Source organism: Danio rerio, chromosome 8 (assembly GCF_049306965.1).
Source record: "Danio rerio strain Tuebingen ecotype United States chromosome 8, GRCz12tu, whole genome shotgun sequence".
Taxonomy (NCBI): Eukaryota; Metazoa; Chordata; class Actinopteri; order Cypriniformes; family Danionidae; genus Danio; species Danio rerio.
This window is the reverse complement of record NC_133183.1, coordinates 25,082,998-25,155,086: the sequence shown is the minus strand read 5'-3', so window position 1 is coordinate 25,155,086 and position 72,089 is coordinate 25,082,998. Positions and strand designations below refer to the sequence as shown.

The 72,089-nt window shown below is 35.9% G+C and overlaps 4 protein-coding genes and 1 long non-coding RNA gene across 15 annotated transcripts in view; 2 read left to right on the top strand and 3 right to left on the bottom strand.

Annotated features, from left to right (window-relative positions):
- The window catches only part of LOC137496344 (uncharacterized), a 4,613-nt gene extending 3,556 nt beyond the window's left edge, over positions 1-1,057 (bottom strand). For both annotated transcript variants that reach the window (XR_012384309.1, XR_011016588.2), the window contains exon 1: positions 992-1,057. This is a non-coding gene — a long non-coding RNA (uncharacterized lncRNA). The remainder of the gene's footprint in view (positions 1-991) is intronic.
- The window catches only part of nol4la (nucleolar protein 4-like a), an 87,589-nt gene extending 76,504 nt beyond the window's left edge, over positions 1-11,085 (top strand). For all 3 annotated transcript variants that reach the window (XM_073910355.1, XM_068223143.2, XM_001922510.9), the window contains 6 exons: positions 1,023-1,321; positions 1,591-1,776; positions 3,519-3,707; positions 5,295-5,414; positions 5,501-5,690; positions 8,008-11,085. In XM_073910355.1, coding sequence (XP_073766456.1) covers positions 1,023-1,321; positions 1,591-1,776; positions 3,519-3,707; positions 5,295-5,414; positions 5,501-5,690; positions 8,008-8,228 — 1,205 coding nt within the window. In that variant the 3' untranslated portion in view covers positions 8,229-11,085. The remainder of the gene's footprint in view (positions 1-1,022; positions 1,322-1,590; positions 1,777-3,518; positions 3,708-5,294; positions 5,415-5,500; positions 5,691-8,007) is intronic.
- Positions 11,086-21,938: 10,853 nt separating this feature from the next.
- Positions 21,939-35,246, top strand: ptk6a (PTK6 protein tyrosine kinase 6a). The gene is made up of 8 exons (XM_677686.10): positions 21,939-22,316; positions 24,410-24,531; positions 24,799-24,971; positions 29,150-29,315; positions 29,664-29,822; positions 32,497-32,678; positions 33,949-34,102; positions 34,290-35,246. Exons 1-8 carry the CDS (start codon positions 21,952-21,954, stop codon positions 34,499-34,501), a joined length of 1,533 nt encoding a protein of 510 aa, XP_682778.7. The 5' UTR covers positions 21,939-21,951; the 3' UTR covers positions 34,502-35,246.
- A 10,835-nt stretch (positions 35,247-46,081) lies between these two features.
- ppdpfa (pancreatic progenitor cell differentiation and proliferation factor a) lies at positions 46,082-48,788 on the bottom strand. Its single transcript, NM_200079.1, is given in 5 exon segments — positions 46,082-46,522; positions 46,611-46,707; positions 46,813-46,890; positions 47,217-47,323; positions 48,649-48,788. Coding segments are annotated over 4 exon segments (354 nt in total). The 5' UTR covers positions 47,272-47,323; positions 48,649-48,788; the 3' UTR covers positions 46,082-46,398.
- A 1,794-nt stretch (positions 48,789-50,582) lies between these two features.
- Positions 50,583-68,002, bottom strand: tpd52l2a (tpd52 like 2a). Of its 8 annotated transcripts, XM_005167010.6 has the most exons (10): positions 67,815-67,975; positions 66,825-66,919; positions 65,452-65,600; positions 64,377-64,436; positions 62,332-62,379; positions 59,457-59,558; positions 55,830-55,853; positions 55,280-55,324; positions 51,941-51,989; positions 50,596-51,816 (listed from the first exon to the last, which is right to left on the bottom strand). In XM_005167010.6, exons 1-10 carry the CDS (start codon positions 67,831-67,833, stop codon positions 51,748-51,750), a joined length of 660 nt encoding a protein of 219 aa, XP_005167067.1. In that variant the 5' UTR covers positions 67,834-67,975; the 3' UTR covers positions 50,596-51,747. The 8 variants fall into 8 exon arrangements, with proteins under 8 accessions (NP_001315470.1, NP_001315471.1, NP_001315472.1 ...); NM_001328541.1 differs by lacking the exon at positions 64,377-64,436 and having other exon boundaries at positions 50,583-51,816; positions 67,815-68,002; XM_009303929.5 differs by lacking the exon at positions 55,280-55,324.
- Between the last annotated feature and the right edge of the window lie 4,087 nt (positions 68,003-72,089).

Here is a 72,089-nt window from a genome sequence, read left to right as displayed (position 1 = left end):
ATAATCTTCTATGTTAAGCTGACTTGACACAATCTACATTGTAAAAGCTCTATAGAAATAAAGATAAATTGAATTGAATTATATTGTTTTCTGTAAAGCTGCTTCTGGCCATGACATGCCCACACTAAATGGTTAAAACACATGTGTTTAAGGGTATTATTTGCAGAATCCTTCATTTACTCTTTTAGGTAGGGCAAGATCTCTCGTTATTAAGTATCATATTTAGAGGGGAAAATGTGGTAAATGAATTATAATGCTTGAAGCATTAGAATCAGTACTTGTTACCGGCTGATCACCTTGACAAAGAATCAGTTCTTGCGACAGTCAGCAAAAATTCTGATCGAAACATCCCTAGTTTTAACACCTGCATGTAAATACACTGTTGACCATCTCTTACACCTAAACCCATTTTTAAACCCATCCATACTGTTCCCTGTCCATAACCTTACCAGTATTCCACCTCAAAGGGTGCCAGTAGTGCTCTGCAATACATTAGAAACACATAAAGCACATCCTATTTAGTTTTTGATACATTTACATAATAGTTAAGGCCACCTAAAACAAAGTGGGAATCATTTTTTTTAACGTAAACTTGTGAAAATACTTGCTGAATGACATCTGGTCACCTCACCGTGTTTTTTTGTTTGTTTGCTAGAAATATTCTCTGGAAGCATTTTGTTTTTCCGTTCCTTTCTCTAAATGAGGGGACAAGAATGTGTTTTGTTTCTTGTTCATCTTTTGCCCCTTCCCCCTCTGATATCTCCCTTTTCCCGAATACTTCCTCCCGTTCACTTAGAAACCCCACACCCATCCCATTCTCCTCATCCCAGCTGTCTCCCTCTTCACCTCGCCTCCTTCCATTGGTTCTGACAGTTGACCCCAATGTTGTTCTCCTGTTCACACGCACAAACACCTTCCCACAACACACTCTCCTTCCCCCTTTAGACACACTCAAACATCCACACGTGCAACTTTATGAACACAGTCAAACCTTTCCTTGTGTCTCTCCCTCTCTCTCTCAGATGATTCCTCTTCGGAGAATGGCAGCACTGCGAATGGTCTGCCTGCGTTGACTCCGCCTGGTGGTGCTGCCATGGCGACCGGAGGAGTTCCTGCATCGGAGGGGGTGGTCCCTTACGGAGAGGTGAACGGTAATGGTGCAGCAGCGCCGCTGGACTTCAGCACTTCATCCTCTTCTTCCTCACAGGAGGGACAGCAGCCCGTCAACCTGAGCGACAGACTGTTGCCCGGCGTGACGCTCGGATCCTACGCATCTGACCCGAGCCGAAAATTCCCAGTCAAAACCGAGTATGGAAACAAGGTATGAGATTATGAACATGTTAATATGTCAACTAATAATTGAAGAGCTCAGATGCAAAGGCCTCTAAGTGCCTTCTGAAACATTCTGGCTATGGCTGCTCTGGTTATTATATTCAGTTTTTTCACTTTAAAGGCTATGAAAAAACCTTTTACATCGCCATAAAAATGTAACAACTTAAACTAAATACGGCACTTTTGCATCTGAACACTTAACTCCTTTTGCATGGCATCAGATTTGGTTTTGCCTAACATGCCGCATGTGTTCTCCAGTCCCCCCAGTACAGCTCAGGAAGCTATGACTCTGTGAAGACGGAACTGAGCACGTGCGGGGAGGACATGACCCCGGGTCGCTCTCAGGTTATAGATGACGATGACGACGATCACGATGACCACGACGACAGCGACAAGATAAATGATGCCGAGGGTCTGGACCCTGAACGACTTAAAGCTTTTAACGTGAGACTGACTTCCATTTTATATGGCTTGCATTAGATTTGATATTTTATATAACCCTTTTCTGGCTGTTAAAAAACTTGTAGCCTACACTGCTTATCTTTGGAGGCACCATATTTGAGTGTTTTTAAACATCTGTTTAATCCTGGAACGATAAAAGTTTTAGAATGATACCTAATTGCCATTTTAGTGGTGCTTCTGAGCCCCCTTGCAGTGCAGATTTGGTTTTGGAAAATTTTAATGTTGGTATTGGATACTATTTAATTTAAATTGGGAGAATTTTACAATGCAAAGTTGACAAAGAGGCACTTCTAAAATGGCGTTTAGGTGTCTTTACACAGACTGTTTAATGCTCAAATTTCTTCATCTGGAATTGAATTAGAAAAGCCGGGAGTTCATTCTGAACAATGGATAGGAGCTTTTTCTTCTTATAATCCCTGGCTGTGGAATAACGTTTTGATTAATACGCAACTAAAAGCAATTCCTTCTTTGACTAATTTTAAGCATTTATTGCAGTGTCAATTGAATGAGCCATGTTGGTGTTTTAATTAAGCTTGATATGTGATCCCACTGTTTTAGATATATCATTTTTGTTTTACGTTTTGTTTGTCATATTTTTCTAAAATTTGGCTATATGTAAACGGGTTTCTGTACGGTCATCTTAGCCCTGGAGGAAAAGATTTCTGTTCTTCTTAATGGAACGGTCCTTGAAAGACATAAGCATAAATAAATACAAATTTGGGATTAATGCATATATAGTTGAAGTCAGAATTATTAGCCCCCCTGAATTATTAGCCACCATTTATTTTTTCACCAATTTATGTTTAACAGTGAGCAGATTTTTTTCAACACATTTCTAAACATAATATTTTGAATAACTCATTTCTAATAACTGATATGTTTTATGTTTGCCATGATGACAGTAAATAATATTTGACTAGATATGTTTGAAGACACTTCTACACAGCTTAAAGTGACATTTAAAAGCTTAACTAGGTTAATTAGGTTAACTAGGCAGGATAGGTTAATGAGGCAAGTTATTGTTTAACGATGGTTTGTTCTGTAGACTAATGAAAAAATATAGCTGTTTTTTAATAAAATAAAAACAAATAGCACTTTCTCCAGAAGAAAAAATATTATCAGACATACTGTGAAAATTTCCTTGCTCTGTTAAACATCATTTGGGAAATACATATATAAAAAATAAATAAATTCAAAGGGGGACTAATAATTCTGACTTCAGTGCAGGAATAATTTATTCTGGCTTTGCATTTTTTACATTGAATTTTAGGGAGACTTGACTAATCTATGAAGACACCTTTAAAGTATTTACATTACTTACTCAAAGTTAAATCTGAATATTAATATTTCATATATAATATAATCATTATATAAAGAAATAACAATGAATATGATAAAGTTATATATACAACTGTGGAGTTTATGCTGACTGAGTGCTACTGTTACTAAAGCAAAAGATGACATTAATTTTTCAATTTCTATGTCTCAAATTTTTCTCTCAAGCCATCATGCTGGTAATAAGAGGAAAAACTGTGAATATAAACAGAAGTATTTCAATGGCCTTTTGAACCTGAATTATTATTTTGCTCTAAATGCTAAACCAGATGTTATTTTTGCAGCTACATTCCTCCCTCTATTCAAGTTTCCATCTTGTTTCCAATTTATTTCCTTTTTCCGAGTAGTTTGTGCGTTAGTCAGCTTAAAGTGTTTCTTTATTTTTTCAGATGTTTGTGCGGTTGTTTGTGGATGAGAACTTGGACCGGATGGTTCCAATTTCAAAGCAGCCTAAAGAGAAAATCCAGGCCATCATAGAGTCCTGCAGCCGCCAGTTCCCAGAGTTCCAAGAACGTTCTCGCAAACGTATCCGAACCTACCTCAAATCCTGTCGCCGCATGAAGAAGGGTGGCTTCGAGGTAAGGAATCGATATTTTGACAAACAAACATTACCATCTGCCAAAAATACCAATGCTGTGTGACAAAACAACACAATGTTTAGTGTAAAGTAACAGCTTGAACATGTTTGTGCTTCACACTATTCAATAGCACACTACTGGCCTCTAGTGGTTAATAGGGTTGTGTACAGTCTTTTTAAAACCCTGTTCTTTGAGTACCACTGCACAGTTCAGAAGGCCTAATGCAAGACCTGAACTGGGTGTGCCTAATGGAAGGGAGATCCAAAACGTGTAGAGCTGTCATATGAGTTCATTTAACTGGAATTAAATGCTGTCAAACTGGCATTTCTGGAAACTGCTGGTGGAGTCAAAATTGTGCCCTGTAACAGTCAAATACAATTGACATACTATCATGGGATGTCATGGAATTTGGAAAATTTGGATAAGTAAATCAAAAGCAGGGCCGTAGACTTAATCATATCACAAAAAAAATTGTAAATGTTTTTACGATTTCTGAAACTAAAATCCAAAATCTCTTCAGAACAACTTGCCAAACTCGAAGACTTAGTAGATATATATAATAAATATTATAAATATATAAATATAATAAATGAGAGTGTATGGCTGTTTCCCAGTGATGGGTTGCAGATGGAAGGGCATCCGCTGTAGAAAACATTTGCTAGATAAGTTGACGGTTCATTGCGCTGTGGCGACCCCTGATTAATAAAGGGATAAGCCGAAAAGAAAATTAATGAATTGAAGTAAAGTTCTAAAATTTTCAAGGATTAATCAAACTTATTATAATAACAATTACACAGGATTTCATAATCAAACAATTATAGAGGAATAAAACCTCAGTTGTGGCCCTAAACAACAAAACCAGTCAATGCTAACAATGCTAATATATTACAATATTTGGTTGAGATGCAACTACTTGAAGATCTGGAATCTGAGGGTTCAAAAATTTTAATATGGAGATAATGGCCTTTAAAAGTTTAGAAATAAAATTCTTAGCAATTCTGTTTTCAAATATTTATCATAGGATATGTATTTAATATTTTATGGAACATGATCTTGCTTTATATCCCGATGATTAAAAAAAAAAAAAAAAAAAAGAGTAAATAATTGGGACCAATACAATGTATTTTTGGGTATTCCAAAAATTGTTTCAGTGCAACATGGTCCAAAAAATAAATAAATGAATAAAAGGTTTAATAGATTTGCTAAACAATTTAGTGTAAAACCTAATGTAACTTATTTTTGATTAATTTAGGAAAAATACAAGAGATTTCTTTCGACCTATCAAAGACTTTAGAAATCTGATGTATATTACACTTGAGATGATCAAATGTAATTGAGCAGTTGCATCATTGATCTTTAAATATCAAGTCATGACTATCCCACGTTTCATTTGAATTTTCTTTTTAAAGATATATTTATTTAATGCTTTCAGAAAACATCAATTTCAATGCATTCATTTCCAGAGCATAGCTTAAAATTATACAATATTTATCATAACAGATTAATTAAAGGTTAAAAACTCACTAAATGACTGCATAGTCAAGAATGCATGAACTGATCTTTTCCTGCTCTCTCTGATGCTGTCAGTCGCGGCCCACACCTCCTCACCTCACCTCCGCCATGGCTGAGAACATCCTCGCAGCAGCTTGTGAGAGTGAAACGCGTAACGCTGCTAAGAGGATGCGCCTTGACATCTATCAGGCCCATGTGAGTCAATGTGTGCGCTGTTCTCTAGATCGTCAGTCGGATTAAATTCATTACAGAAAGTAACGCTTTGCCTTATTTCTGTTCAGGATGAGTCGACTACAGCAGACAAGCCGAACTCCAGAGACCCGGCTGCTCTGGCTCACTCAGGCTTTACACTGGCTGCTTCGGCCTACTCCCAGGACCAACTCTATACCAATGGTGGACTTAACTACAGTTTTCGTGGATACGGGACCCTTGGCAACAACCTCCAAAACAACGGCACATCACAAACCAATGGTGAGTGAAATGCAGAGATTGAAGTTTGTTTGTTTTTAATTCAGCATGAAATGTCATTTGAAATATTTTCTTTCCTTTTGTGATATACAGTTGAAGTCAGAATTTTTAGCCCTCCTGATTTATTAGCCCGCCTGTATATTTCTGTTTAATTAAAAGATTTTTCAACACATTTTTATAAATAATAGTTTTAATAATTAATTTCCTATAACTGATTTGTTTTCTTAGGCGATGATGATAGTACATAATATTTTACTAGCTATTTTTCAAGACACTAGTATTCAGCTTAAAGTGCAATTTAAAGGCTTAATTAGATTCATTAATTAGGGTAATTAGGCAAATCATTGTATAAAGATGATGTCTTCTAAAAATATTGCTGAAATATTGCCTAAAATATTCTAGCTGAAATAAAAAAAATTCCATTTACACTCATTCATTTTAGTTTTTAAAAAGGCGTTTAGAATGAAAAGGTGTTCCAGGTGCTTTGAGCACAGAACCCCAGGTGAGAGCTGTGCACATCGGTCGGTTCTTCAAGGGTCTACTGCTAGATCTAATCTCACTATATTTGTTAAACATGATATTTAATTCATCTTGTCTATATCTAATGACATATTCACTGACTATGGTCTTTTGAATCTACTACTTGTTCTTAGGTAACGATAAGATAATATATTAATTTATGTAATCATAATCATAAAACGGATTCTGCATATTGACTGATTGCTTGCATTTATTTTCTATGATGTATAAACTTATTGTACGTTATACTTTTATAATCGCCATTATTGATTATTGAAAAGAAAGAAGACAACTATGTTATAGGCTCCGTTTTGTTATAAATAAGCATACAGTGAAGATGATGCTCATTTAAATATGTATCCTCAGTTCATTTTATAGCCAGGGGGATGTGAATGAGGTTATAAAGTTGCCTGTTCCCTTTGAAAAATTTGTTTTCCATATCGAACCTGCGAAGTCTGAACTGACAAGGAGAGGATGCAAGACTGAACTTTGTGTAGCCTACTTAATATTGAGAAAAGGCCTCAGTCAGATACTCGAATGTCTGCAGCCACTTCTCCGTTTTCAGATTTATCTATTTTCCCCATCCACACTGACATGGAGCAGCAGTGTTTTAAAATAAAAACAGCCTCTTCAGGATTTTCTAAAAGGTCCGTTTTCAGGGCTCAAAAACTCTGGGGTAGTGTGGACGAAATGGGTAACCGTAGCAAAACGTATGCATTTTAAAACGTATTAGTGTAAACAGGGCCTAATTCCTTGCTCTGTTAAACATTATTTGGAAAATATTTTTAAAAGAAAGAAAAAACACAGGAGGGCTAATAATTCTGACTTCAACTGTATGTTTAAGTAAAAACAGTTTGTTTTAGAAGATAAAATGAAGGGCACTACTTGGTTTATATTTACTGGGAACTGATTGGATTACTATGGTTTGCTTTGCGGTGATGGCATTTGAGTGATTGTTTGTCTTGACTCTTGGGGTTATTTTATGGTGAGTTTAAATGGACATTTCACCCATACATAAATAAAGTCATCTGGTAAATTAATCACCATCAGGGCATAAAAGTCAGCTGCTATACTGAATTTTTTGGGGAAAAAAGAAAAGAAAAACAAATCTAATAGATTACCGAGGAAGAATGTAGTTGTATCTATCTCCATAAATATAAGAATGTTTACAGTAATAATATTTTCATATTTGCTTTTAATTTACTCACGCTCACTCATCAAAGATGTAGATGATTTTTCTTCAGTAGAAAAGTAAAGAAGATTTTTATCTGAAAGTGTGGTCCTTGTAAGTTATCAGGTGCTGGCAGATTGAGTTAAAATATATATATTTACAGGCAAATTGAATTGAATGCATGTGACTCCTTTGCAAAAAATGGCAGTGCTTAACATTGACATCAGTTTGACGACTTCATTATTCTTAACCAAGCCCTTCTTCCCATTAATTGCGATGAGAGATTGATCCACAAAAAGAAAGCCCCGTCCCTACTCAATATTCCGTTTCCGTTAGAAGTACATCAAAAACTGAAATAAAAGTCTCTGCAACTTCTAGCTCAGGGTAACATTATTTTTATTTATTTATTTATTTATTCATTATAATAAATTAATTAAATTAATTTAAATGTATTAATTAAAATATTGAATTATTACATTTATCAGTTATATCTCATAATAGTATTTTATCAGAATGATCAGAATCTTCATTTTTCACCCTAAAACCAGTATACAGCAGCCAGATTCTTCTCTTTTAATATAGATTTACTAGATATTAATTTAAACTAATGTCTCTTTCTTTCTCATTCAGGTCCTACTGATCTCAGTATGAAATCTTTGGCATCCAACAGCACTTCCTCCTCCAGTTCAAATAGTCATGGTCAAGGTGGAGGTGGTGGAGGAGCGTCTGCTCAGCTCAGCCCACCTGAGGTCACAGCTGTCCGGCAACTGATTGCTGGATATCGCGAGTCTGCTGCCTTCCTGCTCCGCTCCGCCGATGAGCTGGAGAACCTCATACTGCAGCAGAACTAAGCACTGCACACAGGCTGGTGCTGTCCGTCTCTCTCTCATCAACACACACACAGACGTAACGGCATACTAGGACTGGAAAGATACATGTAGCTATGTGCACTTACATAAATATACACTTAAAGCCCATAGGCAGAGTTTCAGCTCACTTGAGAAGCAAAATGGCAGACGAGGTTGTTCAGAGGTATATTTAAAGCATACTTACGGACAGCCATAATGATTTAACAATTTTATTTACTGGCCAGCAATTACTATTTTCAGCCAGACACAGAAAAAAAAACTATTTTTGGTGAAATAGTGGCTAATTCATCTGTTTTTGTGTACAAAAAAGCTCATTTACCTTAACATTACAATCATTAGTGAGAGCTGCGCATATATATATATGAATTAGGCACTAACATAAAATAGTTTCCAATTGCAAATGTGCACATTTCAATTATATACAATTGTAATTCAATTTAATTAAAATTTATTACATTTTTCACATAGAAATACTGTTAAATACACAAATTTCATTTTTTTATATGAAATACTACCTCAAAAAAATGAGTAAATAAATAAAAATAATAAGTACAATTTTGCTGGATTAATAGGCAAAATAGTTGAATAATTTTGGAGGGATATAGTTCTTTCCAAAAGTTCTGAGATCTTGCAGTCCAACTAGTTAAATAAATGTTTAAATAAAAACATAAATTGTTCTGCTATTCCAAATAACGTTACCTGCCAAAATGGACATGCATTTAAGACTTGTCAGGTACTACTTGGCAAGCTAATTTTGGGCATACATATAAATAAGAATAAATGCTCTCAAGGAAGACTGCAGTGACTTAATGTTTAACACAGCAAAAAACATTATGATAAATACAAAGATTAAGACAAAGAACAAGAACACGGGTGCACTTATTTTGACAGTATAATATATGTAATAAATGATCACTAATTTGATTTTATATATAGAGTGCTCAGCATATATAAGTACACCCTTCACAAATCTCTCTTTTAAATTATATATTTATTAGGAATCTATACAATAATATATTTGTGCATATACATTAGATTAGTCAGTTATGAAGCCAAATCTGGAGCTTATCTAACAAAACTACCTAAGATAATGGTCCAAAAGCTTGTATATAGATTATATAGAAAAATATTAAATACACATTTTAAAAAGAAGAAAAATCAAGAGAAGTAAAAAATCGAAAACATTTAGTTGAAATTTTGTAGGTTGTACATTTTTTGCTGAATTTAATTGTATTATCTTTCAATTTCTAAATATGTTTGTTGACTAAAATATTAATTTAATAAATATAACCGTTTACTAAATCTGTTTTGTTTAAATGCACCAAAATGCATTGCCGATATTCACTTAAAAATGGATAAAAATATTCATTTTTAAAATGGGGTGTACTTAATTATTCTGAGCACTGTACACACACACTCCATTCCAGCTCTGAACACTCGCTTCCCCCAGACACCCCTCAAACTCTGCCTATGCTCTTTCTTTAAAGCTACCTATCACACATTTCTCATGACAGCTTGATGTCCATGCCAGTGTCTTCATCAAATGTCCTTACCTTTGAGTCCAGCAGGGCTTAATCCCTTTTGGAGGGCTGAGATGACTTGTTAAATGTTTTATCACAAGATGATCAGAAACCACAAAATGCAAGAGGCGTCTGTACTCAACACACCATTGCAGTAGTCTTGCACAGAGCACAATCACACTCTGAGAGCGATCAGAGAGTCCAGACCTTTCGTATTCGAGACAGAAAAATGGAAACTAAGAACCCATGCCCAAAACAACTGCAAAATGATGTCGTCATCTGCCTAAAGTGCCTACACTATGGCACAGAATATTGCTATCAGATTAGATTCCTGCACATCAACAAATTTTTAAAGTTGTTTTATCACAGACCTTTCCATGCAGCAGCTTTGCTCCAGATTTAGCCATTTTAGATATAGAACAGATCCAAGAAAAAAGTGTTTCTTTTCTATCTGTTCAATGCTAATGAGGTTTGGGGAGAAGGTGCAATGTAGATGATAATCGTTATAGTGTGTCAGCGTCTGAAAATGTATCATTTTCAATCATACACATGACCAGATGTCCTTTGTACATATATACAGTATATATATATTCCTCATTCATATATAAGGATTTTTCATTCAAGCTTACACATGCACACTTACAACTCTACTGAAAGTAACCACAATTGGTGAGTGCAAAAAAAAATGCTCAAATTCTATTGGCTGGGAATGTTGGACATTATGCAAATGAAGCTGTGCTGAGTGGAACGCTTCAAACCCTTTCCTAAACGCCTTGGCAAACCTCCATCTTCAGCACATCAATGCACAGTCGGAAATGAAAACATGGGCCACATTGACCTTCCACAAAGGAGGACCATAAAGAGACATGTTAAAAAAAGAGAGAGAGAGAAAACAAAACAACGGACAAGGACTGCATTTCCCATGCTGCACTGCATTGCAAACACATTCTGTTAAGTTGCGAATGCTGCTCTTTTTTTCTAACCTCATAACTGAGACACTTTCATTTTCACGGGGACCAATCGAAACAGAGGGACTTAACATTCTATTGGCACACATACTGTATATGCATAGCGAGTTGGAGAGAAAGGACCTACTTTAAAAGGAACGATGATGACGTCATTTCCTGTCTGTCAGCTTGAGAAGCAGTGATTGGTGGACTAAAGGTAGCATCATCCACTGGAAGCGAGCGGTACGCGTGAAACATTGACGATGTTGTGCCTCCCGAACACCAGCCTCACTCTTCCTCCTGCTTGAATTTTCTCATGTTCACAAATGCCATCCATGAAAAAAAACTAGAGTAAAAAAAAAAAAAGCAAAAGACAATCCTGAACAATTGTGACTTGATCCCTCGTAAAATGGCAGACTCTCTAGCCTTTACTGGTGTGGTGACAATACAGGGCCTTCAAGTTTCAAGTCTTGTAGCCATAGCTTGAACCGTGTCCTCACTCTGCAGCATGATTATGCGGAACAGAGAATTTTTACCACAGTTTAGCTGCAAACATCCATTTTTAGTTATCTGGATGTATTTCTTTCCTGTCTTGCCATTCCATTTGTGCTTTATTTGTTGTTTTGTATTATGTATTTTGTATATTTTTATTTAATAAGTTAAAGGAAAAGTTCTCTCAGAAATTAAAATCTGCTGTTAATTTAATTCACCCTCAAGTTATTCCAAATGTACGTGACATTTTTATTCAGTTGACAATTAACATTATTTTAGCTGAAGATGTGGTCCTTGTGCTACAGCTACCAGCAGGAGCGCCGTTAGGGGGAAAGTTAGGACAATTCTTAGGGCCCATGCCGTTTTGGGGGCCCCAGAGTTATTATTAGGGGGCCCAATCAATCCCCACGCTCTTCACTTCTGTCCGCGAGTACCCTGCTCATCAAGTATGTTACCATAGAGCCCTTACCGGCCAACGGTGCCCCTGGCTACCAGGACTTTAAAGAGGAAACAAAATGTTTTTTCTTTGCACAAAAATTATTTACAGGATTATTACCTTAAATCCAAATGACAAATGATTCTGAGTGCTGTTAGATTTTGCTGTATTTGGCTTAACCGTTCTTGGGGGGCTCGCCAATGTATTAGATTACTCTAACACATAAAATAAGTAAGCTGACCAAAGTTCTTACGGAGAGAAGACTTTATTGAAGACAATGAATAGTGCAGATCCTCAGCAGTGATGTTAACCCGTCGGTCTTCAAGAACTTAACTCAAAGTACTGTCTGTGAGACAGTACTTTATATTAGCATCAAACAAACCATTCTGTTTACGAGGCTCAGCAGGACCCTCTTCAGATGTTTCAGCTGTTGTTTTGCTAATACCCATTGAGATTGTAAAAGGGTCATTTAGTTCACACCTATCAGTTTGTGGGAGTCGAGGCACAGGTCACCCCATCATATCACATCAGAGTTTAATCAATGTAAATGCAACTGAACTAAAATGCACATAATCTTTCAATCCCTCCTCTGATCATATTTGATCATAAAACAAGTTAATCATGTATACAGAAATCTGCAATACAGGCTATATAACTTAAAGTGACAGAATAAGAAGTCATGGTGAAGCTTGCATTTCCTCAAATGCCTGAGTCCATTTCTATTTAAAGTTGTGATGTTGTAGAAGTAGCAGGATGTGGTTGTGTTCTGTGGATGTTCAGGTGTGTTCATCTAGGTGTCTGGTGTTGTGTGTCTCTGGTCATCCTCTGGAACACCTGCAATCACACAAAAGGGAAAAGGGAAACGTATCTTGCCCAGAAAAAGATTTCAGAGAAATTTTCAAACTGCCTATAGAAAGTATAGAAACTGTCCCTATTTAATATTGACAGGACACTACAGTGTTTATCAGTGGTGGTTAATGTCTTCATCCTCAGGCGACAAGCTAGAGCCTAAAAACTCTAGTCCCGCCATATCTGGACTCTGAAAAACACTACTGTCATCTATCCCTCGTCTCTAGGCAAACTCACGTTGATCCATTCATCAAGTCCCTGAACATTAATTATTGAATCAGATACTAAAACTTTCTCAAGTGAGCTCTTCCACTTGGATTTTAGTGGTAGTTTCTGAGGTTGTCGTGTCTTTACCCATTTACTGGGCTCTAAACTATGGCCCCTCTTCAGAGGTGACAAAACTTGATTATTGTCCTCATGTACTGCCAGGCTGAGTCTTGCTTTGTTTTGGACAAGGCTGTCAGATGTCAGGTTTTCTGTGGACATGGGCTGGCTTGGGGGATGTTCAAAAGGGCATAGTCTGTTTCCATCCATACTGCATTGATTGCCATCACGCAGTTCTTGTGCATCGTCCATCAGCATTTCTTTTGGAGACTTTTCATTTGCAGTCTGCATTCTGTCTAAGACTAAAGATCCGTGGTCTTTCTGAAGCTGTCTTAATGCCGCTGTATGTTCACCTCTCTCCTTTACGGCTTGTTTGGCAACACCATCTACTAGGACATCAAACTTGTCTTCATCTGTTGAGACTTCTGTGTCAGCTTTTACCTTATTGTTTGCATACACATTCAGTTCATCAGCTTCTGGAAAAGACGTCACTAGCTGGTGCTGCAGAGAGAGGTTCTTCAGTTTCCCTGCGGCTGTACAGCATTTAGCAGAGTCTGTTTTTGTTGTATTGTTAGCTGCTGAAACTGCTTGAACAGGTGGTCATCATCTTGGCTTTGATGTTTTAAACTGAGCTTGCACTCACGGGCCCAGTGTCCTTCTTCATTGCAATTTCTGCATCTTCCTTTAGTTCGTAGTTTTGAGTATCCCATATACTCACGTTCTTTTTGCTCATCCTCAATTGTTCTGTTCTTGTAAAACAAACTTTTCGATTGCAAAGATCTGAGTCTGACATCTTGTGCTCTCTCCAGTTTAGCTGACCATTCAACAATCTGGATGAAAGTTGTTACAGTGCTGTCCCAGTCATCATACCTGATTTTAAGATCTTTAGAAATCTCAGGATTGAGTCCATTGACAAATGCTGTTTTCAGGGGAATTCCAGTGTCTTTGTCAAGATCTTCACTTGTATTCAGATCAGAATGTTCCGTCCATATATGTCTGAAGCGTTCTTCAAACTCTGCAACACTTTCTCCAGTTTTCTGCATGCATGAGGTAATTCTTGCCCAATTGACCTCTGCAGGTTTCAGTTCAAACAAGAAGTTTTTTATGGCTTCCCATCCATCCTCTATGTTTTCTTGTGATTCACCAATCCTTCTTTCAACACTTTCTGTGAGTCTCTTTTGGTCACTGTCTCTTAGGGTGACATTAAGAATCATCACACCATCTAGTGGATGTAAAATGTAGATTTTCTGCAGTCGTTGAAGAAACTGCCAAACCTTTCGTGGTTGTTTGTATACATCTGGCAGCTCTTTTGACCATTTGTCAACTTGCTCTGGAGTAGCTGGATGGTATGTCCTGTATGGAACATACTTCTTTACCACTTTTGTCACAGTGCGAGTTCGTCTCTCTCCACTGTCTTCATAGCCCTCCTCATTGTCAATTTCAACGTTAGTCCTTCTGTGTTTGACAATCACAGGAGCTAATCTAATCTTTGAGTTCACTGGGTCATGAACACAGGTGTTGATGGAAAGATCAGCCTCACTGTCAACAAAGCTGCTTGAAGATCTTGATTCCAGCTGTTTGGAGATCAAAGTCAATAGCTTGTTGTTTTCCTTTTCCAGTCTTTCTTTATCCTTCTTTAAGTTTTGCAATTGTTCAGCCAGTGCTCGAACTTTAGCTTTCTCCGCTTTGTTCTCACGTTCCAATCTGTCAATCTCACACTTATGCTCATGTTGAAGAATTTGCTTAACCAAAATCACAGACAATCCATCCTTCTTGGTGGTTGTGCATAAGCGCTGTGTCTTTCCATAAGCCCTTTTAATGTCCGGCAATGCCCATAATCCACTCTGTGAGTGCTTGATGCTGTACTTCTTGCATACATCATCACGACACTTCCTCAGTCCCAGCCTTTTGTCTAAATATGCATTCAAATTCTCCAACATCTGGTCAATGGTAACACATGGAGGTTCTGTTCCATGTTTTTCTGATGTTGTTCTCAGGGTAGCTCCATTAGCATAGTTCCTTGCAGACTCAGCCATGGGAAGTACAGGACAGTGCTCTCAGAGGTGTGAAACAGAACAAAAGGTGTTAGAGCTAATAAAGGTGCTTATTCAAATTTAAATTCACAGCAGTCTGTTAAACCATTTTAAATACATAGACAGATTCAACATTTTTTTTCAAAGCTAAATTAGTGGCTAATAAAGTAGCACTTCATTCTTTCAGTCCCAATTCTTTTTTGGCTACTAACAATCTTTGAACAAATGTATTAAACTATTACTTTTACAATCTCTACAATCCCAACAAAGAATGTATCAAGCTTTGCTTCTGCATTATCTTAGTGATTTGACCAGAATTATTTTTTCACAGTTTCTACAATCTTCAAAGCAAGAATCAAGTCTAAAATTGCCTAAAAGCTTCTGTCTAATAACAATTCTTTCTGAGCATTATCTTAGAAGGCTAAGTAACTTTCTTTAGAATTTGTCCCTAGTACAATGTGCTTAAATCTTACTGTATCCTTAAACCTAAGGCAAACAGCTTTCAGTTTTATGCCATCATATTTTAACACAGTTAGAATTTTCAAAATTACAATAATGGCTACTGAATTAGCCCACAGTCAAGAATTCCTAATTCTCGCAGCAATATCAGTCGCAAACTATTTATGTTTGCTTTATATGGCTCCTAACCATCTTTGGACAAAGGAGCTAAACTGTTATTTTTCAATCTCTACAATCACAGCTGAGAATGGACCAAGCTCTGCTTCTGCATAATCTTAGTGATTGGACCAGAATGATTATTTAACAGTTCATACAAACTCCAGAAAACTAACCAAACCTAAAATGTTTTTAAGATTTTTATCACAGAAGGCTGTTACTTTCAAAATTAAAATAGTGGCTACTGAATTAGCACCCAGTCAAGAATTCCTAATTCTTGCAGCCACATCAGTCCCAAACTATTTTATGGCTCCTACAGTCCCCTGGGGAAATGGACCAAATTATTTTCAACAATTCCTACAATCTCCATGAGAAAGGACCAAATTGTTTAAATAATTCCTACAAGTACCCTGAGAATGGACTAAGCCTAAAATTTCCACTGCTCTTTCAAAATCTTTTGATAAATGGACCAAATTGTTTCTTTAACAATTTCTGCAAATATCAAGAAAAAGCCTGAAATTTCAGCAATACTATCACTGTATTTAGTTTATTACTGCACTACATATACAGGTTGATCTGCTTACTTTAATGGTTACTTATAAAAGATGTTTCTTTTAAGGGTTCTTTAAGAGAGCTGATAAGTTTCACTCACCAAACTAGGATCTTTGAGATCAGATCCAGTTGATTAAAATAAAGTGTGTCCACAGATACAATATGTAGATCCAGGACTCGTCCACAAACAAAATCCGTTTATCTTCAGCTTTAACTGTAGATTCTCCAAGATTCTTCAGTTCATTTCTTGTTGCAGTTGATGAGTTTTCCTCTTTTCAGTCTCTCCTGGCTGGCTCGCCAAATTGTTAGATTTTGCTGTATTTGGCTTAACCGTTCTTGGGGGGCTCGCCAATGTATTAGATTACTCTAACACATAAAATAAGTAAGCTGACCAAAGTTCTTACGGAGAGAAGACTTTATTGAAGACAATGAATAGTGCAGATCCTCAGCAGTGATGTTAACCCGTCGGTCTTCAAGAACTTAACTCAAAGTACTGTCTGTGAGACAGTACTTTATATTAGCATCAAACAAACCATTCTGTTTACGAGGCTCAGCAGGACCCTCTTCAGATGTTTCAGCTGTTGTTTTGCTAATACCCATTGAGATTGTAAAAGGGTCATTTAGTTCACACCTATCAGTTTGTGGGAGTCGAGGCACAGGTCACCCCATCATATCACATCAGAGTTTAATCAATGTAAATGCAACTGAACTAAAATGCACATAATCTTTCAGTGCATTCACAACAGTGCCGCTGATCATTATGTTGGCTTGAGAACTGTTTTGCTACTTAAACTCCTTTTTCTGAGCCAAAAATTTACCAACTTCTTCTCTTCCTTTAATGATATGACCACCAAACTACAGCCAGACCTTTAGAGTAGTCTGACTCAAGTTGCTATATCTTTTCAGACTGATCTGGCTTTTGGTTTTCCCGAAACTGACCCAGAAACCTTGGAAAAATTCCATTGACTTAACACTGGACCAAAGTTTGATGCATAATAACTTTGAAAGAGAAATTCTTAGAATCATGTGATCTTACACAATTGAAGAGGCTGCTAAGCTGTGTATATCTAAATATTAAACTTGGGGTGTAAGTTGTATCCCTGGGGTGCAAGATTTGTACATTGACTTAACTACAATGTTGAAGAAACATCCATTTAAAACATAGGGACTTCAAATCCCATTGACATTGAACCAAACCTCCCCTTACTGGCTCTTTACCTTTTTACCCCTTACCTGGCCTCTTCACACCCACCACCCCCCACCTCCCCTCCTTACCACCCACCACCTTGTTACCTTCACCCCCCAATCAGGTCTTCACCTTAACCAGCCCCTCTACCCCTACCAACTCTTCACATTCACCACCCACTGATGCCAAGGCGCTTCCTGCCAACTGCCTTTGAGTCCCAGCACAGTCACACTGGCTTTCTCAAGTTAACTTCAAAGTTTGTCAACAAACTTTAGGTTCTAGTTTACTTCATAGACATCCGTGCATTTTCTTAAAGTCCTCATAGCTGTTCACTTGCATTTTATGCATTACCAAGTATCGCCGTTTCAGATTAAAACCTTCTTTAATGCTCTACTGAAGAACAAAAATCACGTACATCTTGAATAGCTTGAGGGTGAGTCAAATAACAGCATTTTTATTGAGTGAACAACCTCTAAACCTTTTTCATTATTTTCTTATTCAAAAAACACTGACAGTCTGAAGGAAATCAGTGTTCCGAGTCTCAACATTCCAACAGTAAAACACACATCTCAGATTGGTCTCAGAATACTAAATAAGACATCCAAATGACTTTTGAAGACAAAAAAAAAAAGAGAAAAAAACTAAGTTGTGTCCAATGGTGACAACTTAGTTTTGATACGTGGCTGACAGCCAGTTTATTACCTCACTTCACTGAAATAGATTCCTTAACTAACAGATGAAAGGATATGTGCAGGACCATTAATTAATTTATATTCAAATGTATCACTTTATAAATTATTAAATTGGTTGACATAGTAGCACTTTACAGTCCGCAAAGGGAAAAGATGTAAACACATGAGGGTCAAATGTTTATGGGACGGAGCCTTAAAACCACCCAAATGATCCTAAATTATCAAATGCAGCTGATCATTCTCAAGCCATAATGTTGTGTTTTTATTGCTCTGTATTATATTTATTTCTTTTCTTTACTCCATGCAGAAAACTTTGAGCCCAGTACTAGGCTTTACATTGAAAGAAGAAAAATGTATTACAGCTTATTCTAATTATATGGTGATGCAAGAGAACGCTGGTGTATTGAAAAGTCCAGATGTTGTACTACGCCATAGATTTTGTTTTGTTTTGTACCTTTTGTTCCTAAATATCAGATGTTTTAGGAGCTCTCTGGACATCTAAGGTTAGTGAACACAAGACACCTGGAAAGAAGGAAGGAAGAGGCAAGAAAAAAAAGCTACAACCGTTTATTTTTTTAAACCGTGCAGCTAAAATCTGCAATCAAATGTGGTAACAACCATTGCCTGTGATATATTTTAATTTTGTGGTGCTTTGTAATATTATTATGGTATTTTTTTGTGTTTTTACTCCTGTACTTAACTAGAAACTGTAGACTGAAGCTCAGTTTCTCTTTGTATACCAATGTGAAGCTTTGTATGATTTCTTTCTGGTTTTTTTGACTCAGTGAAAGTGTGTGATGTTTACATGTACAGAATTTAAGACTTTTCTTTTGTTGTTGCTTTCATTTCGGTTGTTGTTGGTTTTGTTTTGTTTGTCCTAGTAAAACCCCACTTCTAGTCCTGTCGTGACCCCACAACGTGCTTTTTACTTTAAATCGAATCTGAATGGAGGGGAACACTGAAGGACAAGCTGAACTTAAACCACAGTAAAGGCCTTTGCACGCTTTTGTGCATAAACCTGTATATTTATTTCCTCACAAACTGTTGCTTTAATCCTTTTTTTTTTAAATGAAGGACAGAATGTGAACTGTAAGTTATTATGCTTTTGTTTCTTTGATTTTTCTCGTCCAGTGCGAAGTGTCTACTGTGTAAGGGCCTTTAGACGTATGGTTGTCACTACTGATGGTAGATGTCGAGGACGCGAGAGAGGAGGGACTTATCATCAGCTCAAAAGGCACTGCTAATTTTCTTCCCCGCAAATGTGGGAGTAAAATGCCCCCTTACTGAAAATCCCTTAGTTATTTATGCTTGCTCTAAAGACAAAACTTTTGATGTCATGTCATTTTATATTGGATAGGGGCATCGTGTTTGGGATGGAGCAGATCCACCCAACTCTTAAACCAACTGACCTGCGCTCTTTGACCTCAGTCAGAAGCCTCTCAGTGAGTCGGAAAGCCATTCCCCTTACACTAGTCTTGTGTATGGGGAACACGCAAACCTCAGGAACCCTTCGGATCTGCTTTACTTTTTAAAGCAGGTCCGTACGTCTTGGCTGACGAGTCCTCCCTCTCTCCACTATCAACCCAATTATATTGGATTTGCTATGTATGTGTTTCGTTCGTTTGTTTTTTATATATTTATTGTGATTTTAAAGTGAATCCAGTACACGTGGCTGAATATTTGAATTCTTTAGAAAAGTGTTGATAAACATAAATATATATAAATATATATGTGAAGCGCCTAAAAGATGGAGAATATGGCAGGTAAAAAAAATCATTTCTGTTTGTTTAATGTAAAAAAAAAAGAAAAAAGAAAAAAAAGGAGAAAAAGCACAGGTGGGTGGTTGTCCTGCCTTTTACATATCACTTTGCAGAGAGACTCATTCTAAGACATTTTAAAGTTTTCGGTGTGATGTCATCGCTGTGGTCAGAGAAAGCACCTGCAACCTGAGTTGCTCTTTCCTCCAGAGCTGTCTGAATAAAATCTGTGAACTGAAAGCACGCTGCTGCCTGCCTTTTCTTTCATGGTCACTGTTTCCTTTTCCTACAATTGGCCTTCATGAAATACAGTGTGTTTGAAAAAGCCAGTGGCATAAAGACCAGATATTGAATTACATTTAACTTGATTTGTAATCTTTAAAAAAAAAAAAAAAACTTAATATGCCCAAACTATACCTTTTACTGTATATAATTTACAGCATTATCATCAACATAATGCATTTGAAGAGTTCAGATGCAAACACTTCTAAGTGCTGTCTGAAATTTCTAATCAAAAAATTTACTTTTTCTCAGCTTCCTTTGTGTCCAAAGGAAAAGTCCTCAGGAGCAAATAACCACACTTAAATGCCACATCCTTTTGATTTTTGAGGTCTTTACATAAAAAAAAATGTAGATCTCATCTATGGCAAGCCTTTTTGACTTGTATTCATTCTCAGGATAAGAGTTGTTGATGTCAACAAATAAACAATTAGCGTTCTTGATATTAAGAATTATATTTCAACAATATAACAATGTTAATTCTTGATGTCATCACTTGCAGTAATACAATTCCTGATATCAAAAATGCTGATTGCTGTTTTAAACATTTTAATTATTAATATCACGAATTCAAATCCCCTTAAACAATAACGAATTGCAAATATTGATATTGTTACTAGTAAGAAGGTCAGTTCCTGATATCAAGAATCTAATGTCACTATTTACAATATGTTACAAAAATCTTTCTGATAACAGCAAAAAGGAGAGTAGTTTCTGATAACTACAATTACTTATTCACAATATAAGAAATTAACGCTATTACTAGTGACTTTCACACTTTTCATATGAAAAAAATGACTATGCTTTTAAAATGTCTTGGAAAGAAAAAACAAATAAACGTATGAAGTCATCCTTGCTTCAAGAAAAAAGCCATTACTAGATGCTGGTATAAACCTAATACACCACAAATGCAAGATTTGATTGCTGTTTTGAAAAATATATTCATTATAGAGAATATTACATACAGTGTGCTCATAACCAAAAAGATACATTTGTTAACTTGTGGTTTAAATGTATTGAGTACATTACTCCCATTCATCCTATTATGCCTTTTTCCTATAGAATTGTTTCTATATATTGTTCCTAAAGATATTTATCTGTTGATATTGTCCCCCCTTTCTTTTTTTGCATATAGTTTTGATAAGGATGATGTAAAATAAGGGATATGTTGTTCTGTCGCTGTCATGATGAGATTTGTGTTTTCTCTTTGATCCCGATTGGGGAATTTACACGGGAAAGGCTGTAAAAGTGACATATGTCTACTGATGCTGTGAATTGTGTTTATCTGCAAAAAAAAACTTAAATAAAATTTAAAAATAAAAGAATATTAAACATTTTACTAGTAGCAATTAAGTTGTTGGGCAACAATATAACTTCAACTTGTAAAAAAAACAATAAAGTCAACAGTAAAATTAAAGGGCAGCCTGTGGTAACATTTAACTAATGAAAATATTGTTGATATGAGCAGTTTCATTTTTGATATCAAGAATTAAATTGTTGATATTCCTAGAAAAATTAAATAATTCATATCCTGAGAATGAATAAAAGTTAAAAAAAGAAAGGCTTGACATACGTACATCCCAAGAACTTCGAGAATCTGCTTTTTAAATTTTCGATACAAGCCCTTCGTGTTCACACATAAATAAAAATTAATCAGTTGATCATGTGACCTCTTTACGCAGTTTACAGCTCTTGGTGTGTGTGTGTGTGTGTGTGTGTGTGTGTGTGTGTGTGTGTGTGTGTGTGTGTGTGTGTGTGTGTGTGTGTGTGTGTGTGTGCGCGCGCGCGTGCGTGCGTGCGTGCGCTATACTATGTTACCAAAACAGCATTCTTGCCTACTTGTGCTTTACAGGCGCAGTCAGAAATGCACAACCTGTCTGTGCTCCACCCAGCGCTTTCTCTCTCTCTCTCTCTCTCTCTCTCTCTCTCTCTCTCTCTCTCCTTCAGAAATTTACATGTGAAGTATCATTCTTCACGACCTGCCAAACCTGCCGCCAAAGTCATAGATTCACACTCAGATGAAATGTCCCAGGAGGAGGTGTGCTGCTCGTGTCCCGGGCTGAGGGCGTTTTGTCAGGGATTGTTCACGTCGCCTGACAAGACTGAGGCTGAAAAACCAACAAACACGGCCAAACAGACGGTGAATGTCCCGAATCCATCCCGCGCCTCGGCATGTGAGCCCGGGAGTGAGCTCTACAAAGCACTGTGGTCCTACAAAGCTCGCGGGGCGGATGAGCTTTCCTTCCAGGAGGGAGAACAGTTCCGCATCTGCGAGCGCCAGGGCGAGTGGTGGACTGCGCTCAAACTGGGCAGAGATGGAGCGGTCACCGGGAGGGGCTTTGTTCCAAATCATTTCCTGGCGAGAAGACAAACGGTGAAAGAGCAACCGTGAGTACAGTTTACATCCCTGAAGTTTTTTTCTGCAACGCCTATTTGCTTTTTACTCGCACTTATGTAGTTCCAAACTTTTACTTTCCCTTTTCTGATGAACACAAAATTTATTTGATAAAGATTAGAAACCTGTGCTTACACAGTAGGACAAAAACTATGGAAGTCAATGGTTACAGGTTTTCAACATGACCAAAATAACTTCTTTTGTGTTCAACAGAAGAATGAAAATGGCAAATCTTTCAGTTTTGAGGGAATTGTCTTTTCAAGTTTCAGGGAACCGAAAAGAGATAAATGAAAATGAAAATTCATTTATTTAATTTCTTTTCAGCTTAGTTCCTTTATTAATCTGGGGTCACCACAATGGAATGAACTGCCAACTTATGAAGCATATGATTTACACAGTGGATGGCCTAGGATCCACTAGGAAACTTTCACACACACACACACACACACACACACACACACTGAAAAATTGTGCTTACCCAATTCACCTATAGCACGTCTTTGAACTTGTGGGTGAACCTGGAGCACCCGGAGGAAACCCAAGCAAACAGGGGGAGAACATGCAAACTCCAAACAGAAACACTAAATGACCCAGCCAAGGCTCAAACCAGCGACCTTCATGCTGTGAGGCAAATGTGCTACCCACTGCGCCACCATGCAGCCCTGAAAATATAAATTACCTCACCATTTCCTCTCCCTCATGAAGTTTTAAACGTTCATGAGTTTTTTTTCTAGTTTAACAAACACAAAAGAAGATATTTTGAAAAATGGTGGTTAATGATACCAGTTAATAAGAAAGCAAATCAGTGGATGCCATCAACACATTCATCTTAAAAAAAGCTTATTTCGTGTTTGACAGAAGAAGAAACACAAATATGATTTGAGTACAGGACAGTAAATGATGATACACATCAAGTTTTATGGTGAATTATGTCCTTTTAAAGGCAAACCTAAAAATGACACTTTATTCAGTTTATCCAAAAAATCACAGAACTCATAATGTGTACACATAAGAACAAACACACTGAAAAATATCTAGGGTGGTTTGTTCTGCTGCTTTCATCCAAACTAAAAGAAACAGGACTTTCTCTAGAAGATAAAACATACACTCACCAGCCACTTTATTAGGTACACCTGTTTAACTGCTTGTGTGATGCAAATTTCTAATCAGCCAATCACATGACAGCAACAACAATGCATTTAGACATGTAGACATAGTCAAGAAGTGGTCACTGCAATTCAAACCGAGCATCAGAAATGTGGCATGGTTGTTGATGCCAGATGGGTTGGTCTGTATATTTCAGAAACTACTGATCTACTGGGATTTTTACGCACAGCCATCTCCAGGGTTTACAGAGAATGGTCCAAAAAAGAGAAAATATCCAGTGAGTGGCAGTTCTGTGGACACAAATGCCTTGTTGATGCCTGAGATCAGATGAGAATGCAGAAGAGCATTTCTAAACACACAACACGTCAAACCTTGAGGCAGATGGGCTACAGCAGCAGAAGACCACACAGACTGCCGCTCCTGTCAGCTAAGAATAGGAAACTGAGGCTACAATTCGCTCAGGTACACTAAAATTGGAAAACGCTGCCTGGTCTGATCTCAATCCAATAGAGCACCTTTGGGATGTGGTGAAATGGGATATTCGGATCATGGATGTGCAGCCGACAAATCTGCAGCAACTGCGTGATGCTATCATGTCAATATGGACCGAAATCTCGGAGGAATATATCTAGTACCTTGTTGATGAAGGATTAGGGCATTTCCGAAGTCAAAATGGGGTCTAGCCCGGTTCTAGTAAGGTGTACCTAATATGTGTTTTCGTAAATACTTTTTAAAAAAGCAGTCTGGCTGTCACTTTTTAATATTACTATTTGTTTGATCGCATTCACAGCTGAATACAGGGGATTTAATGTCTCATTTTTATTCCCCTTCCCTATCTTTATTCTTCTTATAGTGCTGTAAAATGCAATGGAGTGCTTAAGTTGTGTGTTTGATGTGAATGAGTTTTGTTTAGGTGTGCACTAAAAAAATCATTCAAAAGCTGTTTGTGTGTGACCCATCTGAAACTGCTGTTTTTTAGCTGGTACTTTGGCACACTGAACCGGTTTGAGACCGAGATTTTGCTTCTGGCTCCAGAGAATGATGTTGGAGCTTTTCTGGTACGACACAGCGAAAAGGACAACATAGGTTATGTTTTATCAGGTATGTCAGAGCATTTGCTGCATATAGTGAACTTGATTTTGAACTCTTCCTGTGTTCTTCCTGTGCTTCACACGTACACAAACACGTTGTTCTAATGTCAGATTCATTTAATTGTTGTCAAACGGGTCATGTACAGATATGTTGAATGTACAAGCAGTTCTATTTGTTTTTCGCCTCCTAATTTATTTTCATGACACCACAGAATTTCAGAACGGTGTTTATTTACTGTCTGCATCCTTTCTCTTTCTCTCTGTGCCAATTTGTCAGTGTTATCGGGTGACAGAAGCAGGGAAGTGAAACATATTAAGATCCACCAGAATCAGAATGAAAGTTTTTATCTTGATAAGAGTCAAACGTTTCAAAGCCTGGAGAAACTGGTGGATTACTACTGGAAGTATTCCCTGGACGGTGACTCTTTTCTCAAACAACCCTGCAGACGGGTGAGTGATAGAAGCAAGAAAGAAAAAAGTAAAATATTAAATAATGCCAGAAATTTTACTTTCTCCATTTTATCAAGTCATTTAAAATCTGCATGTCTTTCTTTTGTATGACTCAAAAAGTGACTTATTGAATTATATACTAGCAGATTCTTTAATATATCGAAACTAAAAATGAAAACATACAGTAGCATTATAAAATGAGGTACACAAAACTTGGCACTGGAAAGTATGGACGCCTGTCACCGGCACCGCCCTTGAATAAAAATAAAATATGTAACAGCAAAGTATTTATCATCTCACAATTCTTACTATCTGTCCTCACAGTTGAGAGTTTACATCTCCCAACATTTTTCTCAGAATGTTGTGATTTAAAACTCACAATTCAAACTTTTTTTTAAGAGTATATGCGGAATTATGCGGAAGGACTTTTTATTTGTCAGTAACCTGGGTCAAGAGCTTACGGTGAACTGTGTCATTACAAAATGAACACGTTTAATGTCTGTTTTCTCAAAAAAAAACAGCAATCTCCACTGCCTGAGTGATATCCCAAATAAAGTGAGTCTCAGATTGTACAAGAAGCATATTGCAGCAGACCGCACACCAGCGGATTGGTGGGGAGGAGACCAAGCGATGAAGCAAATTACGATATGGGGATGGTTAGGAGATCATGTTGGACAGAGACCACTGGGTAAATTTGGCCAGCATGCTTTGGTTAAATCCCTAACCTTTTATAAAGGATATCCTGGGATTTTTAACGATCACATATAGTCAGGACCTTGGTTTAACGTCTCATCTGAAAGACTGTGCTCACTGAGCAGTATAGAGTCCCCATTAATATACTGGGGTGTTAGGACCCACACAGACTGCAGGTTAAGTGCCCCCTGCTGGTGTCACTTACACCAAATCCAGCAGCAACCTAGCTTTCTTATATAGTCTCTCATTCAGGTACTGACCGGGGGCAGCCCTGCTTAGCTTCAGTGGGTGACAATGTGATACTGTAGTTGCAGAGAGCTAGCTGCTGGCAGAATTCGATTTTTTTTTTTATCTTAATTCTGAAGAATGAAGTCAGAATTGAGTTTATTTCTGCCAGTTCTGATGATATGTCTTGCAATACTGTCCTAATAACTAGAAAATACATGTTTGTATTACACATTTCTGAAAAGAAAAGTAAGAATTGTGAAATATAAACTGGCAATTGCAAGAAAAAAAGTTTCAATTACGAAAAAAAATTTATTTATATTCATTTAGTGGCTGAAATAGGCATTCATAATAAAGACTTCTGAGGTCATAATTTTATTATAATAGTATTAAAATAATTGCTTGTGAGGATTGGCGACGCAGGGGCGCAGTAGGTAGTGCTGTCACTTCACAGCAAAAAGGTCGCTGGTTTAGGCCTTGGCTGGGTCAGTTGGCGTTTCTGCGTGGAGTTTGCATGTTCTCCCTTTGTTCGCGTGGGTTGTCTTCGGGGTGCTGTGGTTTCCCTCACAGTCCAAAGACATGCAGTACAGGTAAATTAGGTAAGCTAAATTGTCCGTAGTGTATGAGTGTGAATAAGTGTGTGTGGATGTTTCCCAGAGATGGTTTGAAGCTGGAACGGCATCCACTGCGTAAAAACGTGCTGGATAAGTTGGCGGTTCATACCGCTGTGGCAACCCTGAAATAAAAAAGGGACTAAGCCGAAAAGAAAATGAATTAATGAATGCTTGTGAGGATATTTGATTTATTTAATGAAAGACTTGATGTCCTTGCTATGTTCACAATAAAAACAGCTGCATTTGGTTCATAAATGTATTCCTCTTTTGATTATGACATTTTCATCTAATCAATTGAACTGCTTTACAAAACTGGTTTAAATGGTTCTTTAAAGCTGCAGTAGGTCGGCAGTTTGGCCGGCGACGTGAAGGAATTATATTTATTACTAAGCCAATCTTACATGCTATTTCAGAGCGAATATTCAGAGTAGTGGCGACGCAGTGGCACAGTGGGTAGCACGTTCGCCTCACAGCAAGAAGGTCGCTGGTTCAATCCTTGGCTCAGTTGGCTTTTTTGTGTGTAGTTTGCATGTTCTCCCTGCATTCGCGTGGGTTTCCTCCGGGTGCTCCGGTTTCCCCCACAGTCCAAAGACATGTGGTACAGGTGAATTATATGTTTCCCAGAGACTGGTTGCAGCCGGAAGGGCATCCGCTGCATAAAATCCTGCTGGATAAGTTGGAGGTTCATTCCGCTGTGGTGACCCCAGATTAATAAAGGGTCTAAGGCAACAAGAAAATGAATGAATGAATATTCAGAGTAGCATGGTAAACAGTATAGGAAGGCTGTCATTGTTCAAAAATGACCCAATGTGAATATAAAAAGCAACTTCAGCTCAATAAAGTAGATTAGGCGCTTTTTAAGCAGAATAGCGCTATTTACTGCTGTTTTTCTTTGTCAAACTAAATATAAATCTACATTATCGATGCTGTAAAAGGACCTTATGAAACTGAAAATAGTCACATCAATCTTTCACCGGGAGAATTCAATGGCTGAACAAAATGTTTGTGCATATAAGTCATTCATAACACAATCAATAAGAAAAATAATACAAAATAAAAAAGTACTACCATCATAAATACTTTTCAGGGGATACATTTGTACATCAAGTTACATTGTGTTACATTGTAGTTACCTCAGATTGAATTGGTGATAGGTTAATTAACCTCTAAATGTGCATATCTAAAAATGTAATACTTGTTCACCTCTTTAGAAATATAAAAAAGGTCCTCATTTGTTGACATGCAGTCATTTTTTCCATTACATAGACCTATTTAAGTCTCTGAATCTACTAATCCAATCTTTTGAGGACCTTCTTCCATCCAATGTACTGTTATCATTTTTTTGCAACCAGTAATAATATCCTTAGTACAAATCAAATTCTTTAATCTTAGGGCAGTCCTAAGAAATGTGGGTATGATCTCCAATTTTACAACATTTTATTTGACCCAAAGCAACAGATTGTGCTTTTACATACTGTATGTAGAAATTACAAAAGGAGTATTAAGGTATCTCATTTTTACTTTCAAATCATATTCTGTTCATAGTTGACTATTAATTCTTTTATGACATCCTTCACAACTCAATCCAGACCTCATTCTCAATTACAGGATTTAGTTTTAGTTCTTTAGCATTTTTTCTTTAACATCGTCTGTATTTTGTTCATGATTAGTTACTAATCTTTTGTATAAGTGTGGTGTATTTATAAACTAATTCCGAGAACAGCGCATGCTTATGATTGAGGCTGCATTAGCTAATACACAATTCATCAATCAGTCAATTTCTAACTCATCACAAATAACCAGAAATTCTTATCTCAGTATCTTCATTTTGAAGAATCCCCTCTTTCACCACTACTCCTCCTCCCTTTCTTGACAAGGCGACACAGCAGGCCAGTGGTTAGCAGCATTGTTTCCTCACAGCAATAATGCCACTGGTTCAAGTCTTTTTCAGGCCAGCTGACGTTTCTGTGTGGAGTTTAAATGTTTTTACATCCCAGTGCTTGCGTGGGTTTCCCCCGGGCTCCTCTGGTTTCCTCCCACAGTCCAAAGACATGCAACATAGGTAAATTAAATGAACCAAATTGGCACTATAGGCGAGTCAGCAGTATATTTCCAAAGCAATTCATAATTTGCCATTTATAAACGGGGGAGTTCTCGAGATCTACCTGGGCTCAAACACCCCTCTCACCCTTCTATCAGGAGGGAGCCACAGGCTCGAGGATCTTTTGAGCTCAGGGCTCTCTCCCGGCACAGCATGCCAAATACACTTTATTATCAATCATTAGGTAAGGGTGAACTCTTAAAATGGGTGACGTGTTTTTTATTGTGGCTGGAATGTTTTTTTTCTGCAATATTTATAAAGTATTTGTCTATTTTATTAATTTATTTTTTGGTTCTTGCATGACTTGAGCTTTTCATTTATGGTTTGTAATTTAATGTCTTGTCTGGGAAATACTCTCTTAAAGATAAAAAAAAAAGTATTTTTCATTCTAAAAAAACTTTACTAATTTGAAGAATATTTGAATAATCAAAGAAGCTTTTTTTAAAATCATTGTAAAAGCTGTTAAGGGTTCATTATTGAACCACCAATTCCCAATGAACCTTTATTTATAATATTTTTATTTTAAATTATTTTTGTGCCATCAGCCAGAACCAAAGCCAAAGGATCTTTCACACAGCACAGTAAATGACTGGGAATTACCTAAGGAAGAGTTCACACTCGAAGAGGAGCTTGGTAAAGGATTCTTTGCTGATGTTTATCGTGGAAAATGGAAAGGCATGGTCAACGTGGCCATTAAGATCCTCAAAAATGGTATGTTTGTTGCACACAATTAATAATCTTACTTCAGATCCACAAGGCACATTTCCTCATTTAGCATTTCTCTCTTTTCCAAAATGCTTCCTTTTTACCTACTTGTCTTCTGTCCTAGATAGTGTGTGAATGTGAGAAATGTTGTCTTTCTTGTTCTATGACACACGCTGCCGCTCTCACTCAACAAATAGAGACAACACTCTTGAAAAAACTCTGTTTGTGAGCCCACAAGCCAAACAAGCACCTGATGGAATGAATTCCAGAATTTGACAGACGTGATATTATAAACTATATCACTCATATACTCTTGTTCTGATGTGCCTAACAGTGTTTCTCCTTATCTTCTAGACTCTATCAACCACAGGGAGTTCATGTTGGAGACACAAATATTAAAAAAGCTCAGGCACAAACACCTCATCGCACTCTTCGCTGTCTGCACAAGCTCAAGCCCCTTCTACATCATCACTGAACTTATGGAAAAAGGCGACCTGCTCAGTTTGCTCAAAGGTAACAATCTCTTTCATTTAAATTTCAATTGTTTTGACCAGAAACATTTTAAAGAACATACCACTTTGCAATTATTCGATCTTAGTGTTCCTCATTAGGCATAAAAAAATACAAAGATGAAGTTTTCTGAATGAAAGTTCCACAATGTACACAGCTAAGATCACCTAATGTAAATACATCTTCACAGAATTAAAATTTGTGGATAACTAATATTTTTAATTAGTAGTCTTACCTTTTAATTTCAAGGTCACAAAAATCCTTCTGAGTCCAAAAACAGTAATCATAATTGTAATTATATTTCAGTCAAGAATACTGTAACTGTTAAATTTTATTAAAGGTTCAGGACACCCTGGAGAACTTTTTTCTTTCTTTTTTAACAGATTTGTGTGTGTTGAGCATCAGTTAAGACAATGTTAGCATCTGTCAGCTTTAATTGTAGGGAAAACTGGATAATTTTGAGCTTTTGTCAGCTAATTTCAGCTTCCGAGTTTAAAATGATTTTTGGGGAGGGATCAAAAGTGCAATGATGACGGGTCGGTTTCTCATTATTATTCAAAGCGGAGTTTCCTTATCCTATGAGAAGAGCCGGCTGCTTAATTATTCATGAGAGCACGACAGTACGTGCAAAGCTCAAACTGTGAGACACGGACCTACGGCACGCAGTAGCCGTTTATGAAGGCTCGTATGTGTTTGTTTCCATGATCCACGGGGTTTGTTGCATGTTTTTTCCAGAGATCCTGTCAGGGCCGATCATACAGCAAAGCTGTGTGTGATGCAAGCATTTTTGTCTGGAGAGCAGCACGAGAATTGGAGAATGGCGGATGCTGTCTTGTATCAGGAGTTCATACACATTCAGACACATCGCCGTGCTGCTGTGTTTGCCTAAATCCTCCGATTACCAGCAGGACTAATGGTTAAAATAGACAGGTCAGGAGACCTGCTGCACTGAGTCTGCATTTAGATCTATGATTCAGACCCGGGGATTGAGGGAGAAGTCCTCATTTATAGTGTTTATATGAACACGATTATCTTTATAATCATATAAATTGTGGTTGTCTGTATATAAAATTACGAATACCAATTGTAGCAGGGTATTAAATTTACTGTTTATTTCTTTGCATTTTAACTTTGTAAACTTTAAACTCATGCGTCTCCTCACGGTTTCTCATTTTGTGAGCTAACTGACATCAACAGTTGTTCGCTCCCCTTCTCCCCTGCTGGCCACGCCCACTCCTGCCCAATGCTCGCGGAGCTCAACGCCCATTAATCATGCATCTTTTGAAAAAATTCTGAAGTAGACTTAAACCGAAAGTGGGGGGTGTCATGGCCCTTTAATAAGCAATATGAATGTAAATAGGTTTGATTCTGATCATCTGTGCTACTGCTTTTGTAAAATAATTCTGTTCAAGCTTGTCCTGCAAAATACAAGAGTATATGATGCTTAAATGTGCAGCTACAAGATAAATAAAAAAGAAAACAAGATTTAGACAGGTGGTGCTGGGGTTAAATATAAATATAAATATATATATATGTGTTCGAATTATTTTTTCTAAATTGGAAGATTAATTCAAAACCTCTGTAATAAATGCAATTATTTTTGGAATTTGAGATTATATTTTATAAAAACCTAAAGGATAAATAGTCCAGATTAATATATATACACTGGGTGAAATAAGTATTGACCATGTCGCCATTTTTATCAGAAAACATATTTCTAATAGTGTTGTTGACTTGAAATTTTCCCCAGATGTTGGTAACAACTAAAGAAATCCATATGTGCAAAGAAAACAAAACTAATTAGCTATCATACTACAAATTAGGTTATGTGTAATGTGAAATGACACAGGGATAAAGTATTGAACACATGAAGAAATGGAGAAGTAGAAAGGGAGTGAAAGCCCAGACAGCAGCTGAAATCTCTCACACCTAAGCAATGCATGTGACTTCATTCATCATATGAGGCGTATTTAAGCTGACATTACCAAAAAAGCCTTTATATAAAGTAATAAATATGTTTCTGTTGTCCAGTACTTTCTTCTTGTGTCATTCCATTGTTATTACAAATAACTCATTATTCAGATTAAATTATTATTATTTTTTTAATGTTTGTATTGTTTGAGTTTTTACAAAATGATCTGCTTCAATTCCATATAAACAGCTCCTTTAGAAATGTTATTCCCAGAAATAAAGCATGGCAGGTTTAACATTAACTTCCCCTACTGTATATACTGTATATTTGCTTAGAATATTGCTTATTAACAAATGTTGAAGTAGAATTCAAAATGATAAAGCCAAACCCATCACATTTTTATTGATATATTTATATGTAAACATAATATACACAATATATAGACTTCTATTTAAACTTAATATCTAAACATGTCTGAAAAGATGGCACCTCTTTGTTTATCAGTAGTTTGTGTAACTTTCAGAAAGAATTTTTCCAACTAATGAACAATACAAATTTTTACAGCCAATCAGAATCCATTCTACTGTTAAACCAAAAAAAAAAAAAAAGTCCAGTCATTTAGGGCTGAAAATGACAAAACTTCAACATATTCTTAGAAAAGCAGGTTATCTTCTGCTGGTGTGGACACTAATATGGATATCATTACAGTTATCAAAAACTCTACCGCTGACAGTCATGGATTGCTTCATTTTTTTTTCTCCACAGGTAAGGAGGGCCAGGACCTGAATGCACAGATGCTGACAGAAATGGCATCCCAGGTAGCTGATGGGATGGCGTACCTTGAGGAGCAGAACAGCATCCACAGAGACCTGGCGGCTCGCAATGTTCTAGTGGGAGCCAACTACATCTGTAAAGTGGCTGACTTAGGTCTAGCTCGAATCGTCAAAGTGAGGATCACCTTCTAGCTAATTATTATAATTATTATTAAATGTTAGTTAATATACCTAATATTATTATATGACTATATTACATTTGATGTTTTAAAATGTTTGTTAGACAAATTTGAATAAGACAAAATGAATGTTGTTTTTCCAGTGTTGTGTCTGTAGTTAAAGGATTAGTTCACCCAAAAATGAAAGTTCTGTTATTAATTAGTCACTCTCATGTCGTCCCAAACCTTTCGTTTGTCTTCTAATTAGGATATTTTGGATGAAATTTGAGGGCTCCCTCATCCTCCATGACAGCAAAATTCCCTTCCAGAGACATTCAAAGTAACCAAAAACATGTCAAAACATTTCATGTTACATCAGTTGTTATCATGCAAAACTTCTTCTTTAAATATGACTCTGCTTATGTATGTCTTCTTTCTCACGTCAAAGTCAGGATGTGTTTACTACGGGTCAGGCAGTGTGACGTATTGACATTAGAGCCTGAATTGCAAAATGCAAGTGCCATATTACCTATGGTAAATGCACTGTGATCTAATGTGAATGTTGGGGGTTTTGGTGCACAAAACCGTTCTTGGCGCTTCATATGAGTACTGTTCAACTACATCAAGTCACATGGATTGTTTTGACAATTTTCTTGGTTTCTTGTTCAAGACTTGATGTCTATGGGGGATGAGAGAGCTTATAGATTTAATCTAAAATATCCTAATTTCAAGAGTTCACTTAGATACTTAGATACTGTTTGACAACTTGTTAGCAAGTTAGCAGGTTTGACATGCTGTCCCGGGAGAGAACCCTGAGCTCGGAGATAGTTGAGCCCAGGGCTCCAGCCAGGTCCATAAAGCATGTGAGGGGAGTACGAGGTCAGGTGTTCTCGAGAGCTCCTCTCGGCAAAAGAGGAAAGGAGGAGAAGGGGTGGATGGGGGGTTTCTTCGGAAAACAAAGATAAGGGAGTAGTTCTTAGTTACGTTATTTATAGTGAGTTTGGATCGATCCGATTGGCTAGCTAATGAGTGTAGATGAGTGGCCAGCTGCAGTCAATCATATCACCTGCTCCTCTCGAAATTAGTTTGTGAAACTTCATTTTTTTTTCAAAGATCAATGAAGGTCTCGGGAGATTGGAAGGACATGAAAGTGAGACAATAACATCATTTAAATGATTTTGACTCTTTAATTTGGCTAGACAACTAAAGTCAAATTTTCTTTAAAGTATTTTTTCTCAGTTCCTTACTCTAGCAAAGTTTCACACTTCAAATGATTTGTTTTCAAGGAGTCAGTTTACTCTTCAGAAGATGCACAAATACCGTATAAGTGGTCTGCTCCTGAAGCCATCAGCCATGGAAGGTTCTCCAACAAATCTGACGTCTGGTCATTCGGAGTCCTGCTATATGAAATGTTCACCTATGGTGGAGTCCCATATCCAGGTTTGCACACTTGAAAATTGAATAAATCAGATAAACTAATAGATAAAACAAAACTATCAACAAAATTGCCATGTTTCACCAGATCTGCACTCTTTATTTGAAATATGGTTGTGTAGAAGTGCTCCTCTTGTTCAGGCATATCTGAATGGGGTTAGGAGACATCTTTTCTCCCTCTATATTTTTGCAGCCTTCTCAAATATCGAGGTGTACAACATGATCACGTCGGGGTACAGAATGCCGGCGCCCCCCAATTGCCCATCCCACATCTATGACATAATGCTGATGTGTTGGAGATATTCGGCTGAGGAAAGGCCAGATTTCAGTGAACTATTACGTCTTCTTGAAGACTATTGTGCTCCATGCACGGACCAGAACACAGAGAGCTGCAGTGGCACATAAGATCCAAAAGGAGGCGTCAGTTAGCAATGCTGAGCAAAGTCAAGTGAGTGGGAACATGCCATCAATAGTTGTTTGTGATACACTTCAGTTTTTATGCACAAAGACCTTTTCCACACATTGCTTTGCAGCTTTATACAGTATTCCTGTATTTTATTTACTCATTTTTGTGCTTACTTTCTAATTTAATTTAAGGACATGTTCTAAGGACAAGGTGAGATGAAGGTGTGGTGACACTAGCCATTTAACATACATTGTAACTGTATAGTTGAGTTGACCCTATGAATGAATCATCATTGAAACATAAAAGTGTGATGTCAAGAAATATTTTAATTAAAGGTTAAAGGTTTAACATGCAAAACAATACAAGATTAAAGTATTAAAATTGGAAAAAAAATTCAGCTAAAATATTATGGACAATCCTCTATCAGCATTTACCTTAATGTTTGGGAGTTCCCTGATGTCAAGTTATATTCTCCTTATCACTTTTACTATGCTGTGTTTTAGTTTATCTTCACGACCTGGCAGTACATTCTGTTTCTGTGCTAGGAAACAGCACTCATGATCTGAAAACATCAGCAAATATAAAAATTGAACTTTTGAACTTCACTTTGATATTCTGCTTAAACGAAAGTTTACAATTAGTATAAAGAAGTCACTGTTGTGTAATTTCAGAGAAGCAGCAGTGTAGACTGCATTAATGTATGACAATATAATAAATCAAGAAAGTCGATATGGGAGAAATTAACATCCTCTTGATTTATGCTTGCATGAAAATGCCAGAGATATGGACAAAACATGAAGATTTCATTAACTAAATCTAGACTACAATTAACAAACATTTAGTCACAAAAGATAGGTTTAATAAATGTCATAAAAATAAACACTTGGAATTCAACACTAGTTAACAATGAGGATCATTTTACTTTGATTTGTTTAAATAAAACTTCTAATAAAACTTTTGTTATTTATTGCACTATTTATTATAATAATAACTATATACAAATTATATAAACCCTTTAAATGTTTACTAATTAAACACAATTGACACAGTTGAAGTCAGAATTATTAGCCCCCCTTTGAATTTTGTTTTTTACTTTTTTAAAATATTTTCCAAATTACGTTTAACAGAGCAAGGGAGTCTGATAATATTTTTATCTTCTGGAGAAAGTCTTATTTGCCTTATTTCGGCAAGAATAAACGCAGCTTTTAATTTTTTAAAAACCATTTTAAGTTCAAAATTATTTGCCCCTTTTAGCATTTTTTTTGTTTTCGATAGTCTACAGAACAAACCATCATTAAACAGTAACTTCCCTAATTACCCTGACCAGGCCTTTAAGCTGTATAGAAGTGTCATCATGGCAAAGATAAAGTAAATCAGTTATTAGAAATGAGTTAGTAAAACTATTATGTTTAGAAATATGTTGAAAAAAAATTATCTCTGTTAAACAGATATTGGGGGAAAAAATAAACAGGGGTGGTAATAATTCAGGAGGGCTACTAATTCTGGCTTCAACTGTATATATATATATATATATATATATATATATATATATATATATATATATATATATATATATATATATATATATATATATATATATATATATATGTGTGTGTGTGTGTGTGTGTGTTTTTTATTATTAGTGCTTAGCATAATTGAGTACAGCCTATTTTGAAAATGAATATTTGAATATTTGTTCAATTCTCTGTGAATATAAGCAATGTATTTTTTGCATTTCAACAAATTAACAGATTAATTAAAAATATATATTTATTGAAATATTATTTTAGTCATCAAACATTTAGAAATTTGAAAAAAAAAATGTAATTCAAGCTAAATATTGCAAAACTATTGCAAAAAAAAATGTTTCTTTTTTTTTTTTTTTTGCTTCTCTTAATTTTTCTTTTTTTTTTAAAAACAATTTGTATTAAATGTTTTCTATAACATACATTTGGGTGTACTCGTTTTTGGACCGTAAGTTTTATTTGTTAGATAAGCTCCAGATTTGGCTTCAGTACTGACTAATCTAATGTATATGCACAAACAGAATATTGTATAGCTTCCTATTAATATATACAGTTGAAGTCAGAATTATTAGCCCCCCTGAATTATTAGACCCCTTGTTTATTTTTTTCCCCTCAATTTCTGTTTAATTTTCTGCAAATTTAAATAATCTGCAATTTTTTTCAACTCATTTCTAAACATAATAGTTTTAATAATAGTACATATTATTTTACTAGATATTTTTCAAAACACTTCTATACAGCTTAAAGTGACATTTAAAGGCTTAACTAGATTAATGAGGTTAACTAGGCAGGTTAGGGTAATTAGGCAAGTTATTGTATAAGGATAGTTTGTTCTGTAGACTATGGAATAAATTAGCTTAATAATTTTTACCTTTAAAAATGTGTTAAAAAAATTCATAACTACGGCATGGAAAATCTACATATGCAACGTCAAAGAAATCTTGGACACTTAACCCTCATCTGATGCTACGGATGACAACTTAATGGAAATGATCTAACGGCTTGGTCTAAACTATAGTTATTCTGTGTTTCCTGATGTGCGTATAATGGGGTGGGGGGGTGGGGAATATATATGGGGTTATATCTGTTAAAAGTATTTTGTTATCTGATTTTAAAAATTGTATATTCTCACTTTCGGAAATAAAAAACTGAATTACAAAAAAAAAAAAAATTCATAACTTATTATATTCTAGCCGGAAAAAAAAAACAATTAAGACTTTCTCCAGAAGAAAAAATATTATCAGACATGCATTAAAAAATTTCCTTGCTCTGGTAAACATTACTGGGGAAATATTAAAAAAGAAAAAAACTTCAAAGGGAGGCTAATAATTCTGACTTCAACTGAATATATATATATATATATATATATATATATATATATATATATATATATATATATATATATATTTTTTTTTTTTTTTTTTTTTATATATATATATATATATATATATATATATTTTTTTTTTTTTTTTTTTTTTTTTGCAAAGAAATCAAGAAATGTTTGGCTAGCACTTTATTTCACAGTCCACTTGCATGTATTGTACTTGTCTTAATAATTACATGGATGAATAATATTTACTAAATAACCCCGAGCCTAACCTTTGTCACCTTGTGTTTTTAGGTAAGTACACTGCAAGTGCAAGTAAATAGAAATTTTATTAGCCCATTTAGAGTGAATGTAAACACAACATCCCAAACAGAACGCGTCTGTCTAGTTCCTCATTTCACAATCTCTGAAATCTTTCGACTGCTGTTTGAGTTGGCACAGTGTTGTTTATACAATTGAAAACAACAGAAATGTACTGAAATAGTCTTAATAAATAACTGCAAATGGACAGAAAATGTTCTTGTTATATGAATGAATTGATTGTGAGACATTGAAGGATTCTAAATGGGTATGGACTATTTGTGCATGACACACTGCTGATCATCTGCACTGCTGAAACCATGAAACTCAGTAACGTGAGTGCTGCCACAGCGTGTTCACGTTGCGAGTGCGTGGCGAGCAGAAATAGAATCGAGAATGCTCTGGACAAACTAATCGGAAACAATGACAGAATGTTCAGGAAGGTCACATCTGCATGATGACTGTGTGGCAGCGCTGGAGGATTTTGAACACCTCTCGTACTCTGCAATCAGACACCCTATAAATCAGTTTTCAATGTTAAGGTCTATAATAACCAAAGCCTCTCACATTTTTTAGAATGATTTGCCTGCTATTCAATTTCAGCTTTGAGTGTGTGATGAAATAACATTGCAGTCCTGTTTCACAAATCAGAATGATAAATAGGAAGTGCAGTTTGTCCATCACTGCCTGTTGCAAGAAGCCTTGTTTTACACATCAAACTTTTAGTGCTGATTTAAGTGCAAAATGGCACAAACACCACGAAAAAAAGTCTTGTTTCTAGACTGGATGCATTTTCTGGACAAGTAAAATGAACTCAAAATTAAGTGAGTTTCTCAAAACCTGCCAGTGGAGTAAGCTAAATAATCTAATAACAATTCTAGAAACATATATAAAAATTTGATTTAAGAATTGCAGCACAGAAATTGAATTAGGCATAAACAACCTCCACTTGATTTAGCCAATCAGCTTAGTAAACATTTATAGACTGTAAGACTGATTTTTCGAAAACTGAACATTTTTACACTGTTCTTAAGTTGGTGTATATATATATATATATATATATATATATATATATATATATATATATATATATATATATATATATATATATATATATATATATATATATATATATATATTTGATCAGAATTAAGCTCTTTATCAGGCAAGGAGCCATACATGATAACTCCACAGTTCTCTGTCTGTGTAAAGTTAACGACTTACAAACAATTCGGTCAGAACAAGTCAATGACTCACTGATTCAAATAAACTGTGTGAGCCTGTAGCTAACTACTCACATATGATTCAGTCACTGATTCAAATTATTTTTTCAGAGTTGATAACTTAGAAACGATCTGATCATAGTTGGTTAATGACTTAGTGATTAAAATGATCTGTTCAGAGTGAGTCTTTAGTTAACATCTCGCAAATGATACAGTCAGAGCTAGTTAACGACTCACTGATTCAAACGTTCTGTTCAGAGTGCTTTTATAGTTAATAGTCACAAATGATTTAGTCTTTTTTTTAACTACTGTATCTCATAGTAAGCAGTTGAAACACTTGGTTTTTTTGCACCACACTTTTATATAAACTAGGCTATGATGTGATTTGTTATTTTCTCTTTGTTTGCTCATAATTTGACTCAAATTATGAACTATCAATACTAATTATTTGTGTATGATGAGTTTTATTAATTAAATACAATTTTCACAAATGTATAATCATCACTATATTTTAAAATACATAAATACATTCAAAACACTAAGAACCTTTCTAAACTAGGGGTGTAACGGATCACAACCCACGGTTCGGAACACACGTGACCCGCGGGTTAAAGCTTAAATCATTTTTTTGCTTGTAGATGAATCCTAAATTTGTCACAGAGATCCCCTCACATTATTCAAATCACATGTATGAAAGCGTTTAGGCTTTCCTGTAAATTCTTTTGATAACGGAAGAAGTTGTAGTGGGTTATTCGGGATGTGGTGGGTTTCTTAAGGTGTTTTCTGTCACTACTTTTTTAGCCTGCATTAATGCATTCAGTGTAAGCGGCACGGTTAACCATTAAAAGATCAGGATCTAAACAAACATGCAACATAAATTATAAATGATGGTGATTTGCAAATGTTTGTTAATCCTTCGAATCGCTGCATTCATGTCTGTGAAAAACGCAAAAATCAAGAGAGAGATTCAGTCTTTAGTCTTTTGAGTTAGCTATGAAGTTACAAACAGTCAAATAACACCGCTGTACTGGGATAACAGTTTATACTTTAGAAAAAAACACTGATGTTTATAGTAAAGAATAAAATCATCATAATATGCTGTTCAAATGTAAAAGTTGCAGGCAAAAATTACATCAACCAGGTGACGACAACCAGCCATCAAAAATATTCAATTCAATTCACCTTTATTTGTATAGCGCTTTTACAATGTAGATTGTGTCAAAGCAGCTTCACATAGAAGATCAGAGTAAATTGAAATACTGTAGTTCAGTTTTCAGAGTTTAAGTTTAGTTCAGTTTAGCTCAGTTCAGTGTGGTTTAATAATCACTACTCAAAGTGAAGAAATAAAATACCTTGAGAGAAACCAGGCTCAGTTGGGCACGACCATTTCTCCTATGGCCAAACGTCTTGTGCAGAGCTGCAGTCTAAGCGGTGGAGGCTGGTAGCTGGACCTCAGCGAAATATGCCACTGAATAATTCTTTTAAAAATGATTCATCTAGCAATGAAACATGAAGTTTCATGAGTGAATAACTTAATCATTTATTGAAAATGAGACTAAATATAAATATGTGCTGTACAAATTATAATGTTAGATTTATAAATGTAGCGTTATCAGTAACAGTGAGTTTTTCACAGCACTGAATATTTTACAATTCATTTTTATGCATCTGATTATTTCTTCATGATATTGTTAATAAAATTACAGGTTAAAACCAAAAGTTTTTTTGCAATACTGATTTTGTAATAAATGAAAAGCAAATGACATTTGTCTTCTCCCCTTGTTGGCTGATCCAAAAAATGGTCCGATCCGTGAGTAAAAAAACAGAATGTGATCCAGACCGTGAGATTTCTGATTCGTTACACCACTGTTTTACAATGATTGTAGTAAAACTGAAAAGAAGTTATTAATCCTTTAATGGAGCATTATTTTATTAGTACCTATAGTTAAGTGCTTGACGTGAACTACAATAAACCGAAATGATACATTTGGATAATTTTGACTATGTATCGTGTCTTAACATACACAGTGCTTGTATTTGATTTCAGATTTCAGCTGAATAATTGGAAACAAAATTAGTAAAGGCAGATTTACAATGCAGACGCTCTGGGTCTATGTTTAGGGCTTCTTGGGACTGGACCAGTCATACTAGTACAAGTAGGCCTAGTTCATTCATAGACTATTTAAAGCGCAAACACGAATATGCAAGGTGATATTTTATTTCATTCAGACGTGTGCTAAGGCATGAAGTCAACAGCTAGGACAGTCAGCAAACATGACCACCGATAAAATAGTAGAAAGGACAAGTTTCATGGCCTGTTATCAGAACGAACACGTGTTACTTATAAACAGAGACTCTGCCACTGATAAAATAAACAGAAAGACGTTTGTGAATGCAAGGTATACTGAGAAACTCTGTTCTCCGTTTCCAAACACAGGAGATAGTAAAAGTGGAGCAGCTTGAAAGATATCCAAGAACGTGAACGTACACATGGTGTGTGTGTGTGTGTGTGTGTGTGTTTGTGTGTGTACATGTGCTGACCTTTATGCAGAATAACCCGACAGCAGGCAATGATCGGCAAACTCACACAGACAGCAGACTCAAACTGTTTTTAGCTCTCGCCTCTGTTTAGAAACAACTGTGGGATCAGGGGGGAACTCTGTGACCCACAAAAGTTTCTGGGTGAAAGGTCATAATGGTGACATTAAAATAAATGATCATAATAAATACTTAATTTGTATTAAATTTATATAAAAAATTAATTTTTATTACTTAATTAAAAGTATTAGCTAAAGTGGCAAAAGGAAATCTACGTGGTGCAATAAGTTTATGAAAAAACTGAGGAAACTAAGGCTACAATTAGCACAGGCTCACCAAAATCAGACAATAAAAGATTGGAAAAATGTTTCCTGGTCTGATGTGTCTTGATTTCTGATGCGACATTCAGAAGCTAGGGTCAGAATTTGGCATCAACAACATGAAAGATAGATCTATCCTGCCTTGTATAAACAGATCAGGCAAGTGGTGGTGGTGTTATGGTGTGGGGGATTTTTTCCTGGCACACTTTGGCCCCATTAATACAAATTGAGCATTGTGTCAACACCACAGCCTACCTAAGTATTGTTGCTGACCATGTCCATCCTTTTAATCCACAGTTTACCCATCATATTTTGGCTACTTCCAGCAGGATATTGAACCAAGTCATAAAGCGCTAATCATCTCAGACTGGTTTCTTGAATATGACAATGAGTTCACAATACTTAAATGGCCTTCACAGTCACCAGACCACAATCCAATAAAGCACCTTTAGGATGTGGTGGAACGTGAGATTTGCATCATGAACTGCGTGATGCTATCATGTCATTATGGACCAAATTTTCTGAGGAATATTTCCAGTACCTTGTTGAATTTATGCAGTTCTAAAGGCAAAAGGGTTATAAGAATTTTCTGTAGGGTGTATTTACTTTTTATGATGCAAAACTCAGAACTTATACTCAATTGTTTTAAAAAATGTTTCAATAATGTGAACACATTTGTTCAACAAAATCATTTTCAGGTGATTAACAACCTCACAACTTATCTGCCTTTAAAGCTTTATTGGCAGTTGTGTCCCTATGGAGAAAAAGAGTTTTTACTTCTAGAAGCCAGCCGTTATTAGATAAAAAAACATACTGAAAATTAGGGCCTTTTTTAGTCAATGAACAAAATAACATAGTTGTCTATTAATTAAGAACTATTTTACGTTGATTGTTTTCATATGTTATTATGCGTTTGTGCTTTTAAGACCTTTACTACACAACAAATGCTGGTTTTCAACCCAAATCTGGGCAAAAAATAATAAATAAATAAAAATGGACAAACCAAACCGTTGCGTTTTTAAATTTAAGCCTGGGTTTTACTATATTTACCCAAATTTAGGTTAAAACATCCCACCATGTTTTAAGAGTTTATTATCTGCTTATTATTTTGCCATACTTTTTTATTTAAAATTTTCTTAATTAACAAATAAAATGTATTACAATTTTTTATTTTAGTATTTTATTTTATGGGAGAGGCAGTGGCGCAGTAGGTAGAGCTGTCGCCTCACAGCTGGTTCGAACCTCTGCTCAGTTGGCGTTTCTGTGTGGAGTTTGCATGTTCTCCCAGCGTTTGCGTGGGTTTCCTCCGGGTTCCCCCACAGTCCAAAGACATGCGGTACAGGTGAATTGGGTAGGCTAAATTGTCTGTAGTGTATAAGTGTGTGTGTGAATGTGTGTGTGAATGTTTCCCAAAGTTGGGTTGCCGCTGGAAGGGCATCCGCTGCGTAAAAACTTGCTGGATAAGTTGGCGGTTCATTCAGCTATGGCGACCCCGGATTAATAATGGGACTAAGCCGACAAGAAAATGAATGAATGATTGATCTTATTTGACATTTTACCCAATATTTAGGTTAACACTACCCTGCATTGTTTAGAGTTTATTATCTGCTTGTTATTTGTGTAAAAGCATAATTTGCTTCATATTATATGTTCCTTCATCAAAAGTATTCAGTATAGCAGGTGGTAAACAGTGCATCAGACATCCTCTTCAGCAAACTGGTACAATAAATTTAGCTTCAAAAAGTACAAACTGACCAATCAATCAAAAACTGGCAAAGAGAATTGTTTAAATAGTGTATAATGTTGGACATTCATTCATTTTCTTTTCGGCTTAGTCCTTTTATAAATCTGGGGTTGCTACAGCGGAATGAACCACCAACTTATCCAGCATTTGTTTTACACAGTGGATGTCCCTTCTGCGAGCCACTTGGGCTCCAATGAAGAGGAGCTTGAGCTCCAACTTCTCCTCCTATAAGCTGTTTTAATGCGTACATCCACCCCACCTCTAACCCAGCCCCCAGTGACATCACTTGTAGAACAAGTGCAAGTAAGGAGGAGCTGGAGCTCAAGCTGCCCCTTGCTTGAGCTCAGCTCTGCCCGAGTGGCTCTGCAGTGAGAACCCCTTGCCTCCAGCCGCAACCCATCACTGGGAAACATTCATACACACTCATACGGTCAATTTTAGCATACCCAATTCACCTGTACCACGTCTTTGGACTTGTGGGGGAAACCGGAGGAAACCCATGCGAACATGAGGAGAACATGCAAACTCCACACAGAAACACCAACTGTCTGTGCCTAGGCTTGAACCAGCAAACTTCATGCTTTGAGTCGAATGTTCTACCCATTGCGCCACCATGTCGCCTTATATAGGCCATTGTCCCAAAATAAAACAGCTGTTTTTAGTGACTAATAATCTGTATGCCCCATTTCTATAATTAGATCTAAGTAGATTTGGCATCAGAGGTGCTGCCTTTTCACTCCTTTTATTTGACCAAAGCGCTTTCCAACTGCTCTGATGACCATGTAGCAGCTACTTATTATATTGGGCTGCTTTCTAAAAGCTAATTCTGCCAGATGGAGGAAAAAAACTGCTCGAGTTGCTTAGTGCCACATGTACAGTAGATGTAGTGTTATATAAAGCGCATTAGTGTGTCCTGTCTTAGCACAAGAGTTTTAATCACACCAAAGCCTTCTTAATGCCAAACGTCTTGCGCACAGACTGTGGATGAGCAGCTCATTCTCTGGAGAAAAGCAGAGTCAGTGAACAGAAACAGTTTCATGCTAATCCTTGGATGAAAGTCACTGATAGCCTAAAAGTGATTCACTGTAATCCATACTAATGACGCTGGATATGATCGATCCACAGCGAGACACTGCAGCCAAAAATTCAATCAGTTTTGAGATTTTGGGTTTATCATAGTGTTTTTATTCAGTCTAATGGAAAAAAAAACATCCTATATATACCTTTAGAGTTTCTATATAGCAACTTTTAAATTTGTGTCTAGATTTTATTCACAATATAGATTTTTATAGGCCATTTTTTCAAAATAAACATGCCATACATTTTAGCACTTGACCAAAAACCACACTTTCTTCACATTTATATTCGGTAGGTTTTTACGGAAGGCTTATACTGATAATCAGTGGTGTAAAGTAAAAAAAAAATACTGCTTTATTTTTTCTTGTCTATGGGTGTTAGAAAAATCAGTCCTGTGATTCCTATCCAATTAAACATCTCATAGACAGTAAATCGCATCATACTGAACAACCTTAGGACATGGGCGCTTTAATAAAGCAGCAAACTGTTTGGAAACATTAAAAGTGTCCAAGAAGATGCCCAAAATCTTTACAAGCATCAGCTTTTTACATTGTAATACTCAATGCTCACTACTCTTGAGTGCTTTTGAAATTATTATGAGCTTATTTTTACCAATACTTTGAGTAATATTTATAACAGATTCTTTTACTTCACTAGCGCTACATTTTTGGGAAAGTAATGGTACTTGAGTATAGTTTTTCAGTACTCTTTCCTTCACTGTTGAATACATGCAGTTTATTCTAAAGAAATTATCTTAATTAAGTGTTTTTTTCTGGCTTTTCACAGTATTTAAACTCCATTCCCAAAAAATGAATTCTTCGTAAAAACATTTTCAAAAGTGTTTCCCCCCCAAATTAGCTCACATTTTGTTAAACGATCCCTCATTTGCATATTTAAAGATTTCAGAAAACTTACAATACAAACGTATTTCATGTAATCATGTTAAAACTGGGCAATACAGTGGCTCAGTGTTTAGCACTGTCGCCTCACAGCTGATTGAGCCTTAGCTGGGTCAGTTGGCATTTCTGTGTGGTTTGCATGTTCTCCTCGTGCTCGCGTGAGATTCCTCCGGGTGCTCCAGTTTCCTCCACAGTCTAAAGACATGCACTATAGGTCAATTGGATAGGCTAAATTGGCCGTAGTGTATGTGTGTTTCCTAGTACTATGTTTTAGCTAGAAGGGCATCCACTCAGTAAAACATATGTTGGATAAGTTGGCGGTTTATTCCGCTGGGGCGACCCCTGGTCATTAAAAAGGGAGTAAGCCGGAAAGAAAATGAATGAATGAATAAAATAGATTCCTAAATAAGTTATAATTTTTCTGTAAAAACATTTATATTTGACAAGAGTGTTCTTTTTTTTTTATTTCATTAATCGATCCCTCATTTGCATATTGAAATATTTTAGAAAACTTGTATACAACTGTGTTTATTGTAATCATGATGATCCTGTCAATTATATTCAGTATAATCAATGTACCTTGTAGTGATGGTATTGCGAAGGAATTGAAACCAACACAGTATAATTTAGGCTGCAGTTAGTCATTTATTTATAACAAGTATAAGAACACAATTGCAAAGTGCACCCAGTGATACAGTGACCTACACTAAAACTCTCGTCATACAGAAAGCTTCCTTTTTTTTTTGCACTTTAAAGCTTTACAAAGTTTATTTGGTCAGGAATAAAAAAAAAAGAGCACTATATAGCATGACGTAAAAAGCAGCCGGATTTTACTAAAAAAAGAATAAGAATAAGAGAGAAAAAAAAAAAGCAGGGCCTCCGTCGCCAGCGCCGGCCCACGGTGACTCCTGGATGAGGGTGGGGTGCGTGGTGGTGTGTGCTTTATGAGGGCAGGGGTGAACCCGGCTCCTTCCCAGAGTCACTGCTCTCACTCAAATGCCTCTTCATTACAATCTCGCGAGCGACGCAGGTCACTTGACCGTTTGTCACTGTGTAGGTGCCAGTCCTGCCACACAAAAAAAAACAAAAAACACTGTGTGAAAACCAGCACCAAAAGTTAAGACAAAATAAACAACAGCAGGTGCTCAACTCACTTCTGCTGGGACTCAAATCCGTTGGGTGTTCCCATTTGATTCTGCTTCCCAAAGAAGAAACTGGACCACCAGTGGCCAGAGTCCTGACGTGCCAGACCTGCCGTGCAAGAACACCTTGAGCTTTTGGCACAGTGAGAGCTGACTGTATTGTGTGTATTTGTAATGCAGTCATTGTGGTACTGATGTGATGCTTTGTTTGTACCTGGTGGGTGTGGAATGACCTCCCCAGTGTACTCCGAACTGCTACAGGAACTGTTACTGGATGTAGATCCAATGCGCCCTGAAACATCAATAAATATTAGTAATCAATAAATATTACTTAATATTAATAAAATAATAATAACTGAAGCTCCTTCCTGGAGCATCAGCCTTCTATTATTGCAAATGAATTATGTATTACATATTTTTGACAGATTAAATAAATGAATTCAAAACTGCAGAATGATTTCCCCATATTCTTCTGTAACTAACAGAAAATAAGCAGCGCATTTATCATTGTGAAACTTTTTAAGTGTATATATTACCACTTTTAATCCACTCTTGTTGGATTTAGCATTGGATTCCACTGTGTTGAATTATTTTGATATAAAATAAAACTAAACTCACTTCGGTAGTAATCATGGGTGGCGATGAGGGAACCGCTGGATGGAATTGCTGCCATTTTCCCCGTCCTCTAAAGGGTCGACCGTGTGGAAGATGGAAAGATGGAAGACCTGTTTGAGAAAGAGGATTAACAGGTTAGATGAGGGTCGTTGTGTTTGAGGTAAACAGTTGTGACATCACAACAATGTGGCCTTTTAAATAGGGCTTGGAAAACACCTCAGGCAGGCAGATGCTGGAAAAATCGGTGCTTCCACTCAGCCCTATAAAGATTTAGAGGGTTTAACCCTGTCAGCGTCACTAGAAAAAGTGCTGCCATGTTATTTTTTTTTTTTTCATCCAACTGGTTGGTGGTATTCTTAAAATGACCAGATTTGAAAATGATCCACTAAGGCGCTGTTCATCCAACCCTTCCTTACTAGCAAACTGTGACGTGATGAAATCTCACAGCTGCTACTTGAAGTATCAGATTTCCACATTCTCTGACACTGACCCACTTGCTGGGAACAGCCGAGACCCTCTGCAACAAGTGTGCAGAACAGCTCATGTTTCACCACACGTGCATGTAAAAATACCCGGTTTCCAAGGTGAAGACAACTCCAAAACATAAAGGGATAGTTCACACTACAATGAAAGCTGACAACCTTTACTTGCACTCAAGTGGTTAAAAACTTTTATACATTGAAGAATGATGGGAAAAAACAGCTATGGCTATTTTTCATCAACATTTTTCAGAATATCTTCTTTTGGTTCAACAGAGAAAAAAACATTAAGCTAACAATCCACATTAAAATAAATGCTTAAAATCAATGTTGGATGAAGGTACTTTAAAAAAAAGTTGTTTATTACAAACTTAAGTCTGTCTCAGTCTTTAAAAACGTAAACATAACACATAATCACATTACTTTCTCTAACACATTTATTTACATTGAAAAAAGTGTCTTGATTATAATATATTGCTTTTAAAAGTAACTTTACCCAACACTGCTAATGATACACTGATGATTAAAAGTGTGTTTGTGTAGTTTTCGTCTTGCAGACGTCAATGTCAGGCTGCAGATGGGAAGAGGGATTTACCACGTGACCTTCTACCTAATACCCTTCTGTTCTACATATAACAGAGCAGACATTTAATCACACCAGTGCTTTGAGGAGCAGGATGGACTAGAGATTAAACTTTGGTTCAATAAAAGAAACTGTTCAAGTCGAAGAGCAGAATAATAAGATATACTACCTTACAGAAAGCCATGTCATGTAGCCATGTAAGTGCCCTTACATTATTTATATAATGTTCTTACAACTTTTATTCGCTATGAATTTGACCATGTGTGTAAAGTTTAGTTGTAAATAAAAAAAGTTTAAAAAAAAAAACCTTGATAAGTCACCTTCCTGTCCAAAAAAAGTTCTAACTTAATAAACTATTCGTTCATTAACTTACCTTTTATTTTGGTGAGTTGGTGATGTTGGTAATGCACCAAAAGCAAGGTTGGTCGGGTAAACGCTAGGCGACGGTGCCCATTGGTAGTTTGTTGTTTTGGGTGAGACCCTCCAAGGTCTTTCGCTCCTCTGCTCCAAATTGCCCAGCCTGAAGGACGCTCGCTCTATTTATTTAGCAGAGGGCGTGGCTTGGTGGCTGACTCCAGGTTGGAGGCGTGGCTTGTTTGTGGCACAAGCGAAGGACGTGGCCAGCTGGCTGGCATGATCTTGTGGGCGTGGTTTGCCTGCTGGGCACGGGATTGACAGGTCAAAACAATGTTGTTCAGCAGAGCTAAATCTGTGGACAAGGGCACGTGTTTTTGAGATTTGATTGACAGAATTTTTTTTTTAAATAGATCAAAGGCAAATATCCTGTTTTTGAATTAGATACGAACAGGTCAATATATTTACTTATTTATACATTTTATATATATATATATATATATATATATATATATATATATATATATATATATATATATATATATATATATATATAAAAAAAAAAAWATATATATATATATATATATATATATATATATATATATATATATATATATATATAATAATTTTTTCATGAGTTTGAAGTTTTGCAGTGGTTTCATTCCGTCTGTCTTTCTTTTATGTTTATTGTGAACACTCAATTGAGTGCAATACAATATTACACACATTATTAGCATTAGTACATATGAATCTCAATATGTGACCTTAAGTGATATACAATTTACGTACATTATTTTCAGCTGTACAAACTATACACAGTACTCAATTTTTGTCAAATTATTGATAGAAAAATTGCATTAAAAAAATAAATAAAAATAAAGCACTATTTTCATCCAGGGTAAGAACGCATATCATAATTCCTTCCAGAATAATATAACTCAATACAATATGAAATATATAACCATATACATATACACACACATTAGCCTATATTTATCAGTTGAGCATCTTCTATTAGTTAAAGCAACAAAATCAGGTCTTCTAACTAAAATATGTTCAACCCATTTTCCCATGAATAAATCTTACCTTAAATTGACTACAGAAGTGATTTTTCCCATTGTATAGACCTATAGTTGCATCTATCCATTTATTTAAGGTTGGTCGCTCTTGCTGTTGCCATTTGCGTGCGATTGCTTTTTTTTACTGGCGGTCATGGGAACACGCATCAGGCATTTAATGTCTACCGTTACTGAATCTACACCGCCAAAACATAACAACTTACTTTCTAGAAGTATCTTCAAATATGTTCCAGACTATTTATTTCCAATATTCTTGAAAATACATTTAATGGTTCGTCTGAGACTCTGCGTCCTTTTCAATAAATAAAAAACGAAGAAATTATTTGAAAATTGCACGTAAACCACACACAAATTTATTAGGTATTAAACCTACACACCATCAGTGGAAAGAAATTAATTAAATTCCTTTGATTTTATAAATCAGTTTCTCAAGAAAAGTCCAAATTCAAACAAATGTATATTTCAAACAAACGTCAAAGCTAAATTTATTTTGAAAGCGAGTTTAGAAACATATAAATGGTTTTAAACATTTACACTAAATATAACTTCATAAACACCGAACAAAAAAGTCATTTGAGCCCTACTGCTGCTACCATAATAGTTACAATGTGAAAGGCCCAACTCTTAATGTTTATATCTCTTTAGATAAACAAAATCGTTCCTTAACTGACTAGATGCATTTTAGACATTTTCTGCGTCTCTTCCTGAACAAAACGGATTCAAAGGCAGTGTGACGGATAACATTGCCAAACAGCCTGAAGGATTTTAAAGTGTCCAGAGACATTTTTGTCGCCACCTGGTGTCTGTAATTGAACCATCAAGCTGTAATTACAATAAAGCTTATTAAAACAAACACAATAGCATAGACAAAGATCAATCTAGTGTGCTCCTGTTGACTTTTTGGTCTTTATTAAACCCTGAACAGTGTAGTACATTACAGCCAAAAGCATCCAACATGAAGACAGTAATTAGGTCAGATTGGTAACATTCATGTTCAAATCATGGCACAAACTTCCCATGAGCACAAAGAATAAACAAACAAAATCAGTAACAATGGGTTTTCCATCACCTCACAGTGAACCCGACCTTGTTGCCCAATACAATATTAGGATTAAAGATTAGAATCATTACATTTAATCATCTCCCCAGTAAACGTTAGCCTGGTATTTGATTCGCAATTAATTTTCAAAGCCCAAATTCAAATGCCTTCATGATCACAGTCACAGTGATGTACTCTGAGGGGGGGAAAAAAAGGAGAAAACTGCTAAATCTACATGAGACAGCAATCTAAAATACAGGCAACCAAGAAGACAAACCCATCTTATTTACTGCAAAACATTTAACAAATAAATTAATTTTCTTTGTGGCCAAAACAACAACTATTAAACTCAAAAATGAATGAGAACACACAGGGCAGGTGAGCATAGTTTGAATCTTTTAACATTCTTTATGAACAGTTGTAGCGTTTTTTTTTAAAAGTTAAGTTAAGTTCAAAAAAGACAAGATCATAAAATAATGTGAATAATTGAGCACATAGCTTCAGAGACGGTGCTCGAGACTCGTCACAATAGAAGAAAGCTTTAGCACCTTTTGCCCTGAGTAACAAGCAGGGTAAGAACAAGTGCAATAGTCAAAGTAGGAAGCATGTAACAACAACAATAAACAGCATCATTACAGCAGGTCGTAGATGCTTTCACTGACATTCCCAGCGTGAGCAACGCAAACATTTTCATGCTGATCGTAACAGACCATTGTAAAGTGTCAAAGAAGCCCTGTCATTTGACTAAATAAAACAGTACAATACATTTAAAGGTAGTTTTGGTGCATAGAAGAAAACCGAACAGACCCAAAACGGGTTTTCCACCATGCTAATTGGGGATGTTTTGTTTGGCTACAATGCATTCGCGAGGGTGACGGTCTTCAGACGTTACAGTGATCATGTTGGCATCTTTGTTGATTAAAGCGTCTGTACATTCGTTTGCAGTGAAGGAGTGTATTTGGGTAGAGCGTTACAGTGGATCACAAAGGTCAGCTCTTGCTCACAGAGGTGCGTTGTTGCTGGTTGGTGAATGGTCATTTTCTCCGTTTGCTCGGCCCATTACTTTGTACTTTAAGAGGGAAAACAGGAAAACACATGATGGATGGAGTAATAACAGAAGAAGCAAGCATAAACATTTATTATTGTCGGTATCATGGCAAAAATAGGTATTTGTGAAGAGAGAATCAGCTAACCTTCATGTTCTCCACCTTGTCCTCAAACGACTTAAAGCTTGGCGAGTTCCTGAGGAGATAGTTTCAAATTTAAGAGCTAATCATAATTAGCTGCTGTTAACATGCAACCTCAATTGTTTGACAAGAATGGACACCTTAAAGGGTTTAGCAAAAACTAGGGAATAAGTTCCTAGCGGTTTAGGTAAAGCAGTGCTGAAAGGGTTTATACAGCCAAAAAAAAAGCATTCCCTTCACAAGCAGAAAAAGAAAGTTGCATCTCAATTATCTGTAAACATTTTGTCTGTTAGTGTCAAAAATGCCTCCTACATTTAAGTTTAAAAGGAGAAGAAGAAAAAAAAAGTAAGTACAATAGTGGTTCTCAAAGTCACTTAGTGATTTCCAAAACTTCAATTTTAAAAAACTATTTGAATTACCATTATTCATTATTCATAACCCACAGAAGATAGCTAATAGTTGCGTTAAAGAAACAACAACAATAAAATACAAATAAAAATCCATCAGCCTTTAATTTTTAAATTAAAATGTAATTATATTAATGAATGACTAAAATACATTATATGGTTAATAGACTGTTGCAGTTTTGTGTTTTCAATATCCTCTGGTTTATATATGCCTATAGATGTGTTTACATGCAACATTTGTATATTTACAGGTTGACCACCTTGAAAAATGGGGGTCGAGAGTCGCTGATATTGTTATTTTAGGGGTGGCGGGCTGAACAGTTTGGGAAACCCTGCATGACTATCTGGGCTAGCGTTTCATCGCTGCTTTGTTTACACTCCAAGATGGATCGGCCACAGGGGGTTTCACACTGCAAGTCTTTAGAATAGGAAGAATTGCTGATACCTTTGTCTCTGTCCACAAACTACATCTCAGAACCAAACATACTTAAGAAGTGACATGGAAACAACGCAAGGTCACACAGTATATCTTTTGCTATTAACTACATGATGAGAGAGAAGCATTCAGTGGGGTAGAAAATGCACTTATCTTTGCTCACCTGGCCTTTAAAGGAAATTAGCAATTTTTGGATTTTGTTGTGGTATTGCTCAGATACATGTCAAACAGAAATAGGTGCTCCTGCCAAATTTACACTAGTTTTTTCTCAATTTCTTGGGTCCAATTAAACAGAAATGAGCGCTTTTAACTCCTCCTCATCCTCCCGCTGGCCTGCAGATACCCACACTATTGGATGCTGCTCTCTCATTGGCTGTAGTTAATCTCTGAGGTTATTTTCAATCAGAGCACATTTCACACGACATGATTTGAATCGCAGACAGCTCCAGATATTTAGCAAGCCAAATTTCTCACAGGAGCCGGCGACCCATCAGCAATTCTCTCAAATCGTCTTTGATAGTTCACATTGTGTGATTTTTACTCACTTAAATGAGCACTGATTTGCCTGTGATTTCTCAAAACCTGTTACTGATTGAAGCTAAGATCATGCAGTCTGTACTTGGCATTACAATGTGTGTATAACCAAAAACCAATAGGTGCACAGAGCCAGATAACGCAACCAGTGGGACAACTTCAAATCCCCTCAGGAAAATGTTGAAAAAAAGATTCTGGTTTTATTATAAAAGATCTGCTCTTTCATCAACAGCAGATTCAAGGACTTTTTAAAGCACCATTCGTTTTACATCAAGCACCATTGACCACAGCACATGAAAATCCTTACTGTACTGTATTTACCATTTCACTTACACTTAACATTTACATCAAAAAGTCTGTTTAAACCGGTTTAAAATTCATGTTCAAAAAATTTTAATACAATTTGTTGAATTCAATACTGGTGATAAGGGATGCAACGATTACAGATTTTGGTTGTGCGATTATAGACTGAGGAATAATCCCGGCTATCATAATTATTATGCGTTCATTCATTTTTAAAGACTACTAGTTTAGAAAATCGCATGAAAACTCCTTATATTTAAAATGTTATGTATTGCTGCTCAGAAAACAAATAAAACAGCACAAAATAATAACAAAAAACAAACAAACAATAATCCATTTCTCTTTTTTGACTTAAAAATAGTGAAAAGTAGTTTTTGTGCTGCTTGCGAGCCGTGTTCATGACAGTGCTCCACTGGAAATAACCAACTTGCAGATACAAAAGACGGGATGTGTAAACAGCCCTTAATATCCTCAGCCATAGTTAAAATCAAGCTTTAATCCAGTTTGTGCACATATCAGCCTCGGTGTACAAGCTCAGAACTAGCCCACAGTTGGCAAAAATTTGTTTAGTTGCGGCAGTTTTTTTCCATGCAGAAACATGGTGTTGATGAATCTAAATCTCGGTTAATCGATGCATCTCTACTGGTGATATTCAAATGTGGTTTCTGAAATATTGATAAAAATGTGCTTTATTTGTCAATATCAGTGTTAATGTACAAGATTTAACTTGTACTTTCGAGAAGCGCAGGAACCCTGGATTGTTTATGTTTTCTGTGATGCATCATTTAATATCATGGGTTACTGTTATGTCACTGATGATGTCAACTTTAGATGAGTCTTGTTTGTGTGTGTGTGTGTGTGTGTGTGTGTGTGTGTGTGTGCATGCGTGTGTATGTGTGTGTGTGTGTTTGTGTGTGTGTGTGTTTGTGTGTGTGTGTGTGTGTGTTTGGTGTCTTGATTGTTGTTCAGACATTTTGACAACTGAGATCTTAGTTTAACATGGGGATTGTGTTCTTACACTCATTGAGTTACACTGAGTCATCAAATAACTCAAACATTGAGTTATTTATTTTAACCCAATGGTTAAGTTAAACATTTGTTGGGTTATTTTCAACCTTTACTGGGTTATTTTTACTGTCTGACAAGCTATAAGCATACAGAATAAAAAAATGAGAGGGGCTTAAGATCTATGGCAATTTAATATCAAAATGAATACAGATTCAACTGTAGCATAACAGTAGTAAACTTTTTTTTTTAGATTTTTATATATTTTTTATATTAATTGTTTATTTTTGGCACAGTTGAGCATAATAACTAATTGCACACGTTTCTATAGCATTAATGAATTAAATAGCCAATCAAAAGACTTCAATCACCACTGAATAAACAGTTTATTCTGCTTATTTGCCATTCACTCATGCTTAAAATACCTTTTCATCTTTTAAACATTTATTAATCTACAAAAACATGAATGAGGTAAAACAAACGGCCATCAAAAAAATAAAAATATATGTATTGCAGGAGGAAAAAAAAGTTCAAATGAAAAGTTCAAAGGGTTCAATACACTTCTAACATCCTAACAAGTATTTGCACATCAGACAAAGGCCAGAAGGGTTCAGCCAGATATAAATATGCAGAGGGGAATGTTAGAGAGAAGTACTTTACCTCATCGCTGGCATACTTAAAGAGTGACGCATAGAAAGGTTGCTACTGTGGAGACAGAGCGAGCAGGCAGAGTTAGCAGAGCAGACAGCATTAGCCCAGCACAGAGCAGAGAGAAAGAGATCAGAGCACAATGGAGGAAAAAAAAACTCATTAGGGCATCACAACAAATTTTACACTGACATCTTCTATCGTACAGTGCCTATAGAAAATTACCATACCTTATGAAAATCTATACCTTAACTCAAATTACACCCTGCTTTCAAAAGACATTCAGGATAAATGTAGAAAGGCACAGGTTGGGAGAAGGATACAAAAACCTTTCAAAGGCTGGAAAAGTTATTTGGAATGCAATTTGATTTCAGGGTATATGACAAATAAGATCATTATTTCAAAGGGGTATGATGACTTTTTATAGGCACTGTATAATCGTATGAAAGGAGACTTCCATAAAACAGAAGTTGGATACATCTAGAGTTTCATGGGTAGCATAAAATATTCTTGAAAAACAAGATGTGTGTCTTCGGCACAGGCTCTCGTAAAAAGCTCTTACCCAGAATCAGAGTATGGCAGAGCCCTGAGCAGCCAAATGCAGCAGTGAGGAGAAAAACACAGCAATAAACAAACCACAAACACCTCAAAACAGTAAAACTACTGTATATATGACAGAAGAGATAATAAAAGCAAACACAGAATGCAAATTAGAAAGTTAGTTCATGTTAATGTGCACTACCGTTCAAGTCTGAGGTCAGTAAGTTTTCAATAGAAATCAACACTTCTGTTCAGCAAGGACGCATTCAACTGATCAACAGTGACATTTATAAAGTTGCTGAAGACCGATTTAAAACTAATGCTGCTGTTTTAAACTTTTAATTTACCTAAGAGTCTCAAAATAAAAACATGAGGAGCAGCAACTGATTTCTGAAGGATCATAATAGGGATGCTCAAAATAACCAATTCACCGTTAGACTATATTGTAATATATTATAGTAGCTTATACTTTACAAACAGTCAACATATGAGCCTCATCATTGTCTTTCAACACTTGCAGCATGAACCGAGGGAGAGAAAATAAAAGCACACACGCTCTAAGGTAAAACCAGACCCTCAAGACAATCTTTAAACTAATGACTTCTATGAAAAATGTTGGCTGAGGTTTATGATATACCAATAACAGTGGAGCCTTAATTAAATGCAGATGTATAATTTTATGGAAGAAAATAAACAAATGATGAGGAAAAATGCATATGCCAGTTCTTAAAAAAAGGATCCAGTCAGTGTTTTCATTTTGAGATCTAAATTAATTTAAGTGAAAAATACCTAGGGCAGGACTATTTATTTTGTTCTTTTTATTTAGTTTCTTCTTTTTTTCTATGCTGTTGAAAAGACTGTATGCACAAGAAGATGTTCTGTTGTTAATAAGTTTGTTTGTTAAAATAAATCTGTATTTTAAATTGCAATATTTAATGTGTCAGAACAAAAGACACCTCAATTATTATTATTTTTAAATAAATAATAATTTCATATTAATCTGACCACTTAACGGTTAATATTCGGTTTAACAGTTTAACAGTACTGAGCATCCCTTGATCATGCATCATATTAAAATATATTAAAATATGAAATATCTACATTAATTGTAATTTTTACAATATTATTTCTGATCAAATAAACCAAACATCTGGACAGTAGTGTACATCAGGTTAGTTAGTCAGAGAAGCAAAGACCAGGTTATAGTCACAATTAAAAAGCTCTGTAAATAAACAACTTTATTGTCAGAGCAGAATGTCTTATTTTGATAAGCTGTGTTCTTTGACATGGTGTTCAAAACAAGCTGTTCGCCACTTAACATGCCTCACGTTACTTTAACCATCTGGAGATTTCCCAGCATACAAATACCTCATTATTACTGAAACTGAGAGTCAGTGGCTGCTGAATAATTGTTTCAGGTCTAATATGAAGACAGATGCCTGGCCAAATATGTACTTAATCTACAGTAGATGCCTGCTTCACATATGAATGAACACTAGAAGCTCATTTTAATTTAACAATTCAAAAGTCAACCCATTTTCTTTCTAACACAGCATTATTCATCAGAGCACACGCTTTTAAAGTAAACGTATTTTATTTATATGTCATACATTCGCCCAAATCAATGTGTTTTTTTCTTGCTGCATATCCTGTTCACATTATGGCAGAATAGAATTTAAAAACTGAGCGGTGTGCGATACTGACAACAAATGACATATCAGTATACTTTGGGTATTGTTTAAAAACTATAATTAAACATTTTTATACTGAGCCTGTTTTTGCCTTGCTGGTTTAGGCTTGCCATGGAAAAATAAATATGTCAAGTCTCTGTCTTAAGTGACTCACTGAATCAATGTTCGAATTCTGTCCTCTCTTTCGTGCCTGCTGGTGACCACACAATGTCCACTGTGACTTCAATGTTATTGAAATTATTTTTATGTGGAGGATATAAATATCAGGATTTTAGCACTAACAGGGACTTCCTTTGGTGGTCCATTATTCCTCAGAGAAGTCTTTTGTTCTGACTCATTTTATTTTGCACTGCTACTTTTTTTAGTACGCTTTTTCCTGTTTTTACTTCCCCATTTAAAATTCCAAGACAATATGCTATATTTTTTATCATCTCTTTTATAAACACCTGTCAACTGAAATTATTCATTTAAAATGGCTGATTCATTTAGACACAAAGCAAGTGACTAGGTGCATCCTAAATTGTATACTTATGCATTATTTTGTGCCATTTTGTAGTTCAAATAGTGTAAGTAGTGTATTCACATTGAAAACTCTAAAAATAATAAGTGCACTTACTTTTTTTACACCCATAAAAAAATAAGTACCCAGATGATGAATTTGTTCAACCGTTAAAAATAAGTGTGGAACGATGGAGACTTCACACACTCAACAGCAGCTGCCTGCTCACATAATAGAAGGGGCGGAGCTTTCTGACACTGATGTTGGATTACTTTATTTATTTTGGATCGTGAATTCTCCTACGAGAGTGATTTTACCGCCTCCCGATGGTGAATGTGGTTTTACTCATGGCAGGTATTATTTGTTAGTTTGGTCATTTATTTCACAAATTTGCCAACTGTAAAAACGTCACCAAGGAAATAGTTTGAATTTCGGCTTCGTAAAAAACATTAGTGGGACGACACTACATACATATACTATACTGTCGAGTGTGTAAGTACATAATTACATAGTGCATAAGTGTGTAGTGTATAGTGTGCCATTTGAGACGCAGCTACTGTCTTTATTGACAGTTCAGTGAATCACTAACTTAAATAATTTGATTCATTCAGTAACGAAACAATGTAGCTTTAGACTTAAATTAGCTTTAGACACAAAAATGTAATATTGCCTGCTTTAGTAATATTTTCTTGAAGGGACTAAAGCAGACATTATCGTGTCTAATATCTAACACAATCAATATATCTTTTTTGTTTGTTGAACTACTGTGTAAAAATATCACATTTACATTCACATATATTTTCTGTTAAACGACACTAGCTTCTTTGATATTACTTGACTACATCATATAAAATATACATATAAAACATAAAAAGCCAAAAATCAATACAAGGACATGTTTAGCTTTCATAACTTTAATTATAAGATTGTTCTTACTGCATTCCTATAGGCCAGGGGTTGTCCAAACTCTGTCCTGGAGGGCCGGTGTCTTGGAGAGTTTAGCTCCAACCCTAATCAAACACACCTAAACCAGATAATCAAGCTCTTACTAGATATACTAGACATTTACAGGCAGGTGTGTTGAAGCAAGTTGGAGCTAAACTCAGCAGGACACCGGCCCTCCGGGACCTGTTTTTTGCAAAAAGAGTGAAAAAATAAAACTCAAAAATTGTTAAAACATTAACAATTACAATAATTTGGCCAATTTTAAGCATTTCACATGCTTAGCTTTAACGTGTGTAGTCTTGTGACATTAATAAAAGTGACATTTGATCTTTAGAGAGACTGGTATAGAATAGAGAATCTGAATTCATACATACAAATCAAACCAGGCTTTGTAGAGGCAATCAGAGCAATCACTGGGGCAGTGATGAAAAGGAGGTTTGAGGTGGGAGAAGATGATGTTTGGAGAAATGAGAAACAGTGAGAGAATGAATAAGAGGAGGAATACTGAGTTTACCTCATCTCTCCGAATCTGCTTCTGATGGCGGAGCCCATAGAGGAGAACGCAGCTGATGTCACCTGACCGGCCTGAGAGAGAGTCTCCTGAGTCCTCTTATAGCTACAGAAACAACACACAAGCACTTCTCCTTTTAGCAGTTGTCAGGTATATTTCGAACACAACAGCTGGCACTGACTTATAACTGACAGAAGCTGACAGGAATAAAATGTAACTTTAGAAGTGAATACACCATGAGCATTTCTATTTTATCGGTGTAAAATGTTAACATGCATCTAAAAATTTCAATTAGAACACCAGCTAGCATCATTTATAAGTGAGAAACAAATAAATATAAAAAGTATAGTGTTCAACTTGTGCACTATAAACAGCATTAATAAAAAGAACAGAAATCTCTGAAAACTTGATTAAAATATCTTCATTATGTGTTCTGACGACAAATGTTATGGGTGTGGAGCAACATGAGGACAGAATTTTAATCCTAGGGTGTATTAACCCTGTAATACAGCATTTAATCCCATGACCTTTGTAATTTTATAAATGTTTTAATATCACTTAATTAATTTATGTAATCTAGTGTGACCCTGGATCACAAGATCAGTCTTGGGTTGCACAGATTTATTTTTGGCAATAATCAAAAATACTTTTGATGAAAATGATAGATTTTTCTATTATGGCAGAAATCATTATATTATTAAGCACATCCCCACTGTACATGTATCAAAACTCAATTTTTATTTAGTAATATTCATTGCTAAAAACTTATCTTGGACAACTTTAAAAGGCTTTATTTCTCAGCATTTCGATTTTTTTAAACACTCAGATTTCAGATTTTCATATAGTTTAATATTGTCCTATCCTAATAAGCCAATAATTAATAGAAAGCTTATTTATTAAGCTTGTATCAATCTCAATAAAAAATAAAATAAAATAAAAAAACTTTGGTCCAGGATCATATATATTGCATAAAAAGGCTTCATATATAGTGTATTAGTTTGTAACAAAAGTGTAACTATTCATTTAAGAAAAGCTAAAGCTATAACAAGACTATTCCAACACCAGTCTGTCCCTCTTTTTGCACCAGATGCTGTTGTCTAAATCTTACTGCGCACAATCTGCACCTGGACCAAACACGCATTACCATCCCAATGACATACACACGTACCTGATAAATACACCTCATATTCACAGACAAATGCACACTAGACACAATACACGCATACTGATGAATATGCAGAAACATAAACAAACAACACACTGTAAAAAGTGACTACTTGACTTAAAAAAGGGGAAGTAAACCAGTTCACTTAAAAGTGACAAGTTGACTTTACTTAAGTGAGTAAACCCATTGTAACTTTGAACTGTTAAGTTGATTTAAATATGCACATAGTTTATTTAATTAAAACAACAGGTTATGTTTACTCAGTTATTTAAGTAAAGTCAATTAATTGTTTTAAAAGCAACACGGTTTACTCACTTATTTTAGGTATCGTCAACTAACCGTTTTTACAGTATATAAACCTTTTCAAAAACATAAACTTTATATATAATCTTGTCATCCTCTCACACATACTATTTCAAGCAGACAAGGCTCGCTCACAGTCCTCTAATGACCTTAGGTAAGGCTAAGCCACTTTGCTTGGGGAAAATCCCATCATGTGTTCTCCAAGTCAGCTTTCTAAGCACATGCCCAGAGCACAAACACTGACTGCTTCACAAACTGCACAACATTCATAGCCTGAACGCACTGTCATCTCAAGGTCTGACATCAGACAGTATTCCACAGTATTGAAATTTAATGAGACACGCATTTGACAAGCTGCTCAGTACAGCAGATATAGGTGGGTAACTGGGAAAAAAACTAAGCTTTTACTTCATTAAGATCATGGTTTCTTACAGGAAAAAAATTCCTGCCCATTTTTTCTCCTTAAATCTCTGAACAGGAAATCACCTGGATTTTTTTAAAGACTAAAGTTTATACACATTTGATGTATGACCTGATTTGTTCAATGCTTGAGGGATCTAATGGGTGACACAAAGAAAACTGTGTTTGTGTAACTGAGAAGCCTGTTGTTTGATTTCTCTAGCCACCAGTGACATCAGTGCTGTTACAAGATTAAAGCCTCTATAACTGAAAGAAAAGATTTTTCAACTCTTTACAGTGGAGGCTCTGAAACCAGATTTATATTTTGCTAAATCCATATGATGCTCTATTAAATGAATTTAGTGCTTTATTTATTCTTTTTCTGTTTTTTTTTTTTTTTGGTGCTTAAATGGTGGTGCACTTTTAGGAACAATTGCACTTTTAAGCACAAAAACATTTACAATTAATTTAATTTGCTGTCACAATGTCATAAAGCCAAATGTTTATTTTGATGGGCTGTCATGATGCTCAAGTATTGATGTAATAGTCTTTCTCTCTCTGTTTAAATGATAAAACTTGATGAAGAGAAGAAGTTCATGTTTTACCCAAAGTAAGATACGTAAGAGGTTGCACAATTCATTCACACAAACTTCTCCTTTAAATAGCTTTTAAGCTATTAAACACTAGCGTCTATGTTGTTATTATTAGGTGGTGATTTATTTATTAAAAATGAGCCTGATTCTAATATTTGCATTATACAGTATATTGCTGCATTTTTCTGAAAGGATTCCACAATGCCATTCAAGTTTTTTGCACTACAGAAACTAAAAAAGCGGTGCCTAAAAACTTTGTGTGCTGCTTTAACATTAAATTTAAATTTGCCATTTTGATTACTAATTCTGCTAAAAATAAAATCAACAACAACAAAAATTTAGTATCCACATTTATTTTGCAAGGCCACATTGATCTTTCTTTTTTTAAATAAACAAAAAAAATTGAATTCAAACTCACGCATCAGAGCGTCCAATGTCCTCCAGTGTGGCTGAAGCTGTAAGGTATCTACAAACACAAAAGTTTGACATTACAAACATAATACATGCAAACATTTTTTTTTAAATAACTGCTGTGAACTCAGCACACTGCAATCTTCATCTGATGACAAAATTAAAATGCTAAGAGGAGAATGGTGCTGGACATAATGCAAAACACAAGCCTATAACTTCAAAGATTACATGACCGGAAATTGCACACAGAGATGTGAATGCAAATCACTTCAAACACAACCAGCCAGTGATGTCGATGTCGACAAACCCCTAAAACAGGTTTGACTTCTCTTTCAAGCACTTTTGCTTGGGTGTCTAAACACCCTGCCTAGATTTTCTGTGTAGCTATTTATGTATACACCAATTACAAGTTGCCAAGCAGTTATCTCAAAACACTCTTGGAAGAGAAATCATAATAAATCCCTCATGTTTCCATACTATTATTTATGCTCCTCAAAAAACGTCAGAAAGAATTTTTGGCCAAAATTTATCAGCATACTCAATTAGAAAGGAATGTCTGTTCATTTAAGGTGTTTTCAAGCATTAACAGCTACTCATATTAAGGTTGAGTCATTAGACGATGCAATCGTCCATCGGCGTCGGCCGATAGACATCATGATGCTGAGCCGGCATGGTGATCCTCCGCCCCACCCGTCGCAAACACGCTCGTGAAAAATACACACTTAGGCCCCATTCACACTAATATGTCTTAGTTTTAAAATGCCAATTTAGAACAAAAACTATCCACGTCCACACTGGCACTTCATTTAGGATTTCTGAACAGTCCTCTGTCCACACTATACCGCTGAAAACACACATCACATGACGAGACACGCACACACACATGCACACACTCTCGGCTGAGCTTCAGGCAGTTAGTGGATGCTTTGAGCACAAAACCCCAGAGAGCAGTGCACGTTGAACAGTTTATCAAGGATGTAGAGCTGTATTGCATCTCTCTATAGTTGTTAAACGTGGTAATTAATAATTCTTCTTTCAATCTAACGAATCTTTTGTCTTTTGAATCTATCAGGTAACGTGCATCAGAGTCAGTACACTGCTTCAAACTTTTACTTTCACGCTTGTACTTAGGAATTTTAGCAAAAAACTCAGATTCTGTTGGTTGGTTCCTGTTGGATTTGCGTCTTGTTTACCAACCAAGCTTGTCGACGCCATTATAATGACACAAATCACTCTGCCTATTATGTCAGAGTCCCACAGAAAAGTGATTGACATGTGGTAATGTGCGTGTAACATGTCCATGCTTGAACACACTTGACCATGCAGGTGAGGTAGTTGAAACGGTAGGGTACAAATATATAATTTGTAGTGAATTAATTATTTATTCATGAATAATTAATTCACCGCCGCCTACGGCAATGCCATCGTCCATCGCAATGGTTCACATTAGACATCGCAAAATGCCAAATTGGTTGACATCGCCCAACCCAAACTCATATATGAGCTGAAGCCCAACGACACTGATGTTTTCAACCACATAATTTGGCCAGTGGAATTTGGCATTAATAAGATTTAACTACATAATAAAGTGCATTGAGAACATATATATATGCTATACTTTTGCCTTGTAATTTTGAGGAGCCCTCCTTAAAGTTACAAGCAAAAGAGACAGAATAACATTTCAGATTCGTGTGTTTAATATATATATATTTTTTTTTTATTTCACAGAGCAGGCTTCACTGATCCAGCAATGGAAAGATAACTTTCTCTTTTGTAATCTTTTCTTTGAGACATGGCAAACTCCCACTTACCGAAGGCAAGCACTGAAATGTTTACTTAATTTATTCAGAATTATGGGAAAAGTTATAAAGAATACAGATGAAACAGAAACAAGATGGCAAAATGATCAGACAGCAGGCAGAGGATCATAGGAAGGGGCGTTAAGAATACAAGTGAAACAGAAACAAGCGGGCAGCTAGTCCACACCTACTGTAGCAAACAGACCAAGCACAAGAACAAGAAACTACTGGAGAAGAAAGAGAGAAAACTCACAAATTAGATGAAGTAACTCTACGATTCAAATCTCCAAGAGTTTGTGAGGTTCTCATATAACTAGAAGCAGAAATACAGAAATATTAATGGAAACTGAAACAAAAGAAGTTTAATTTGGAATTAGCGGACATGCTAGTGATCAACATAAGGGAAAATAAACTGCAGAGATATTGTGTATGCATAAATAATTCTTGTATGAATATTGTTCATATACATAAACAATATATACAATACTTATTTATACATGTATATGCAAATATACAAAGTATATGCAGTATATAGTCAAATTAGGGCTGCTGAGAAATTCAAATATTTAAATACATGTGACAGTTACTCATAAAAAATTAGGTTTTTAGCTATTTTTTGTGAATTTCAGTTTAGTCTTCTTTATTATTTTGATGGAAATATGGTTTTATTATTATTATTATTATTACTCATTCATTTTCTTTTTGACTTAATCCCTTTATTACACGCGAACTCCACACAGAAATGCCAACTGATCCAGCCGAGGCTCGAACCAGCGACCTTCTTGCTGTGAGCCGATCGTGCTACCCACTGCACCACACTATTATTGTTATTAAATACCAGTCTAAATATGAAACCAAAACTGCCAGTTGATGGTGGTAAATGTTTTACATTCCAATCCTTCAAACAGTTGACTGATTCAGAAACAAAGTGAATGGCTCTTTGTTTGTGTAATGCAAAACACTCTTTGCCTGATTTATATGGCTTATATTATATGATATAAACTAGGGCTGCACAATATTGGAAATTATGCTTAATATCTTCATAGGTATATAACTGCATTCTGTTGGCTACATGCTGCGAGTTGTATAAATGTAATGTATGTCTTGCCAACATTACCCTGTAGTAAATAAACATTTTACACAACTATTACATTACCAAGCAATTCATTTAACAAAGTTAACAGCCCTAACTCAAGGTTAAGTAATTAATGTTCTATTAGAGGGTCCTGTTAAAAGATTCAGACAGCCCCTGTTTAGAAAGACATCGTGAGGTAAAAGACAAAAGAATGGGACACAGAGGGGGGGTTGTAACAGACAGAAGTACTCACGCATTGGAGCACTGAACGTCATGCCAGCCTTTGGTGATGTTCTGTTTGATTTCAGAGAGAGGACTGATGCCCAGCCTGTGTTTGAGCTCAGCCGCGTGTCTCTCTTTCGCCACCAGAACCTGTCTCAGTGTCTCAATCTCATCTTCCACCTTACAAAAAAATACAAAATTATACAACTAAAGCTTAGAGTTTCAGACCTAACTGATTCATTAGTTTATTTGATCCTCTTTCCGTTCCATAAAACAAAAACACTAAATAATTGTAAAACTGTTGAAATAATGTCCCATTGTCAGTCAATGTAACATATATTTATCTAAAAATGATAAGGATAAGGGCGTTTTACTGCGTAAAAACGTGCTGGATAAGTTGGCGGTTCATTCCACTGTGGCGACCCCAAATTAATAAAGGGACTAAGCCGACAAGAAAATGAATGAATGAATGAATGAATGATAAGGATACTGATCTGCACTTAATATCTGCAAGTATTTGACAAAACCTGATCATACTAAATATTATCACATTGTGTTAATAGAGTGTTTTAATAGAGCAACAAATTATGGAACATTGCAAATATTCAGTTTTTTTGGGCTGCACGGTGATCTTTATATCTTTCAATATCTTTCTACATACATTAATGTTACATGAATAATAATTTAGCGGTTACCTTCTGTAAATGAAGGTTTATGAATGTATGATAGTCTTTCTCTGCTCAGAAAAACTAAAAACAAAAAGAAATCTTCGTGCTTTGCATTTTAAAAAAATGTACCACAAGCATGACACGAACAGGGTATTTATCAAATATCAAAGTTGAGAGTGAGTCACTGTCGAGCTTCAAAGAGAACCAAAATCGCTCCAAAAATATGAGAATTTTATATATATAAAGAGACGTATATTATAAAAAAAATAAAATAAAATATATATATATATATATATATATATATATATATATATATATATATATATATATATATTTTTTTTTTTTTTTTTTTCCAACTGCTTTTCCGAGGCCGTTTTGCAAGAGCAGCAGTCTTAGGAGAGTACACACTTTCCCTCTCCCCAGACACTTCCTACAGCTTCTCCAGGGCATCCTGAGGCATTCCAAGGCTTGCTGAAAGACATAGTCCCTCCAGCGCATCTAATTATATATACACGTTATATATATATATATATATATATATATATATATATATATATATATATATATATATATATATATATATATATATATATATATATATATATATATTTATTCAAACTCTTCTTCACTTTTTGTTTAACTTTCCCAATAAGATGTTGCTTAAAATAATCTTCCTAATATTTCACATTAACAGTAGACTGTGCTGTAAATGAGGAGGAGGATAAATGTCTTGTACCTTGATGAGCTCCATCTGCATCTCTTCTGCCTCCTCCTCGGTCACGCCTGGCGGTAGAGTCATTCCAGCTGCTATACCTGCATTCATTGAAGAGCCTGGAGGAAAAATATTATAATTTGGGAATTCAAAAGAGCTGATAAACTGATATCCATGATTTGTGTTGTTTCTCGTTTGTTTTTAAGCTTTGTAAGAAATGAGCCAGCCTCGACACAACTTCCACTCTAAATGGTGAATTGATGCTAATTCCCAAAGAGCTGAATTACGAGAGAAAAGAGAAGCCAACAGTTTGTTGTCTCTGCATTGTTTGAGGTGACTACATCTCGACCAAATGGTAACAACTGTAGAATGGGGATGGGTGTGGTGCTCAGAAAACCATCTCATCAAGGGTGTTAAAACGGCTTTAACATAAAGAGAACACTTCTGACAACAGCCAAGGAGCAACTTTATTAACTTCTAAAGGCAACATCTAAAACAGTATAGGTTTGAGTTTAAGAATGTTCATTCTGACTTTGATGAAACCAGGGTACATTTTCATTGAGACTTCTACGTCGTCCTCATTTTTTTCTTATAGCTTGAAATAAACAAAATACCAAGCAAAAATCAGTAACACGATTAATGCAATTCCAGAAAGTCCACTTTAAAGCAGAGGCACACTATCAGATGTTGCACATTAGTGTCCTTTGCCAGACAGCAAAGCCCATTTGTTTTCTTTAAAAAGGTCAACACACTACATGTTCAGCTGTCAGGTCGACTGCTCCATTACTGAACTGGCAGCTCATGTTATTTTAGTGCACCTAATTTTTAACACCCCACTTAAACCCCAAGAAACACTTACAATAAACATTTCAATAATATTAAGGAGAACTCCATATGCTTCTCTCCCTTTCAGCGGTCTGTTTTGCACTTTTAATAAGCGCCACCCACACTGACACGCACCTTTAGTGCACCTGCTGAAAAACACATTGAAAACTCTTTACAGACGACACTTACCCTGTTCAGAAGAGTCCATTTCTGACTAAAGACGATCTTCGATCACGTTCACGAGTCTTTAAACAAATGTCACCGCCTATATGTAGCGTTAAACGGGGGGGAAAACACTCGACCCTTCCTGGCTTCAACGTACACAAGAGGCTTTGGGTTTAACCAGCGACGAGCTTGAGCTTCCGGAGCGCGGATATGATGTCACCACGCCGTACGCCACGTTCTATGCACAGCGAGAAACCGGGGGGACAAGATGGCGGGCTGAACGCATGCGTTTTCACCGAGCAGCCTAGCGAAACTTCTAGTTTATCTTTAGAATTCAACAAATTTTCATCTTCACCTACCTAAAACAACATTTAAACACCACAGGGGTGTTTAACATCGTCAAAATGCCGAAATCTTCACAGCAGACTACCCACCCAAAGATATACATCACTTCAGTGAAGGACGCGGCCTCAGATCCAGAAATGGAGGTACAGACGGCTAAAACAGACAAACGGCGTGATGCATCCCATTTCACCCCGACCAAAGACAACGATAAAAAAAAGCTAAAACCTCATGATGATGACATCACTAACGCAACTCTCTTGCAAGCCATAACATCACTGACAGCTCGTTTTGACGTACAAAATGAACAGTTAGAAGACATGGCAAATCAGATGCGAAAGAACAGTATCATGGTGGCAGAGATTTCTAAGGCGGTTGAATTCAATGCCGCTGAAATTAAAGATTGCAAAGAAAAATGTGCAGAAGCGAGCAAATCACTCCTATATCTAACAACATCACACAAAGACCTGGCGAGCAGAACGTCAGAGCTAGAGCGATACAAAAGGAGATGGAATCTCCGGATCAACGGGATGAAAGAGAAGCCCGAGGAGGATGCTCGTAAAGAAACGATTGCCATGATCGCTGAAATTGCTCCGCATTTGATTCATAAATTAGAAGACATTGTTGACACAGTGCACCGAGTTGGCAAGAAGGAGTTAGGTAAACCCAGGCAAGTGATTGTGCAGTTCACAATGCGTAAATACAGGGACGAAATTTGGAGGTCTACTAAAAATTCATCTGTGTGCCGCGACCACGGAGTTCGTTTCACGGAGGATATGACGAGGGAGGACCGGCTGGCCCGCGCTGCGCTGTGGCCTTTGATCGATCAGGCGCGAAAAGCAGGAAAGATAGCCTACTACCGTGGACCGTTCGGGTATATTGAAGGGAAGCGCATTGACGCCGCATGACTGTGTACCCAACAAACACACAACGTTGCCTCAACGTAGCGACCTTCCTACAACGTTGTACCAACCTTGCAAAAAGGTTGAGGATTCTACGTTGTTGCTAAACGTTGTCACAACGATGACATAAGGTTGCCATTTAAACATCACGAGGGCCGCATACTTTAGGTTGTGCTTGGGTGGCGTGGACGACCACTGTACAACATTTACTGGTCACAGCTGAATCAGTTTAAATTTCAACAAGCCGTCGTCTCATTCATCAACGACCGAGGAGACGTGAGTATTGTTTTATTTCTTCTTGCTAAATAAGATACGTAAATCGTGAATATTCAAACAAACCTACGATTTCGACAACAATCTGTTCCAACATTACACACACACAAAAGCCGTAATGAAGTTATTACGAGCGAGTAACATTTCAGCATTCCGTTCACGGACGGCAACAACATTAAAATCATTATGTTAAATCTTTCGATAAAACATTTCCTGATTATTTACCTACGCTTAGTCTTTAGTCAAATGGAAAATAATGTTTTTGAAGTTCAGTTTTTTCCATATCCATAGTGATCAGTCTGATACTTTATCACACGAGCCGATCCACTTTTTACAAAACACACAAAATAACTTTTAAATACAAAACATCTCTGTGCAGTTTGCGTCCCGTTAAAGGAACAGTTCACTCAAAAATGATATGTACTCACGAATTATTTGCCCTGTAAATAATAGCCTAAGTGATTCCAAACCTTTAAGTTTCTTTATTCTATTGAACACTAAAGACTGTAAGCATTTGCTTTCATAGTAGGAAAACACTATGGAATTAAATAGTTACAGTTTTCCAGCTTTATTTAATACATCTTTTTTATTGTTTAGCAGAAAAAAAGCTAAATAAGTTTGGATCAAATAAAGGATGAGGCTAAATGGCAGAATTGTCAGTTTTGGGTGAGCTATCCCTATAAGTTAAAGTATATAAGTTGATGTTCATATGCCTGATTAATATAGATATTAATAAAAAGGTCTGCTAGTCTAAATTTCTATTTTGATTTATCTTTTGATGTTTTATTTAAAACCCACTCTTTTCTTTGCTCAACAGGCTATTTTCACATGGAGGTAATCTTCTATTGATAATTTCTGGATTTTAAGTATGTGTAAGTTGCATAAAACTCTATTGTTTAACCACTCACTGTTGTTTTCAAATTACTTATGTAACTTGTCTTTCAGAATTTTTTCAGCTGTTGAATTCACCTCAGATCAGTGTTGCTGTAATTCCTGATCTATGGAAAGAATAATTGAATGAGGTAAGAAGTATACTACTCTATTTACTATCATAATAAATGTAGTATCGTTACCTAAAACAGCATGTTCATAATGTGGAAAATAGATCATGCTTATGAAAAATTACTTTATTATTTTGTACAGCTGTTATTGAAATGACACTAATTTTAACATTCCATTTACAGCGAGCAACGCCACAACTATAGGACCTCTTCTTTCTCTTCTCATAATTTAAGTAAGTATTGGGAGACTAACTCTGACTTCTGTTAACTCAAACCTGTTTTCCCTGTATCTCTAAATTCATTTAATTGTATGTAATTTTGGTATATGATATATTAAAGCAATAAAATAAAGTAGGCTACATAATTACTCACTGGAGATTTTATATGTAATGAAATTACAATAAATGTCTGAAACTTCAATAACTTGCTAGTCATAGTTGTTTCCATCTGTCCTCTCTTGTTCACTGCCTATTTTGACTTGTGTCTGCTGTGGATCTCTGAAGCTGGATTATCTGTTGGATTTGTTTCTTCCTCTGACTGCTTTCTCCATACCAACAACTACGACTGGTCTTCAGCTGCGCTCCCCGGTCTGCTGTATTCTCCAGTCCAGAGCTTCACTGCCCAGTGTCTGAATTTTAATTTATATATTTATTTATATGTATATTTACATTTTAATGATTTCTTGTTTGCTTTTCTTGTTTGTTTACCCTTTAGTTTAATTATATATATATATATATATATATATATATATATATATATATATATATATATATATATATATATATATATATATATATATATATATAATCTAAACATATACTCTAAACATATACTGTTTGCTTATAATTAGATGTGTACTGTATGTATTAAATGTTGTAAAAATATATAATAAAAAGTTTGATTATATTCATTTGTGTGTTATTTTAAACACTTTAAAGTTTACACATGCAATTGTTAAATTAAATAGGAAAAATAAATGAACAATATTTCATATTAAGCAATACTGGAAAAGAATTGCTGCTTATCCTGTATTCTAGGCAGTATTGATAAACTGCCACAAAAAATATTAATACAAGTAGTAAGAACGCCGCCTCGCGGTTGCTGAATGTCGCACGACAACGTTGCTACAGCCTTCTCACGTCTTACATTTCTACGTTGTGACAATGTAGCGAGCACGTAAGCGGCAACGTTGCCTTTGAAAAAATACAACGTTGTGCAGACATCGCTACAACGTAACTGTGTTTGTTGGGTAGTTGTCCTTTTATGGTAGGACAGTTTGAAATATGACTGTTAAGAAACGCTAGGCTGGGAGGTATGCTCTGTTGTGGTTATAACTGTTTGGGGTTTATACCACCCGTTCTGAGATTTCCTCTTTTGTGAACAAATTTCTGTTATTTTATTTCATCTTTTGCTATTTTTGTTATGTTTCCAGTTAAGTTCAAAATTTCTCTCATGTCACTTAACGTCAGGGGCATCCAAGATAAAGTCAAACGTAAAGCAATGTTCTTATTTTGTAAAAGTAATGGTTCTCAATGCATTTTTTTACAAGAGACACACTCAACTGTTTCAGACTCTTCGTTTTGGTCTAGTCAATGGGGAGATAAAGTTTTACTTAGCCATGGTTCCTCCCACTCGGCTGGTACTGCAATTTTATTTAATAACTGTCCAGGGAAAATAATTTCTGCTAAATATGACCCTAATGGACATTGGCTAGCAGTGGTGTTAGATATTGAGCACTTTTTTTTCATTCTGGTAAACGTATATGGTTACAATAATTCTAA

Coding starts and splice junctions, on each gene's coding strand:
- ptk6a (XM_677686.10), top strand. CDS start 21,952: ATGTCCCAGGAGGAGGTGTGCTGCTCGTGTCCCGGGCTGAGGGCGTTT. Junction 24,532..24,798: donor CATAGGTTATGTTTTATCAG/GTATGTCAGAGC, acceptor CCAATTTGTCAG/TGTTATCGGGTGACAGAAGC. Junction 34,103..34,289: donor TGGTGGAGTCCCATATCCAG/GTTTGCACACTT, acceptor ATATTTTTGCAG/CCTTCTCAAATATCGAGGTG.
- tpd52l2a (XM_005167010.6), bottom strand. Junction 64,437..65,451: donor GACGTTCAGTGCTCCAATGC/GTGAGTACTTCT, acceptor TTCTGCTTCTAG/TTATATGAGAACCTCACAAA. Junction 62,380..64,376: donor AGAGTTACTTCATCTAATTT/GTGAGTTTTCTC, acceptor TTGTGTTTGTAG/ATACCTTACAGCTTCAGCCA.